Source organism: Hyaena hyaena, unplaced genomic scaffold (genome assembly GCF_003009895.1).
Source record: "Hyaena hyaena isolate Hyena2069 unplaced genomic scaffold, ASM300989v1 scaffold_18, whole genome shotgun sequence".
In the NCBI taxonomy this organism is placed as follows: Eukaryota; Metazoa; Chordata; class Mammalia; order Carnivora; family Hyaenidae; genus Hyaena; species Hyaena hyaena.
Window position 1 is genome coordinate 509,083 of NW_024080649.1, and position 70,932 is coordinate 580,014.

The following is a 70,932-nucleotide window of genomic DNA, read 5'->3' on the forward strand; positions in this document are numbered from 1 at the left end:
TTATAGCCAGATCCCAATTTTTTTAGTAGTAGATATTCATCTCCAGGCTTTGGAGTTAGGAGTAATTGTTCTTTTCTTCTTAATTCTTTGTTTTCCTAATTTTCTGTATCAGCATGCAATATGTTTATAATCAGAAAAGATGTTATTTTAATGTTAATTTGTAAACACTTTCTTCTAACTGAAAAACGGCAAATATGATAGGCAGTTTATCCCCAAATATCATTTTTTAACCATGAGTTTTTGTTTTTAAAAAAAGTTTGACTTTACTATTATTAAAGCAACACCTTTTGTCTCTTAAATTAACCAAACTGCTTTTAAAACCATTGCTTTTGAACCAGGGAATACTATAGTTGGAAGGTTTATTAATTTTATTGGATATTTTATTTTTTACTTTTGAAAGCATTTATTTGAACTTGGTTGTGTGGGACCTGCACCTCTTAGCTTTGGGAGGTTTTTTCTTTCTTTCTTTATTTTTTTTTTTTGGAGTTTTTTAACACCAAATCTCTAGCAACTTTCTGAGTCAGAGCAATTACAGTCCATAGAATGAGGAATACCTGGTTTTCCAGCCAGATGATTCTCACGATTCAGCAATGCATAGAAATTCCCTACGGTACTCTTTCTCAAAAATTTAAGAAAAAAAGGTAAGACCAACTTTCCACAGGCCATCCAGAAACTATCTGGGGATGTCTGGGCGAGCGAGGGTGCACCAACACTCAAGAATTTCACAAGACTTTGTAACGTGCTTTTCTGGCTTGGGGTGTTGAAAGCGCAATTACCTTATTGCACTCCTGAGTAATGTTCGCTGGAGGGATGTTTAATGATGTTACACAGGAAGCTGTGCAAGGGAATTCTGTTTATTGATGGGACACTGAGCAGGAAGTAAGTCTCTTCCTATTCAAGGGAAAAAAACAGAAGTCTACCTTTGAATTCAAGGAAACAGAGAAGGGTTTTTCTGGCTGGGCAGGAGACCTTTGGGCAAGAGGGCTCTGCAGGAGAAAGAAAAACCCTACCTGGGCATCACATAAAGCAGCTAACATTTTTCAGAGCACATGGAAGAATGAAAGTGATCTGGGTCTTCTCTCTCCCTCTCTCTCTCTAAACCAATTCTGGTACAGACATATAGCAAATACTCCTAGTAACAAAAAGGAAGAAAAAATTGATACATACGACAACTTGAACAGATCTCAGATGCATTATGCTAACTAGAAGAGGGTAGACTCCAAAGACTACATATTGTATGATTCCATTTATACAACATCTGAAAAAGGCAAAACTATAGCAAGAAAGAACAGATCAGGATTTCTAGGATTTGGCAAGGGAGGAGGATTTGACTAACAAAGAGTAGTTGCAGGAGGGAGACTTCTGGGGTGATTGGACTGTTCAGTATCTTATTTGTGGTAGTGGCTAAACAAGTCTATGTATGTGTCAAAATCCTAGAACTCTACTCTCCTCCCCCCCCAAAAAAGATGAATGTTACTGTACATAAATATAAAGTAATTAAAACACACACACACACACACACACACACACACACACACGGTAGCCTGGGTGGCTCAGTCAGTTAAGCATCCAACTTCACCTCAGGGCATGATCTCACAGTTTGTGAGTTCAAGCCCCATGTTGGGCTCTGTGCTGACAGCTCGGGGCCTGGAGTCTGCTTTGGGTTCTGTGTCTCCCCCTCTCTCTGCCACTCCCCCATTTTCTCTCTCTCTCTCTCTCTCTCAAACACACACACACACACACACACACACACAAATAAATAAACATTAAAAATTAACAAATTTTTAAATGGAGAGATATTCCATCAGGATCTGTCTCATTCTAAAAGTGATTGGTTAGGGGCGCCCGGGTGGCTTAGTCGGTTAAGCATCCGACTTTCGCTCAGGTCATGATCTCGCGGTTCGTGGGTTCGAGCCCCGCGTCGGGCTCTGCGCTGACTGCCAGCTCGGAGCCTGGAGCCTGTTTCAGAGTCTGTGACTCCCTCTCTCTCTGACCCTCCCCTGCTCACGTTGTGAGAAATAAATAAAATATTAAAAAAAAAAAAGTGATTGGTTATTGGTTGCTTCGTCAGTGCACAAGGCCCAAGTGCATGCACTTACTGACTTGTTCATTCTTTCTTTCTAAAGTATCTGTTGCACACTGTGCTAATGGAAAAATTCCCTTGATTCTGTTCCTGATGTCTCCTGAAACCCTCTCCCCTAGACTGTCCCAGCCTTAGTTGGGGCCTCTTCCTTCCTTAGTACCGTACTCCCCAGTTTTCCAACTGCTCTGCCTGCCTCTAGCCTCAACCCCTACCAGCCATTCTCTTGCCATCACTGAAATTATTTTTCTAAAATACAGCTAAGATCTTGCACTTCCTTATTTTAAACTCAACAGAATTTTTCAAACTTTCCATGGCTCTCCACTGTCAGATCACAGAGTCTGAATTCTTCAGTCTGGTACCCAAGGCCCTGAATGATCTAGATTCTTCCTAACATTTTAATCTCTTTATTATCACATCTGCCCTCGTGCCAAACACTGTCATTTTTTATAATGTTTTTCATTTACTTTTTGAGAGAGAAAGAGAGAGGGTCAGGGTGTGAGTGGGGGAGGGGCAGAGAGAGAGGGAGACACAAATCTGAAGCAGGCTCCAGGCTATGAGCTGGCAGCACAGAGCCCGATGCGGAGCTTGAACTCACAAACCATGAGATCATGAGACCTGAGCCCAAGCTGGACACGTAACCGAGTGAGCCCCCCAGGAGCCCCCCAAACCCTGTCATGCTAAACTTTCCTCATATTAGCCTTTCCTCCAACAAATGGTAGGTTGTTTTATTGGTCAAAATATGTGCTGCCCCTCTGTGGGGGAGGATTACACACCCTTAACCCACTGATGTCGAGGTTGGCCAGGTGATTTAACTTGTTAAATAAAATGTGAGTGAAAGAGACACTTGCCACTTTGGAGAAGAAACTTTAAGAACCAGTTCATGGCTCCACCATTCTCTTCTCTCTGCCATCAGCAATGAACATATAACATCAGTGAAAAAGAAACCTTCATTTTAGCAAGCTGCTGAGATTTGTTACCACAGCATAATTTAGCCTAAGCTGACTGAAGCACTCCGTTAAAATGTAACGTAGCCTAAGCTAATTGAGACACTCCATAATTGTCTATTTTGTAACCCCTACCCATAGTACAGACACATGGCTGGCATATGCTGAATGAATGGATATATCAGTGCACAAATGAACACATGGCCTCTGGGCCTTTGCACATGTTACTCTCCCAGTAGAGTGACCATCTCTGCTTCTTCACTCATCCAACTCTTCCTCAAGTCAAACCTCAAAGATACCCTCTTCCAAGAAGCCTTCCCTGCCCATTGCTCTCTCCTCCCTAAGAAATATGTGTATATTTCTGCTCTCGTAATAACTGTCCATCTTCTTGCCCTGATATTAAGACCCTTATGCAAGACCAGATGCCCCTTACCTTGGAGGCCCTGTGCCCAGCACACAGCCTGTCCACAGCAAATGGGTGGATGAATGAAGGAAAGAGTAAAGGAGTAGGGAGCTTTCTATTCCTTCAGTCAACCCCAGGCTTTCTCCACTTCAGGCCTTTGTACATGCTGTTACCCTACCTGGAAGATCAGTCCCGTCCTTATTTGCTACTAACCCTTCTAAGTCCTTTAGGGTCAGCTGCCCCATCCACTGCACATCCCTGTCACAGTTAAGTCATTCACTCCCCCTTGGTCCCAACCCTTCAACAGAGCCCTTATCACATGGTACTGAGATCTTCTATGGTCTGTCTGTCCCTATGAGCCCTGTGAGGACAGGGCCTGAGTCTAATTCATCTCTATGTCCCCATACCTACACAGACTTAATAACAATGACAGCTACAAGAAAAACAATAATAAAGATAACCAACCAAAAATAGATAACCAACCAAGACGTATACTGGTCAGATAAACAGATGAATGAATGAATATCTGAGTGAATTAATTAATTAACATGAATAGGTCCAAGCGTGTTCTTCCACTGTCCCTCAGAAAGCCCAGGCTCATCACTAGAGGAGAATCTCTGAATGTGATGGGGGCTGAGCTGACTGATGCTCTGTTACCCCAGCTGACTACTCCCCCAGGCCTCTGCTCCTGTCCCCAACCCCATGGGCCACACAATCCCATCAGTGCAGGACCCCATAAGGATTAGCACACTGTCCCACTTTCCAATCCACCACTGACTGCCTCCTGCAAACGGGAAAGGTATCCCAGAGTGTGACTCCAGAAAAGTGTGCACATCAGGTCTGCCAGCCCTGGAGTCTCCTCTAATATGTCACCAACAGGGGACAAATGGAAGAGGGGAGGAATAGAGAACGATTCTCAGAAAAGGGGGAACAAGAGGGAATCTGCATCCAATCCTAAGTCAGCGTGCATGGCGAATTGCATAATTGACTGCAGATGTGACAGGGAACTCTGAATATGATGGTGAAAACCCAAGGTCAGGAAACACTAATCACCTCCACATAATGCTTGCCCTCCACCAACTGACTCTTGCTCCAGAGAATCCCAAGGGAACCCAGAAGACTGAGAGGGGCAAAAGAAAAAGAAGCACTTGTCCGGAACTCATCCTAAAAGCAGACCTCCAGGAACTTCAATCTTCTGGGAACCAACCAGGAACCAGAAACAAATAAAAAGCTTCCATGTAACTGATCAGTACTCATCAGAAATGCCAAGGTTATGAAATTAAAGAAAGGAGAGATTCTTACAGATTGGAGGAATGTGAGGAGACACAACAACCGAGCGCAGCGTGGGACTCTGAAGCAGATCCTGAAACAGAAGAACATTTGAGAAGAACATTTGAGAAAAACTGGTGAAATTCGTATAAGGTACAATAATTATATTGTTGGATTGTACCACTGCTAATTTCCTGGACTATGGTTCTGGAAGTTGTTATCATGAGGGGAAACTGGATGAAGAATATACATGAATTCTAATTTGCAACATTTTCATAAGTCTAAAAGCATCTTAAAATAAAAAGCGTACTTTGTTTTGCTTTCCAAAGGACTTGTACACAGCCATCAATCTCCTGATAAGTCATTCTCACCAAAACTAGTTTTGCTGAATTGTCTGTGAATATAGCTTATTTATTTAGCAGTCATGGATATTGTTCTCTTAAGAAACCTACAGTTCTCCTGGGAAGCTTTGAAGTATCAAATGGGAGGAGGAGGAGGTGGAGGAGAGCTAGATGTGACACCCTGAGACTAGGCAGGGAGAGAGAAAGAGCTACAATGATGCCGTTTGGGACCATTAAGCTCTGGGGACAGATCTGTCTGTGCACCTGAAGGACCTCTGGAGGCAGCTCCCTATCCCGGTCAATCGCTTGTGCCTTTGTGATTCAACTCCATTTGCACAGGAAGTGTGTATATGGAGCCCTGAGCCAGACCCCAAACTGTGGACACAATATTCAACAAAGCAGGGCCCTGCCCTCCAAAGACTCACAAATGGGGAGGCATGTATGCACAGATACAAAATTACACAATTTCCATCATTTTGAAATGTGAAGTCTGTTAGGGAACCCCAGATCCCTAACACAAAGCAATTCATTCAACCTCAGAGATGACACAGTCAGAGAAGCCACTGAAGAAGAGGGTGTTCAGATGTTAGGGGCAGCTGGAGCCCAGGGGCTGAGTGGAGAGTGGTTGGAATAGAACCTAGCAAGGTGGGCAGAGACCAGATCAGAAAGAATCTTCACTGTCATTTCCAGTGTGGATTTGACCCAGAGCAACAGGAAGCTATTGAAGGTCTGGAGCAAGGACATGGATTGATCTAAGAAGTTCCACGGTGGCAGGGTAGAGGGGCATCCTTTCTTCAAGACTGAATTGAGGAGAAGTTACATCAAGGCCACTGAGTGCCCTGCTTTAGGAGGCAGAATGCCTGTGTGGGGGTGAAAATGAACAAGGCGAGAGTCCCAACAGAGATGCTGAGAAACAGCTCCTTCCCCAAAGGGCTGAATTCATAAGGTTCTGCTGCCCACTACCCTGCCTTTCCCCATGTGTAAAGGCTCAGCTGCTCCGGGCTGGGGTGTGAATGTTTCACGCACTGTGCTGAATTCGGATGGCATGGTTACAATACTGCTAGGGGACAAGTTCTCCCGCCAGTATTTCAAGTCCATTCTAGTCAACTCAAAATGAATAGCAGCCAGACTGCCTTCCAAGGGAGGGAGAAAGAGGGGCCCTACGTCTCTCTGCCCATCCAGCTGTCTCAACAATCCTAAGTCCCCAAGCTACTATGCCTGCCTTGGCGGGGAGGGGGGGGGAGGGGGCAGATGCAGAGGGCAGCAAAGCCCCCCAGAGTGGTTGAATTGGGTTCTAGGCTTCTCTGCGTTCTTCTGAGCCTTGTGGGTATGTGTGGGCGATATGGAGATGTTCCTGAGTTCCCAAGAGTCACCAGAAACTCTGGGGGAGAGGACCAGGACAGAAAAGAGAGGCAGAGTTAAGAATCCCCTTCACGCGTGCTAGCTGCTGCCCCAGCAGAGGGGGCCATAAGCTGAAGATGCTAGAGACCCAGGTCTCAGGCAGTGGCTGCATTAAGACCCTTTTACTAGACCAGGTTCTGAAAGAGTAAGTGATTTGCCACAGGAAGCACAGCAGATAAAGGGCAGAACAGGAAGCAAACTCAGGTTTTCTGGCTCTAAACTCAGTCCAGAGTGAACTTCTCTGTGCTTTCCAGGACTTAGAGAATGCAAAGCCCTCATGCAATCCTCTGTATTCCACCCTATCTCCCACTGGCAAATGCCTCACAAATGCCTCCAGCACCTACTATGTGCCAGGCCAGCCCCTCCTGAGCCACGCCTACTCCCCATAACTATCCTCTAAAAAGGATGGTAGAAATGCCTGACACGTATGCAGGGTTTCTATAAATGTGTTCCGCACCACTGGTTTATTCATACACCATATTCTTCCAAAGAGAATCAAAGCCACTTAAAAAACACACACATACTACGTATACTGTTTTCTCTAACAAGTGAGTAACTAGGAGCAAAAGAAACATATACACATCTCAATTTTTTTTTTTAAATATTTTTTATTTATTTCTAAGAGAGAGAGAGACAGCGTGAGCAGGGAAGGGTCAGAGAGAGAGGGAGTCACAGACTGAAACAGGCTCCAGGCTCTGAGCTGGCAGTCAGCACAGAGCCCGACGCAGGACTCGAACCCACGAACCGCGAGATCATGACCTAAGCGAAAGTCGGACGCCCAACCGACTAAGCCACCCAGGCGCCCCTCAATTTTTTTTAAATATGTGAGTGAATCAGGACAAGAGAAACACATGGATTACAATATTTTTTTAAATAACTGAGTGAATTGGGACAAAGGAAAAATAAGGATAAGAAATAAAAGAAAAAACTGAAGATGGCACTGAAAGACACAATTCCTGCCCTTGCCAGAGGCAGATCCCCAAAATTGACTGTAAGTAACCACCACCATAGAGTGAAGCACCCTCTGTTTCAAGATTCACAATATTCAAGCAATTATTTAAAAATAAACAAAAAGAAAAAATGTCGTTTAGAAGTGAAACTACTTTTGTCACTAAGCATGGAAAGAAAGTTCACTCATGGACTGAATAAATATTAGCTCCTTCCCTTTGCCCCTCTGCCTGGAATCCCAGTTTCTTCTCCACCTTCCAGCTGGGAACCAGCCTAGACCGCCTCAGATGGGCAGATGCACAAAAATGAGGCACTCTTTTGATTCTTTAAAGACTTTTTCTCAAAGTATAATACACATACATTGAAATGCATATCAGTGTACTGTTCCATGAATTTGCACAAACAAAATATACCTCTGTATCCAGCACCCAGATCAGAAACAGCATTACCAGCACACCTAAAGCCCCCTCCCAACCAATACCTCACCAAGGGCAAATTGCCCGGACTTCCAACACGGTAGATGTGCTTTTCTTATTTTGGAACATTATATAAATAGAATCATTCAGTGTCTGGCTTCTCTTGCTCAGCCCTGTTTGTGAGTTGCCCATACACTTCTTGTGGCTGTAGTATGTTTATTATCATTGCTATGTTCCGTATGTGGCTATCCACAATTTATTCTCCTATAGATGGATGGGTTCATCCTTTCTTGATCAGGAAAATAAAGACAATCACAGGTTGCACATGGGTATTTTTAACTAACTTAACTTTATTAATAATTTAAGTACTTGAGTTCAGAAGATGCCAATGTTATTTTTCTAAACTTTTAAATTGGACTCAAATGCACCATCTGAAAACTGTCAGTCTGGCAGCTGACATTATTTTGATCACTGAATTCTATTTTTGTAACCAAAGATGTCTCAGTCCGGTGGCCAGGGAACCAAAAAGCAGATAGAAAAGCCACATATTTTTTTTTTTTTGCTCTTTTGCAATTAGACATTCAGCATTTGTAGGCAACATTTATTGAGCCTTCACTAAGTGTCAGGAACTATACTAAACATTTTGCTTGTATTATTCCTTTCAATCCTGACAGCCCTGTGAGATAGTTCCACTTTTATTACTCTCATTTTTCAAGCTTTGTCCTCAGCACCTAGTGGAGGATCTAGTACACACCAGGCATTCAAATTAAGTTCTTATTGCACAAGGCAATGAATGAATAATCACAGCTACCTATGTATACCTATTTATACAGCCTATGGTTTATCCCAGAAATTGTGCCAAATTTCATTATCCTATTAAATCTTCCCCCAAAACTTGAGATAACATAGGAAACACCTTTGGTAGTCTTGTCCAACTCACAAATCTCCATTTTCTCTGAAAACTAGCCCCTGCTTATGCATACGTCCACCAGCTCGCATGTTTGTGCTAGATGACCCCACCCCTTTGGTCACAGGTGATTGGACCAGAGGTAGACACCTAACGCAGCTCAGCCAAACAGATTCTCTCTTGGGAATTTGGACTTGTGGTTGAAAGATGGTCAGCTAGTTTTGCTTGTATCCAGAAATGAGGTGCTGTGAACTCACCCCCAAGTTGTAGTGTGAAATTTTTATGGAATAATGGAGAAAGAAGAGAGGGGTGCAGAGATGAGAGGTGGGTTCCCACCTGTTTCTCTGTTCTCCACTCCAGGACATCAAAAAACCCAGATTTGGATCCTAGTAAATTCTTCTTTTTTTGCTTAAAATAGTTCAACTTCATTTCTATTAATTGATACTAAAATATAAGTTCTAAACTAAAATAGGTAAATATTAGTTCTCCTTCCACATATGAATAAACTAAAGCTCAGAGAAAGTAAAGTGACTTGCCCAAAGTCATAACCCAGTGAGCAGAGAGCAAAGATTTGAACCCAGGTCTGCCTAAGTCTGTAACTTGAGCTGTTTCCCCTTCCACACACTGGTGTTCCTTGGTCTAGATCATTGGAACCCTCCAGATCAATCTTTCATCCCTGCTGCAAGTTTTTTGAAGGCTGGGGCCACATCTGACTCACTGTAGTATCTTCACCTGGACTGAATACTGTCAGGTGTCATTGGCCAGTCACCAGGATGGAGATTTCACGGGGCCAAAGGAAACATCATGGCGTGACTGATGGGAACTTAATGGGTTTTGTGAATCCAAATTATAGAGGCAGAAAAGTGGGGCATGGATACTTCCTAATGACCTTGACAAATAAGCCAGTGAGCAACTGATGGAAGTCTAGAGAAGCCATAACCTGGAGGGAACACCACAAAACTAAAGACCGTTGCGGGGGCGGGGGGGGGGGGGGAATACAATATGCCACCCTGGAAAATAGAGAATACCTGAATCTTCCTCACGCCACAACCTTCAGCCTGGCTGTCTTGACTTTACCCTTGGCAAAATAAGTGAAGTGAAAATAGGGTTTGGGTCCAAGCCAAATGTGGGGGCCTTGGCCAACCCCAGGGGCCGAACCAAGAGCACACCATTGGCCCAAGTCCTCATTCTGCAGAGACTGGACCATTTGATCCCCTCCGCACACACATATTCCAACCCATCTTCCACAAGGTAGCCAGAGAGGTCTTCTAAAACACCAACATGATCAGGTCAAACCTCTCCATAAAAGACCCCCAAAGACCTCACTCTGTCATTCAAGGCCTTTACGACGTACTGTGGTACAGTGAGAAATACACTAGGTCTTTGGCTGGGTTCCTGGCACAAAGCTCCTAAAATCCTTGTAATCTCCAGGGTGTTAAGAGTGATAGGAGCATCTTTTACTATACTGGGTTTTGTACAGAGTTCCCAAGATTCCTGGAATTTCCTAAGTGGTAGGAGTGTCTTTTGTTATTATTCATTACAAGCCGTTTTGATCTCACCTAAGTATGTGCTAATGAGGTGGTTTCAGATGGGGTCTCTACATAGCCTCAGAGTGAGTATGGTCACCAGAAAGATCAAACGATTATAGGTTTGGAACTTTGAGCTCCACCCAATAACCTATGAGAAGAGGAGTGGGGTGGGGGTGGGGAGGTGGGAAAGAAGGGGACCTGGAAATTAAGCTATATAAGAACTCTTGAACAATGAGATTGGATGAGCTTCCTGGTAGGTGAACATGTCAACATTCACGTCAACATGCTGGTTGGGAAAGTAATGTTCCCAGAGAGGTCATGGAAACCACACACTAATCCCCCAAATACTTTTTTGCCTCTGCATCTCTTCCATCAGGCTATTCTTAAGTTGTATTCTTTGTAATAAACTGATAAACATAACTAAAATCTCTCTCTGAGTTCTGTGAGCTATTCCAGCAAATTACTGAACCCAAGGAGAGAATCAAGGGAAACCTCTAATTAGAGCCAGAAGTGTAGCCTTGTAATTGGGATCTAAAGTGGCAAGCGTGTTGTGGCATTGAGCCATTCAGTTACAGGGTATCTATGCTAACACCACGTAGTTCATGTCAGAATTGAATTGAATTGATGGACAGCCAATTGGTATCTGGGAAGTTGGAGAATTAGTTGCTGGTGTTGGAAAACACTATGGACCTGCGATTTCAGTCCTCTCTCATAACACACCGCTCACTCACCCTCAACTTTGCTACAAATATTCCAAGTTACTCCATCCCTGACAGTTTAATGGAACTTTAAACTCAACTCAAGGAAGACAATCTCAAAAGAGCCTCTCCTAACTTTCTCACATTGGGGGAATTGTTCTTCCATTGTGCACATCTGGCACAGAAAATAAATTGTTCTGTAACCATGGGTTCATACATCTGCCTCTCCTAATAGATCACAGGCTCCTTAAGAGCAGGGACTTGGTTTTCTACATTATTTTTTTTTTAATTTTTTACCAGTACACAGCCAAGTGCTGGGCATGTAGTAGGCATCAATAAGTGCATATGGTTAAACGGATAGGAAGGAGAATAAGTAGATGTGTGAGAGGATAGGTAGGTGGATAAATAAGAGGAAGAAGATAGATGGATGGGTGGAGGGGAAGGTAGGAGAAGGGATAGGTGAATACGTGAGAACACAGATGGGTGGATGAGTGGACAAATGGATAGATGATACCAGGAAAGAAGAAAGGACACATGGAATCATGGGAGGGTAGATGGATACATGAATAAATAGATGGATATATCAGTCAATTCCAAAGCCTCCATATCTAAGCCTGGAGTTCAGTCCATAGGTTGTCTTTGTGGCCTAGACTCCTCTCAGAGTTCTGCTACTTATTATTCCTAAAATTCAACATGTATAGAATCAAATCCATATTAATCTTCCCCAAACTTCCAGTCCTCTGCTCCTCAATGAATGGCAACACCATCCATCCAGTTTTACTAACTAGAAATCCAGGGATGATCCTTAACTCTACCCACTCCTTCAACTCCAGTAGTCAAGACATCACCAAGTCCTGTTGACCTTACCTCTGACAACTCTTGCCGACTGGTCTATCTCCCTCTATCTCCAGGGCCACCATCACTTCTCTCCTGCACCAAATTGATCACCACCTCACCAGCCTTCCTGCCTCCATTCTGTCTCACCCCCAACCATCTCCACACTGCCAATAAAGGTGTCTTTTCAAAATGCAGGTCTGATTATGCTACTACCACTCCTCCAATATTGTTTAAAATATTCTAATGCCTTCCATTGCTTTCAGGATCAAAAGCAATCCTGACTCCTGCCCATTTCTCCTGCCTCATCTCACACCCGTATAGGTCACGCCTCCTATAACACTCTCTCACAGGCTTCTGGCAGCATGTCCCATCGTTGCAACTTTACCTCTATCTCTGTGACTCAGGGGTTAACGTCTGTCACACTCTGTAGGCAGTGAGCCCTACAAAGGAGAGACTGTGTTAATTTTGGATTTATTTGTTTTGGGGTCAGGCAGGCTTGGGTGCAAATCTGAGTTTTGTCCCTAATTAGCTATGTGATATTGAGCAAGTTACTTGACCTCCATAAGCTTCTTTGCTGCATGTGAAAAATCAGAAAATATTGCGCCCCTCTACAGGACACTGGAGGATGAAATTAAATAATGCATGTAGTGTGGCTAACAGACGATCTGGTCTCTATGAGGACATGTCATGACCGTCCTGGGAGCAGCAGCAGAAAGGTCTCTAAGCAGATCCTGCTCACTCCTCGGCCAGTTTGCCCTGAATTAAGCTCTACCCCGAATACAAACCTTCAAGCAAGCCCAGAATTAAGTCCCCCAGAGGAGGGGCTGCCTTTTGCCCTTCAGCACCTGGAGACCTCTCTCAGGGCTCTGGAAGGGCGGCTTCCATCCTACAGGGGAGACAGCCCGCCCCAGCCCCTCCCGCCAGGAGTAAGGGTGGTCAAAGCTTATTAAATCCCCAGAAGAGTTTAGGAACCAAGAAACCAGCCTTCTTAACAGTCCATTTCATTACGTCCCTTCCTCCCTCAGGAGCCTATGGTGGCTCTGCTGCCTACAGCATCAGAGGCAGCTTCCTTTACCGAGGCTCTCCCAGCCATCCCCCTGCTGGCTCCTGGCACCCCAAAGCCCACCCTTCATTCAGATAGGCCTCTTTACCAGCACACATAGTTCTTCCTCACCCCAGGCCATGCCCTCTGCCCTGGAAAGCCTCCCTCTCTAAATCCTTTCCCCTCTTACAGAAAGCCCTCTAGGATTGACCGAGCCCACACTAATTTCTTTCTCCTGTGAGGGCCCAAGGCCCTGATGCCTCCAATTAAAGACAAAGCTCTGGTGTAAGACCCACCTGGAAGCAGTTCCAAGCTTACCACCCATAAAGATACATTTTTTAAAGGATAAAATCATAACTGTTATACCAACATAAATGAACACTTACCAAAGACTTTAACTCATTTATTAACAAGGGAACCAATGAGGTGCTATACATAATTTAGAGGTGAAACCAAAGCACAGCCACATGTATAGCTTTTTGCCAACTCCTAAGGTATCAACTGACCTCACCTGACAACATTCACGTGCATCTCAATAGACAAGAATACTGTGCATTACAATCAGTTTTCTTCAACTTATGAAATAGGAAAATATCTCAGAGACCATGAAAGGCACAAACTCCTACAGAAACAGATAACCATGTGTGAGCTAGACCTAATATTCAATTTAAAAAGACACTCGATCATCTTTTTTGCCTATTTTTAAAGTGCTTCATCACCTTACCGGGTGCAGCTTAAAGAACTGTGCAACTCTAGACAGTCATTTGAATTCAGAGGACCTCAGTCTCCTCATCTGTAAAGTGGGGTGACAGTGCAGACTCCTCTGAGCTCTCAGCAGAGAGCAGCTCCAGAAGGAGATGCTTCAGGTTTGGCACATAGCTCTGCAACCCTGAGCTTCCTCTCTCTACCTCAGCACTTGACTCTGAACCTGTTGGCTTGTGGACCCTAAAAGGGCCCTGCTCCTGGACCCCACCCCCCAGGGAGCAGGAACCCAGGCCTCTTCCTTCATCTCTCCTGACAATACCAAGACACAGTCAAGGGGGCCTTTAACAAGAACCAAAGGAAAAAAGGAAAATTCTTTGAAAAGCTGGTGGAATCGGTTTCCCTCCCTTACCTGCTTCTAGTTTTAGACTGTGGTGTGCCCTCCACCCCCTAAAGCCAAGGCAATCCATGGAGCAGGGCCTCTTGCAATGTAATTCAAGGCTGGGAAGATGCTTTTGACATAATTCTGTATAAGCAATATACTAGTAAGAGGTGACTTTCCCAAAAGGTGTAACAGATTTTTATACAGATACCCACCCAAGAACCAGACCATCCTGAGCGATTTTCCCCCCTCCCCTCCACACCCGTAGTATCAGAAGATTCCTCCCAGTTATAGAATCAATAAGTTGACCATACTCTATGAGTGACAGAGGTAATACAGAGCACACTCTAGGGCAAATCCCCATAGACTGGCACTTGAGGACTCTCTGGGTACTTCACTGTCACTACGTGACTTCCAAAAGTTCTTCCCTCCAGCCTCCCTCCCACTCCCACTCCCCCTTGGTCAAAGAGACCGTAAACACCACTGTGTTTCTTTGATCCCCAGGAGATGTCTCTCTTGCAGCTCTGACCCAATCTAGAAGAAAGCCTCAAAAATCCATGGATATACCCACTGAAATAAAGAATAATCATGGACATGCAGAGACTTACCCATGAGAATGTTCACTGCAGTATTGTCTTGACATGAGAAAAACTAGAAACTAAGCACCCAGCAATAGAGGATTTGGAATGTAAGTTATAATACAATCATCTGATGCAATGCTAAGGAGCCATTAAATGTGTGATGTGGGATAAGAGAAGAGAGATAGTGAGCAAGCTCACTCCAGTTAAAAACATTTGTAGAGTTCTACAATGACAAGAAAAAGAAACCTCAGTATTAACAGTGACCACTTTCTAAGTTCTTCCTTTGCCTTTTGATGTTTCACAAGTGTCCCACACTAACATGTATCTGCAGATGCAAAGCTAGACCCAACATCACTAAGCCCAGTGGAAACCAGTTCCAGGTTCCAATGTGAAGAATAAGCCAGGTTTGTCAGACCACTGGTGCTCAAATGGGGGGTGGAGGGGAATAAACTCTTAAAGGGTAGAGCCTTCCACAAGTTCTCCTTCAAAGTGCCAACCCACAAAACACATACACATAGTCTTGCCATTGGACAGCTCACAGGTAAAACTACTAACAACCGGAATATTGATCCTGCAAAGATCACCTGCAATGCATCTGCTCAGGAAGGTCAAGGTCATGTTTTATCAGGTTATGCAGTGGCCACAGCCCTGGCCTGGAAGTCCTAGAACCTCCAATCCTACCTCTCTGGCCCTGGCCTGTCCCTTCTTTTCTCTAGTCCTTTATTTATTCGTCCATAAAGATAAATATACAGGGTTGGACAAAGAGACTCTCAGTTCCCCTTTCTTAATACTCTCAAAGATGTTTCCCTTCGTTCTGGTCCCATTTCCTTCCCCCCCCCCCAGCACATATGCCCCCATAACAGCCCCAGAGAAGCTGGAATGCCCCAACCTGGGTCCCACCCTATCCTTGGGGTGGGGGGGGGCAGTGGAGGGGTGGAGTAGGCAGTAGAGTAGGCAGAGCCCAGGATAAACAATTATCAAAGAAGGCTGAGAACTGTCCTCACGATGGAAGGCACTAGATTATTCAGGTCCCTCTGGCCCTCCATCCAGGGATGCCCAAGACATGATGGGTAGCAGAACTGGGAGTGAGGTTTGTTTTCTCCCCCAGAGCCTGCTCTGTGCCCACCCTCCTGTAGCACCATGGGGCCTGGCTTCTCCTCAGAGCTATCCCATGGCTCCTCCACTTCTTCAAATTCAATCATGAACATGTATAACTTTTTTTTTTTTTTTTGAGAGCCACTTTCAAGCGGCCATCCAACAGAATGGGAGTTTGTTGAGAGTTATCAACAAAGTATTTCATTAAACCATTCATCAAATTTAGAGTGCAGGCTCTGCACTGGAGCCCAGGGGTTTCCCTCCTGGGACTCCCAGTCAAGCAGAGGAGGCATAAATAACTGGAGAGCACCACAATGTAGCAGGGATGCAGTAGAGGAGCTCTATTGTAATGAAGTCAGGGAGGCCTGGGAGATGAGCCAAACTTGTCCACGGCCCCAGAGTACGGTGTGGACAGAGCAGGTCCATCTGCCGGGGCCAAGCTCTGTGCCTGGGCTGTGTGGGGAGGAGGGTACAGAGGGCACGGAGTGGGGCGAAGGGTGAAGGAAATGGGCGAGCTGATGGCTCAGGAGAGGAAGGCTTCAGCCGGCCCTACATGGCATCCCAACATGCCTCAGAACTCATCTGTCAACTGGAAGCAGAGACCCTGCCAGTCTCGACTGCCCCTCCCAGTTTCTCCTGTGACCAAATTGTCTGGCTGTCCGTCCCTGCACATACCGTTGTCTACCCTTCTCTGCACATGTCTGTGTGTCTCTCTCTCTCTGCTCCCACCTGTCTGTATGTCATTCTCTACACATGCCTGTCCGTCTGGCATCTCTGGGCCTCCCTTCCGCGCCCTTCCTGCCTGCAGCTGTGTGGGTGTCGGGCTGGCTGCGCACAGAGGGGCGCGGCTCGGCCCTGCCCCCTCCCGCGTGCCCCCATCGCAGGGATGACCCGAGCCTCGGCCCAGCGCTGCTGAAGCCCCGAAGCCGCCACACAGCGCTGCTGAGGCCAGAGAGGCGCGCCGCTTAGGGGGCCCGGGAGCGGACGGCAGTGGCTTGGGCGGCGGCGCAGGGCCGACGGGCAAGCGGGCGGGGCTGCGGCAGGGCAGGGCTGGAACTGGGGCTGAGAAGCCGCCGCCGCCGCCTCCGCTGGGGATCGCGGGCAGCAGGTCCGCTCGGCCCGGCCCCGCCCCACCCGCCCCGCCCCTGCGCGACGAGCAGGCAGAGGCGGAGCGGCGCGCCCCCCGCGACGCCCGAGCTCGAGCCCGAGCCCGAGCCCGAGCCCGAGCCCGAGCCAGAGCGCAGAGGCATCCGAGCGGGAACCAGAGCAGGAGCGGGAGCGGGAGCCCGAGCCGGAGCCAGAGCCCGAGCCAGAGCCAGATCCCGAGCCCGAGCCCGAGCCCGAGCCCGAGCCCGAGCCCGAGCCCGAGCCGGAGCCAGAGCGGGAAACCGAGCTGGCGCCGAAGCTGGAGCCGGCACTGCGGCGCGCGGAGCGGAGCGAGGCGGCTAAGCCGAGTAAGGGGCGTTGGGCCGGGGGCGGTGCTGGGGAGGGGCGGGTAGGGGGTCCTGGCCCCCTCCCCCGAGCTCTGTGGCGGCCCCGGCGCACGCACACGGCTGGGGAGCCGCGCGCGGAGCCTTGGCGCGTCGGGAGGGCGGACGGGCGGTCCGAAGACGAACCGCAGCGCGCTCCGTATGGGATCCCCGGACTCCCGCCCCCGGCCCGCGCGCCGCCGGCCGGGCCAAGGCTACCCCTAGAGCACGCCCAATAGCCACGGGGAAGGGAGGGTCTCCCGGAGCGTCCACCACGAGTAGGGGGCATAAAATAGCCTCCCCCGTCCCGCGCCCTCGGTTTCGGGACCCCTGAACAACCCACCCAAGAGGAGGAAACTAGGACGCACTTTTGGACGGGGTGGAAGAGGGAAGGGGCTCCCGGCTTTGCGGAGTTTGAAGCTAGAACCCACCCCCACCCCTGAGCCAGGAAGTTTGACCCTCCGACGGGCGGGTCACCCTGGCCAAGACCCCCGCTTCGGTGCCTGTCTCAGCACCAACGGTGGGAGAGGGGGCGTCCCCGCCGCACCTTCTCTTGCTTTGGGGCAGACTTTCTCTTGCGCGGTAAATGGGACCCGAGGCTGAGTCCGAGGCTGCTGGTCTGGCTGGCTGCGCAGCGCGAAGCGCCACAGCCGCCTCTCCCCAAGAGCCCTCGGAAGCTGGGTAGCGCCCACCCCACCCCGGCTGGCTCTCTCAGCCTTTCCTCCCTCTCCCCCCACCTCCCCACTCCCCCCCCCCCCATCGGCTCTGCGGTCTGGGCTCTGGCGCAGAAGACCCAGGGCTGCCCTCTTGATCCCACGCCGCTGTCAGGGGGGTGGCCAAGCGGGGGTGGCAGGGAAGGCGAAGGCATAAGTGACAGGTGCGAGAGTCAGGGGCTCCAGGAGATTGATCCTTGGTCTAGATCCACACAGTCCCAAGGGCACCTGTCTTGAGGATGCCCCTCTAGACCCTCTCCTCAAACACCCTGACTTCACCTCCTGTGCCTCAGTTTCCTCTGCTGACAAGTAGGCACGATTTTGTTGTGAGCATAATGTTTAAGGGCTTTGGTACCACAGTATGTGCTTGACTGACTTCCTATGCCTAGCTGTGTGACCTTAGACAAGACACTTAACCTCTCTTGAGCCTTAGTTTCCCCATCTGCAACATGGGGAATGCGTGTTGAAAGAATTAAATGAGATGACGCTTGTGGGGGGGGGGGGCGGGCGGGGAGCTATCATGGTGTCTGGCACACAGCCAGGACTCAAATCAGGTTGGCTACAGGTGTCATTTTATGAAGTGTCCAGCACCAGTAGATGCTGAAAGCAGAGTGAATTCCCCTGAGATTGGGGAGACTAGACCCCCCACCAATCCCCCTTGGGGGAGGCCTTTGAATCCCCCCCCAGGCCTTGTTGACATCTAATTGTGATGCAAAACTTGAGGCCTGCCCTTTCTCAGACATTCCCTCCTCCCCAAGGTTTTCTCCTCCCTACCACACCGTATCCATCCAGGATGGAAATGACTGTATCTGGTTTTCGGGGGGGGGGGGGGGGGGGGGGGGGGGGGGGGGGGGGGGCAGCTGCCAGGGCGAGGAGACAGCAGAAGGCCTGAGGGGTCCCAACCCTGTTTCCATGCTGACCTTCCAGCCCACTGAGCCAGGAGGCACCAGAAATGATGAACCTTGGAGAGGAAATGGAGCCAGTGGCTGACCAAGAGGTCAGGACTTCAGAGGTGGAAGGTCCCCAGGAAGAGATCTGCTTGCCTGTGCAGCTGGGGCCTCAGGTTCAGAGCAGAGCAGGCGAGACCCAGGATCTAGGGGAGGATTCTGGGATCTTTCAGGTGACTGGGAGGGTGTAGGTGCCAGGAGCATTGTTGAGAAGAAAACAAAATCCAGCTTGTGGACATCCATGCTTGTCCTGGCCACCTGTGGCCCAGCCGCGCGGAACAGGGCAGGGGAGGGGTGAGTCTGTTCACATGTTGCCTGATGGGGACTCGGTAAGACAGGCAGAATGGGCTGCCTCCTCAGGGCTCCTTCAATACAGAAGCCCCCTTGCTCCTCTTCTTCATCTGTACCCCACCCCCATTCACCCAGTTGGGTGTCACATGCCTGCATCTTCCATAATTCTCACTCCTCTTCTTCCACAAAGAGTGAATCAGGAACTAATTAGGAGGAGAGTGTCTCCTGGTCCACATAAGCTTGTGGAACACAGCCCAAAGGTAATGTGATGGGGATATGGGCATTACCTTAAGTCTGTGGGAATAAACAGACACGTTCTGGCCTATTACCTGAAGCCGTTGCCCTGGAGGTGCTCTGAGCACAGGGTAAGGGGTGGGAAGGTCTAAATCTGTTCTCAGCCTCCTAAAAGTAGAAACTGAGGCCAGGAGGGCTTCTGGAGCCCCTTGGCAAGTGAGCACAAAATGGAGCTGTGGTTGAGAACATGGCTGCTTGGAGCCAACTGCCTAGGTTTAGAGCATAGGATTCTGGGCAGAAGATTTATCTTTCAGAGCCTCAATTTCCTCTTGAAAGTGGGAACAAATATTACACACCTCCCATTACATTTGTGAGGACTGAAGTAGTAATATACAGGAAACATGTGGCAATGTCAAATGGACCATTCCCAGTGGCCTTGCTGCATCTGCATTATGAACATACACTGAACACACACTGTGTTCCATGCATAAGCACTTCTCTTTGGATTCTGACAACAGTCCTCTGATTTAGGTACTGAAATTGTCCCCATTGCATAGATGAGAACACTGAGGCTGAGAAAGGTTAAGGACTATCTAATGTTGCTAGGTATAGAATACTTAAAACATCCCTATGACTCATTATAATTTTATGAGTTTATAAAATTGATAATTAGTACACTGTATCTTAGATGATGTGTAATTAGTTATTGGAATGCTTCCTCCGGGATATCTTCAATCATTTTATACCTCCATGTTAACTTTCCATGGGCCAGAGAATTTTTAGAGATACCTTCATGTTTTGTATTCAGACAGTAATCAAACTGATTTAAAAGAGCAACTCCCCCCCCACCGCCATTTATTCCCTATCCCTCTTCTCTCCATTTTTTTTTCCATAGCACTATCACCTCTAACACCTCTATATCATATTCATTTGTTTATTGTCTACTCTCATCAATATAAATACCTCAAAGGCAGGGTCTTTTAATCATTTTGTTCATGATGACATCTCCTATATTCAGAGCCTAGAATAGTACCCAGCACTTAGTATGCTTTGCAAATTATAAAGTGTTTTACAAACATAAGGTCTATTGTTATTATTTTTGCCAAGTGTATAGCTTGCCTGAAAATAAAACATTAAGGTTTGTGGCAGAAACCATTCCCTCAAAAATCTGGCAAATAGGACTTGCTCAAGCGCCAGGGAAATTTTGATGAGGGTTAAAAACAATGGAAATTATTTACCTAACATTTTAATAAAGCCCCTTACCAGTAAGTTCAAAGACAATTTTTTAAATCTTTGCAATAACAACTGGCATGGTTAAAGGCAATTAAGTTAGCTTTAAAGTTTTTCAATTAATTAACTATCACTTATTCACTTAATTACTCTTTGTTAGCCTGAAAGGTTTTTTCAAATCTTCATTTTAATGATTTTTCAGATTATAAAATACATGTTCATTGTAGAAAATTTGGAAAATCATAAAAAATGTAAAACACAAAAATTCTCCTTAACCCCACCACTGCCCAGAGAGTCCAAGGAGTGAATATTTGCATCTATTTCCTTTCAAATTTTTTCTACATATGAATATATTCCCTAGGTTTTTTTTGTTTTTTTTTCTTTTTTACAAAATAAGGATCATGTTGTATGCAGAGTTCTATAACCTGCTTTTTTATATATAACCTGGGGATTTTTTCCTTCTTAACATTATACTGAAAATCTTTACCTATGTTATTAAAAAGTCTTTAAAACTATTATTTCATGGCTATATATTATTCCATTATAATTTGCTCAGACTCTCCTTTTATTGAGCAGTGGGGTCATCTCCCATGTTTCACTGCCATAAATAATGCCTTGTGGTGCCCTCTGTGATGTGTTTCCTGAGCCTTAAATCAGGTTTCTCTACCCAGTTGGTCAGACCTATTTGCCATATTGTAGATGGACTGGTTTATGCAGGTAGACAGTAAATTAACCCTTCGAAGTTGGACCTTGGTAGCAGTGAGGAAGGAGGTAGCAATTGATTCTACAGAAGGCTACTTGCCAAGTAATGTTCTTCTCCATTGGGAAAGACCCCAGCTGGGTCTCAGCCTCACATAAAGACGTTCCTGAAGAGAAGGAAGATTTTCTGCCACTTGGGGACACCCCCCCCCAACTGCAGTCCCAGAAATCAGCCCCCTGCCTGGTAAGGCAGATGCAACCCTTTTGAAATTAGTGTGTCTTACTAAAGTCCAGAATCTCTGAATTTCTTCGGGCTCTGGGCAATCACATGCACACCCACAGGTTCATGGAACCCCTGTTATGGCATCATTCATTCACTCAGTAAATAGTCCTTGAGCATTTATTGTGGTAAGGACAGAGAACCAGTAGTTCTCTGAGCTGTCTAGATCTGGAGTCTCCACCTCACCCACCTCTGGAAGGGCCTCCATTTCTCCACCATCCCCCCACCCTACACCTACCAACACCCAAGCAGACACAGGGAATCATCTTTAACCACTCCCTCTTCCTCACCCTCTACATCTGATCCGTCTGTCCTGCTTCTTAAATAGCCCCTATACAAACCTGCCTGTTTCTCAAACCCACCCAGCATCCTCCTGCCCAGGGGCCTTCTTACTGTCTGGTCCCTCTGCCTGGCATCCCCTTCTCCCACACATCCACCCAGCTAGCTCCCCTCCTCCAGTCTTCGCTTACAGATCACCGTCTCACCAAGGCCTTTCTGCAGCCACTATATCTAAATGTTCAGTCTTCACATATACACTGCCTCTGTTCCTTCCCTTACTGTTATCTAACAAACCCCACCATTACGTGTGTGTCTCCTCTACTAGCAGGAAGCTTGGTGAGGACAGGCAATCAGTGTATGCTTCACTTCTCTATCCTTAGCACCCAAAACTTGGTTCACAAGGCACTTTGAAAAAATACTGTCAAACCAAAAGATGCAGCCTCTCACTTTACTCCATTTTACCATCGCCTTCATTTAAGCCCATCATCTGCCACAGCTTCCCTGCTCCCCTGTCACCTGCCTCCCACCCCTGATCCCCTTTGTTCACTGAGCCCAGGGAGACCTTCCTAAAAGGTGACCCTGTCATTCCCCTGCTTAAAATCTTACAAAGGGCAGTCTTGGGGCCGGGAGCTCATTATCTCACCCAACCCCCTTCATTTCTCTGAATCTCAGTGTTGACATCTGCAAAATGGGGGGTTTGTTTTGAGATCCCCTGGGCAGACGACACGTGACTGCGGTAGAGCTGGTGCCGCATCAGCGTCACAGCGTCACGTGGCCTCTTCCACAGGCCAGCCCACTTCTGCGGCCCCTCGCTGTCCGCGGTCTACCGCGGTGCCGCAGAACCCTCCCGGGTCCGACTGCCGCGCATGCGCCGTGCCGCCCCTGCACACTGCGCCAGCCGGCTCCGCCAGCCAGGCTCTGCCCGCCAGGGGCGCGGCGCCGCACCCCCCCCTCAACCACATACGCATTTGCCCAGGTCTGAGTGTCGCAGTGGGCCCCAGACGAGGTATTCTGGGAGCGGGGACGTGAGGCGGAATGGGAGTGACGTGGACTTGCCGCACACCATTAAGCCACTTCAGAGCCTGGAGTGCCGCCGCCGCCCGCCCTCCGATTTCTAGCCAGACAATACAGTCGCAGATGAGTCACAGGCAGGAACGCGCCTCGCCTCGGATGCTGGGCTCCGAGACAGGCGGGCAGGGGGGAGACGTGACCTGAGAGTGGGTCCAAGCCCCACCCCTACTCCTGCAGTCCCTGCTCCGGAACACCTCGCCCAGCAAAACACAATCTCAGCCCATCCGTGACGGACCTGGCCATCCACTACCCCATCACTGTGTCCTCACGGCAGCTCTGGTCACATGTGGGGAGAGCGGGGTGGGCACTTGCGCACATAGATACCTGACATCCAGTTCCTTTGTCTTGATAACCCAACCAAAGCTCCACCCAAGCAGAGGGTCTGATGCCACCATGAAATGGTTTTCCTGTAGATCCTCTTGTTGAAATCCACAAGTGGGGGAGGGGAAGAGGAAACCGTAAGGTTGAGATTGCTGTTTTAGGACCCCAAAAGCCCCTCCTTTTGTTTTCCAAGGATTTTATGGGACACCCTCTAGGTGCTTGGTAAATATTTGAATAAACTGATGCAAGCCAGGAATGCTGGGAGAATGCAGCAAGAAGATGTATGTGAAGTGCAAATTGAGTTACATGATGCAGGAAATGGTACCCTAGCTAACGTCAGCATCATTGTCACCCACGATGTCGGGGAGCATCTCAGTTCCTTACATGGGCGTCCTTTTCCTCAGGAAGTTGAGCATCATTAAAAGGCAGCTTCAACACTGCAGTCCTATGCTGACATCAGGCCAAGGTGGATTTGTTCTAGAATCCATATACTTTTGAATGTCCCCTCGGTGCCCAGCCCTGAGTGAGTTCCCAGAGGCCACAATGGTCCTCCATACTCACAGGAAGCCAACAATCTAGAACAAGTTAGAACCAAAGTCATCCTAGAAGGATGTCCAGGTGCTGTGGAGGCACAGCCAGAATGGCTCTTCTGTCTCCAGCAGTCAAAGAGGACTTCGCTGAAGAGGTTTCTTCAGCTATGAGATGACAGCTACATGGGAGTTTGCCAGGTGGAGAGGAAAGGAATGGCATGCCAGGGAAAGGGAAGTACGAAAGACCCAGTGTGTCCCAAAAGCCGGCCAGTCAGAGGAATAAGGGTGTCAGATCTCTTTGGGGTGTCCCTGAGGAGCACTGGGGACAGGATCCCTCCCTCACAGCTCTTCCACCATCTCTTCTCTGTTATGTTGGGTTGGTCAAGTCACTGAACCTCAGTTTTCTCATCTGCAAAATGAAAATGCTATTACCTACATCAGGGAACATTGCAATAATGTTGGTGACATCATCTGGCACACACGGGTGTTTGGTGAATGTGGGTCACACCTGAAAAGCTGGAGTGCCCAGAATGCTTCCATATACACAAATGTCTACCTGACCCAGCCCCGTGCCAGCCTCCTGAGCCATTTGGAAATTTACACATTGTCCACCAAACATCCAAACTGACCACAAAATATACAACGTGAGGGTTCCTGGCCCCTGCCCTAGGCGGCCCATCTCCCACCTGTCTCTCACCCCATGCTGCCTCAACGTTCACCTCAGAGTCACAGGGCCCAGTAGGAGGAAGGAGGGAGTACAGGGGGTCTTGAGGAGAAGCAAGACCTTGGAGACAACCTCTTGGAATTTAGAGGGTAGTCAGCACCCTCCATGGCATCAGGAGCCACCACAGTCACCCTATAGGAAGTGTGCATGCAGTATATTTTTATTAAGCGCTCGCATTATGCCAGTTCACTAAAGAGGTAAGCAGAGCCACAGGGCTGTGGAGGTAGTGGTGAAGCCAGGTCATTTTCCTAAGGACACTGAGGATTTATGGATTTTCAGCAAAAGAGTGACATGATCCATTATGCCTTTAAGAAAGATTTCTCTGGAAGCAGCATGAGAGATGACCCGTCAGCCTGCTTAAGTCTCCCTCCAGACACACACGTGGCCACAGTGCACACGGGCACACTCACAGATGTGAACACAGATACATGTACACACATGTACTTTTAGAAAGTATAGATCCCAGGCCCCCAGATTCTTCATGAATTTTCTGGTGTGAAATCACAGTTCTCTAAGCAGCCTGCCATACCTGAGAGACTTCTCTACCAGGCCTAGGGAGAGCACATCCTACCCTCCCTTCCCCCATCAACACTGTTGTTGGTGTCTGTGGGGATGGGGGGGTACATATCAGGCCACCCTGGGGTTCACACCCAGAAGACTGAGCTGGAAGGAGCCATCCGGAGAGAGGGTTCCCAGGGTCAGCAGCAGCAATGGCTCCCTCCCACTGACCCCCTTGGACAACAGAATGAACATGACATACATACCCCTCATCCTCAAAGCCAGTGAAATGCCCTATCCTGCTTTCTCCCTGAGGACCCTGCCGCTCAGACAGGTGAGGTACCGTGTCTAAAGTCACACTCCAAGAAATGGCAGCATGATACCAGCACTCAGGAATTGGACTTCTGGGCTCAGGCTCTCCAAAGATAGGTCTTGGATTCATCTATTAAATAGAAAAGTGTTATTAATCAGTGCAGTTTGGCCAATGGTCTCCATCAAAACATGGAACCCATCTGGAGGGAAAACTGTATATAATAAAAAGGATCCTTGAGGGGCGCCTGGGTGGCTTAGTCGGTTAAGCATCCGACTTTCGCTTAGGTCATGATCTCGCGGTTCGTGGGTTCGAGCCCCGCGTCGGGCTCTGTGCTGACTGCCAGCTCAGAGCCTGGAGCCTGTTTCAGAGTCTGTATCTCCCTCTCTCTCTGACCCTCCCCTGCTCACGCTGTCTCTCTCTCTCCTAGAAATAAATAAAACATTAAAAAAAATTTAAAAAAAAAAAAAAAAAAAAAAGGATCCTTGAGAAAAAAAAAAGGGTGGGGACCTTGGGACCTGAGTCTTAGACAAAAGCTCTGTCCACACTGTCACTCCCCGGGATCAGGGAGGTCAACTGCCTCCTGGGACCTGGAGGGGCCAGGCTCTTTTCCTGTTAGCCCCTGGCTGCAAGCTCTCCCCCACAGGACCCCACCAAACTCCACCCCAAAGGTACAGTTTGGTTTCTGCAAGTCTAGTGACCACACTCCCTACAAAACAACTGTATCTCCCCACTGCTCACACAGCCTCACGTCACTTGAAGCTCAGGAGAGACTGAACCGGTTCAGATCTTTAGCAGCACAGGAGGTTGGGTTACTTTTTGAAAATGTTTCCTCTCTTGCAAATGGGTGTTAGAGTGACCTGGTGCTCCCTTGTTGCTCACACCAAGTTCATGGGGCGGTGGGGCAAGGAGATTAGAGATATTTTCATTCTCTTGGTCTTTATTAGGTGCCTTCTAAGTGATATGCTCACTGGCAATGGAGGCTTTGGGGTAAGAAAGACCTGGGTTCTAGTTCCAGCCTATAATTAGAAGTTGTGTAACCTTGGACAAGCTATATAACCTCTCTAAGCTTCAACTTCCTTATTTATAAAATGAGAATGAAAAGAGCATCATCCCCTTAAAGGTGTTGGGATAATAGTAATAATAATAAGGTTTCAGTTAGGCAACTCTAAGCACCTTCCAAAGCCAGCTCTGGGACCTTGAACTGGCTCCTTACCCTTTCCAGGTCTGTTCCCTGTGACATGAGAACATTGGGCTGATCTGTAAGGGTCCTTCCAGTTATAAAATGCCCAGACTGCCATCGTCTGTTGCTATTGTACCAGGCAGATTCATGAGACAGGAGAACACTAGGGCATTTCTCATTCCTGTTCAAGCGTCCACCCAGAGGAGATAATCCCCCCTCCACCCACCACTGAGACCCCAGGATGCACTTGCCCCACCCCTGCCCCAGAACCCCCACACTCCACCACCCAGAGCTGGACCCCAGACCCCCACCCAGACTGGGCACATGCTGTCAAAGTCACCACCCTTTCCCCAGAGGTTAACAGCCCAGGGACCTGAGTGCCAAACTGGCAGGGTCATTGGGTACCATGTGGGCACTCCCATCACCTTTCTGTTTGTGTCTCTGCAGGTGAGCGGAGGACCCATTTCTCCAAGGACTTGGAACCGTACAAGTGGGCAGGCTGGCTCCGCTATTTTGCTCCAAGGATTACATGTCCTTCAAACGCCCCTGCCCCTGTAAGTCTTCTTTTCACATCCTTCATGGCTCGAGGCCAGGCAAGGGCCGGGCTTGGAGTCAAGTTTGCAGAGAATGTTTCTAGGATGTTTGGCCAAAGAGCCCCAAGGGTCTGATCAGGGGCTGATGTGATATGATGGGTAGGGGGAGGGCAACACAGAAGACCCCTGACATCTGCAAGAGACATCCCACTTTTGCCAATCCCTCTGTACCAGCACTTGCCACACTGTGGGTCGGGGTTCCTCTGAGGGATATTAATGGGATTGCTTTTTTTTTTTTTTTTTTTTTTTAATTCTATGGCCAAATGAATGTGGGAAATGCTGAGTGAGACAAGTTAAGTAGCTTTTGTTACCACAGGACTTTTAGAGCCTTTAATGTGGTGATGTGTGTTGTGAGGCTGCCACAGGAAAGAGAATGCCCCGTGGCCTTCCCAAATTTAACTGGCCACAGGAGTGTCTCCCAGTATGGGTGCTGCAGAACACACTCCTTGGAGTGCACTGTCCTAAGGAAACCATTCCTGAAGCCCCTCGTTTACTAATTAATTCATTTCACCTAATGGAGTCTTGAGATGATTTTGCCCATAACATTCTTCTCTTGGCTCCCTGATGCCCATGAGAAGGCGATGGGCTCAATCAGGTGCACCCCTGGAGCTCGAGGCTGCAGCTCCCTTAGTCTCCACCAGCCCCATCTTCACTGACTCATGCTCCAACCCTTACCCTGGTGTTCCCTTCCCCTGTCCCCATGGCAGTCACCTGCTTTTTCTCGTCATGTCCCCTGTCACCCCCCAAACCAACATCACTTGGTGCCATTTGGGAGGATATGCATAACCCCCCCATCCCTTCTCCTTGATGAGTCAGGACTGTGCATCTGTGTGAAATCAAGGACCTCACCCTAGGCCCCCCTTTATCTACCTGTCATCTCCCCCTCTCCCGTGCTCACTCTAGCTAATCCCTCACCCCTACTCACCAATGTCTGTTCAAATGTGTACGACTGGTTACGTGTCACTGCTTGGGGTTGGGGTCCTCTCTTCCAAATGGTTGAAACGTCGGTTGTTAAACCTTTGAACATCAAGGGACTGCTACTGTGGGGGACAGAAGAAGCTGGCGTATCCCATCAGAGTGAGACTATTTCCAGGTATGCCCTGGGGGATAAAGGGGTGGTGACTCAGTGTGCCAGGAGCGGTGTTCGGGGGGTGCTGGTACAAGTCACTGTTACCGCTGTCACTGCTGCTGCGCCATAATCAGAAAATTCAGGCCAGATGAGAAGGCTGCGCGCTCAGGGACACGTTGGAGCCCAGGGACACCTGCCCCACAGAGGGTTAGAATGACCACATCCTTACCCCCTTGGGCAGCTAGGAATGGAGAAGACTGGTAAAGGGTCAAACTGGGCTGTTGAGTGTAGAGGGCATTCCAGAACTTTCTGAGGTCAAGCCAGACCCCACAAAGCCCTGCCTGTATACACAAACAGAGGCCATGAGTGCAAGACAGCCTTCTGCATACCCACCTCCTGAGGTCAACAGGGTGTGGTCATCGGTATTTGGGGCTGTTCAGAAGCGGTTCCTAGACATCCCTACAGACCAGGTACCTGGCATGCAGTAAGCACTCAATAAATGTCTGTTGAATGAATAAATGTATAGTCAAACACTCTGGATGAGGAGCTGAAGGCACTGGATGGGGGAGGAGCTGAAGCTCCTAACTCTGCCACCAGATTCTCCCGTGGCTTTGGCCAGCCAGTCGTCTTCTCTAAGATGAAGGGGTGGTGTGAGGCCAGTGGGCTCTGGGAGCTCGGGGCTGCTGTGAGGCTCCACGGAAGGCAAGGGGAGCATGGGCGGGCAGAACCCTCACCCCCACACCCCACCCCACTTCTTCAGCCAGTGCAGCTCTACTCATGTCTACATATAGGTTGGGATCTGTTCAGATTTTATGGAGAAGGGGTCCCTGCTACCTCTTCTTCCATCATCCCTCTCCTCTGCTGGATTCTTCTCACGTTTTCCAGTCTGACTCTTTCCCTTTCCTTTGAAAAGTGTTCACTGTCCCCCCTTTCAGCAACCCCAGCCCACTTCAGTCTGGCTTCTGCACCCTAGCCACACATCCCATTGACTTCTGTGTCACTAACCCGATTCCGTTAACTTCCAGTTCTCCCTGTTGGTCACTTCAACTTTCTTGATGACTTGTCCTTTGCATTCCCTGCCCCTGAGCCCTTTGGGTTCTCTTCCAGCCCCTCCAGCCATCTGATCCTCTCACTGTCCACTGGTGGTGTCCTTTGGCAGCGGGGGAGGGTGGATATCTGCCCTGGGATGCTGGGGCCCGAGCCTTGCCCTGGCCTTCCCCCTGCACACACTCTAGACCTTCCCATCCCCACTCTGCTTTCATCTGAGGCTTCTAGGCCAGCAGCTTCCAAGGCTCTTTCCCAGCCTGGTTTCTGCCTGCCCTTAGATTCCTTCCTCTGCCTTCTGCTGCTTGTCTCCCCTGGGCAGCCTCGACCCCTGCACCTCGGAGTCAGCCTATCCCAGACACAGCTCTTTACTCCAAGCTGGCCTGGCTTGGTTTTGCTGTGTTCGTTTAGGGCACCACCATGTATTCAGTCCCTCAGGCCAGAAATCTGTGAGGGATCCTCAGTTCCCCTCCAACACACCCATCACTGCCAGCCGCCTGAGGAGACCAGGGAGTAAGGGGGTTGCAAATTGGGTCATCAGGTTGCCATTCAAACTCTGCCTCCATCTGGGCTACACTTCAGATTCAACCTGGAAATCGCTGCCTCGGTAAATGTTTATCGCACAACCGGACACGTAAACAAATCAAGATGAAACAGATGCCTCGTGGGCAAACCCCTCAGCTCACCGACCAGAGACCCTCACGCAAGTCCTGGAAGGGACGCAGAACCACAGAACTCCAGACATCCTAAAAACACCTGACACAGGAACATTCTAAGGGATGGAACTGGAAGTCCCAGGAGGGCCCTGACGTGAACACACATACTCTTTTGTAACACCCCCTTTCTTGTACTGTGAACTTAGACATCTAATGGAATTTCTTTAATTTTCTTAGGTCATAAAATCATCTTTCCCAGTACATGTGAAGATACCAAAACCCATTAAAACCTGGAGAAGTTAGGTAGGAGCCATAGCTTGTTCCCATTTGGGTTTCTATATGCCTAACCCCCTGCCAATTGAGAAAGAGGGAAGAAGAAGTCCCCCAAAGGAAAAACAAACCCCAAAGTTTCCTAAGAAAGACCCCACTCCTAGGAGTGGGGGTCAGGAGACTGGAGAGAGTGAGCAGGGAAAGGTAACTGGTGTAGGGGGAGAGCCAGGCAATAGGCGTGGATCTGCCCAGTTTCCACAGCTTCAGACACTGGGCGAAGCAGGACTGTCCATTGGCCTCTTGGGAGTCGAGCAGGCATTAACCAGACCAGGCTGGGCCAACCCCTCCCAGGCACTGCCCCCACTGCAGCATTCCCCAGTCCCTCCACCCCATCTCACCCACCATCTGGGCACTGCAGCTCATCCCTGGCTTCCAGAGACAGCCCCCTCCCCCAAGTTCTGCAAGTAAGAAAATTTAAGGCAGAGGGTGGAGGCAAGAACAGGCAAGGGAAAGCTCAGAAGGCTTTGGCCACTGTGAGAGAGAAGTCAGGTGTTCTGTCTGTAAGTGTGAGGCCAGTGAGCCATTTTCAAGCCTTAAGCCACTATGTGAGGTAGAGGAGGACCTGCCTGGCTCCTCAGAAAAGCTGGAGGCATGGGAGTCTTCTCCATCTGCCCCAGGATTCGCCCAGGACCCAGGCTCCAAGAACAGATGCTTCACAACCTCTTCTTAGCCCCTGGCAGATGGGAGTCCTATGGAGCTCCCTGTGACATGGCTGGTGGCCTGCCTCCCTCTGGCCTTGGGGAACATATCTGGGGAGGAGGGGCTTTAGGGACCCAGGAAAGACTGAGCTTGTACCAAAGCAGGAAGGAGGGAGGGTAGGGTAGCACCCACTGATCCATGAAGAAGTCAGCTGGGGCTTGTCTCTGCTAAGCTCTTAGGCTGCCCACAGGCTGGCAGAAATTGCAGTCTGGCAGAGCCTCTCATGGGTTTGGGTCTCTCGCAGAATCAGAGTTATGTTGTTGATGGTGCTTGGGTTCGTGTACAGCCTAGTACTGACACTCACCAGCTGTGCCATCTGGAGCAAACCATTTAACATGTAGAAGTCCCAATTTGCTCCTCTATAACATGGAAACAGTCATACCAGCCTTTTGTTTGATGTTCAGATTTAACGTGCTCCACAAGGAGAATCTAGCTTGATGCCAGACACTGAGAAGTTGCTCAAGAAGCTTGCAAGTCCTGCCCATTTGACTACCTCCTCCCTGCACAGCTTAGTATTACCCACGTCTTTAGTGATGGAGCAGGGAAAATGGAGACACACGGGGATTCTGGAGGTAAATTTGGGGTTCAGACCAGATGCTACTATTTTCTGCTCTGCTCATTACAATAACAGTTACCTCTGCAGAGACTTGGCTATCAAGAGAAGGAAGGACTTGAGGGCAAGGAACACAAATGATAGGACATATTCACAATTCGCCACTGCTATTCCCAGCGCAGACATTGCCAATCAATTGCAGCACTCTTTCCTACTGAGCCTGGATGCAATGTCAGACTTTCTTAAGTACATGCGAGCACCACCCAATGATCACTGACCTGTAGAATGAAACCCCTATTCATTCCTTGCTGTGGCCTGACTGTGGAGTGGGCAAGAGAATAGCAGAAGTGACTTCAGGTAGACATTTCTCTCTGAGTCTTAGTTTTTTCATCTATAAGATGGGAGTTAATGAAAGGCTCTACCTCAGAGGCTTGCTGTAAGGATCAAATGAGATAAAGGGCTTACAAGGCCTTGTGATCATTTCTTTACATGACTTCCTTGAAGCAGCCCTTCAAGGGAAGGATGAGTGTGCTATTTCCACACATGAGAAAGCTGAACCTCAAGGATGGTAGGAGACTAGTCCAGGCAGCACAGCTAGAAAATGATGGGGCCAGGGATACACCCCAGGTGGGTCTTTCCAGGGTTCAATTTTAGCTAAGCCACAGATGGACACAAGGACAGGGTGGAGTCAAGTCCACGCCTCCAACCCCACTCCTTGGATGGAGAGTCATCTCTGCAACAGGACCATGAACATCCTGGCTGCCTGTACTCAGAGCTCTCTGGTCTAGCAGAGTATGACTGTAGCAAGTGCTCAGCCTCTGATAGCTAATCTTGATTTTTAAACGTGTGTTTTATATTAGAGTCCCTGGCAGGAAGGCATCGACTTCAGCTTGAACACCTAATGTGTTCACTACTACAGGTATTCCCTAGTTTTTGAAAGTTTGAGTTAGGCCAGTTCACTTTTACAAAAGAGCCAAGTTAGTACCTGTTTTCACTAACTGGAAGAAATAGAAGACAATTTTGCTTTTGCGGAAAAAGGTGAAAAGTGAAAACTGTTCGGCATTTCTTTAGAAAGCAAGCCGTGATAGAGGCAACGCACAGCCCAAGCTGCAAGAGTGGTCCCACCAAGCTCCTTCCGCAGAACCACACCTAGAATCTCCACATCCAGCCACCATAGCTTTGAACTCTGTCTGTGAGCACCTGTGCCCTGTCTCCATTGACTTTGTGCATCCATTAGCAAGATGTGTCCTAAGAAAAGCCTAAAAGAGGTTATTTGGGGGATCTGGGAACACTAAAGCCTTTTTTCCCAAACAAATTAACAATAATTACTTCTTTACACCATTTTGGCTTATGAAAGTTTTCATGGGAGGCCCTTTCAGAGAGCGGGGGAACCTGTAACGGCAACACTATCCCCAGCCTTTGCAGGGCACTCATAGCTGGCAAGGTTCTTGCTGCCCCCACCCCCCCGCCCTTGGCAGTGAGTTCCCTAGGTGATATCATCCAGCCTCATGGCATTGAGCAGCACCCATATACTGACAGCCCCCAAATTTACTTCTCTGGCTCCAGACTCTCCCTGAGCTCCAGACTCATATCCAACTGTCTGCCCCACTCAGATGGACCTGCACTCAGATGTCTGCTCAGGGTCTCCCCAGAGCATCCCAGATGTAACATGTCAAAACCTTAAATCTTGACTCCCAGTCCCACCAAAACCACCCAGCATCCTCTCCGTCCCTGTAAACGGCAGCTCAGGCCTTCTTCTGCTCGGCCCCAAACTTGGTCAGTTCTTACTTCTCTTTTTAGCATCCACTACCATTCCATTTAGTCTGCAGATCCTAATGCTTCTACCTTCAAATCTGACTCCATCTTGCCCCGTGGATCAAGGCACCACTGTCATCACTTGGATGACTATCCAGCCTCTTCTGCCACAAGGAGGGAGTGTTAGAAAAGGAAGAATCTAGAAACTGAGCTCTAGGTTGGTGAAGGGAAAAATGGCTTCTGTATCTAGAAATCTTGCCAAGAGAAGCATGATCCTCAGAGTTCTCACCCGTGGCATCACAGAGCCAAGTGCACTGTGGGGAAAGGAGATGGATTTTCCTGCAAATAGGAATGTGTAAGGACACAACCACTTCTCAGCCAAGAGCTACCCTAGATTAGCTACCCTGAAACTCAGCTCTGCCTGTGCCTGGATCTGTGCCCAGGGTGACTGGGAAAAACTGGTTGTCCTCTATGATGTCACCGCAGAAGCGTACAGGCCCGCTTGCTTTCCAGAGAGAAGAGAGAGGCCCCAAGAGAGACACATCACATGCCCAGGGACCCGCCAGGGGAGGAGACAAGATTCCAAAGGAGGGCTTCTGGATCTCAGCCCAGGGCACTGGCCACACTGATCCCTCTGGGAGCTCAAGCACCTATTACCTCCCAGAGTCCTCTCTCTTTGATTTTCTCTGCATGTAAACACCATAGCCCCCATCAGCCCCTGACGGTCAGCTTCTCGGGGCTGCTCCCTCTGCCCCTGACTCCCTGTCTGTAGGTAATCTCTAGGCCTTGCCAGAGACAGCCGTTCCACAGCTACTGTCTGCCCATACCCAGGTCCTTCATTCCCCGGAGGATACCTGTCTCCCCTAGGAATTGGGGGTAAAGGTGAGGATTGGGGAAGGGATGTTGCAAGAAAAATAGTGGGAATAAAATTTTATCAATGTAAAACCCAGGGTGGGCCCCTTTTAAGATGGACGGCCAGCTTATTTAAGAGTTTTTGTCTATTTTTGGAATTTCAGGTTTTTGATTCAACTAACTTTAAAGGATTGCTAACGCAGTAATTTAAATTTTTTCAAAAATGTCATTTCTTCAAGATAAAAAGTGACCTCCAACATTTAAAAATATCTACAGTGATCCCAGCAGTTTAAGGACTGTTCTTACCGTACATGTGGCTACTGTGCACGCAGCATGTCACTGACACTCCCTAAGCAATGGGAGTCACGGCACCGTGGCACCCTCCTGTGTTCCCCTCACCAGGGAGCAGGGGATCAATTACACCTGCGCAAAACCAGTGCACTGGCGTATCTACCGAGCGTAAAATCCAATTATCTAAAAGAACATGACTATCAAATTCTCAGACACTATGTAATTTATAACCGGATTTGTATATTCAGAACCCTGTGGCGTGTTCTTTGAATTCTTTTAAAATATAAATTATATTGAGTATTAACTAAAAACACTGAACTAAATAGTTTAACCACAGGAGGGGCTAAAGTTCGACCTATGATTTAACGAATGTTAAACGAATGAATGTTTACCCATCATTTCAATCTCAATTTCGGCTCAGTCCTAGCACATCCACCCATTTCTCATGCAGTAGGATTTATTTTTAAGTGCACAAGAATGAGAGGCCCAGCTATACGCCACTGTCTTGTTACAAGAGCCATGGGGCCGGCCAGCTGACAAAAGTCAGGTAAGAGGAGAAAGGTGCAGGCAGCATTTCCCCTTGTTCAGCAGCGGCTTTGACTTAGAAAAGAACACAAAAACATATTATAAAAATACAACAAGGGGCTGTTTCTAGGTTTGATTCAGTAACCACGGACAGCACTTCTGCTGCAGAAGCTGCTGCAGGAGGGAGGTACCAAAGGGACACTAATCCTAAAACATAGATGATTGGAGGCACCAAAAGCACTGGTCACGTGAGGCATCATCAAAACACAGCCCCAGGTAAATATCGCATGTTTCCTGTCAGCCGCTAAGATTTGCATTTTTCCAGCTAAAAAGCAATCCTGCTGGGCTTTTTACTCATCGCCTGTTTGAAGAAAGGCTGTTTTAGGTCCCCTCATCGAACATGAAGCCTAGGTCCCCAAGTTAGTTTTCCTGTACCATCACAAGATGTATTCTACTCTGTTAACACTATTTGACATTGGCCTGCTGTAATTGACGGTGCTGCTATTCTCTTGGGTATCCCGGAAAAAAACAAGCCCATTAGAGGGAAATAGCTCATTGTGAAATGGAGGATTGTTCCACAAAGATGTGAAGAAGGACGCTTTTGTGTCTTGGCATCTACTAATGGCTTCCAGGCACCTGTACAGGCAGGGACCTCCATGGGAAGCATTCTCCAGTGTCCTGGGGCAGGTTGCAAATGATGAATATATTTAGAAAGTCTTTCACTACTTTCTGCCTGCTCCAGGCACAGCCTTCCTGTTTCCATCTCAGTCCTGGGCAGTTCCCTGGCCCCCTGCCCACCTCCCATGAAGTTCCAACTCCTACCAAAGATCTTTAATATAGCCCAACTTATCCCTTTTTTTATGGTTAGTACCTGTGTATCTATTTAAGAAACCCAATGTCATGAAGATGTTCTCCAGTGTTTTCCTCTTGAAGCTTTACTGTTTTGCCTTTCATATTTAGATCTATGTCTAAGAGATATTCTTACGATTTTAAGGTTTAAAATCTTGAATCTTGAAGTGATAGAAATTCTGAGGGGGAAATTGCTCAGAGGGCACTGACTGCAAAAAGCAGAGTGAGGATTTGAACCCAGGGGGCACTAACTGCAAGAAGCAGAGTGAGGATTTGAACCCAGGACTGTCTGTGTCTTACTCAGCTAGAGCCTAGGACAAGATGCGCTGGCAGGGGAACCCCCCAAGAAAGGTGGCTGAGGAGTGATCCCTTCTCCCAGAGGACCATAGGCCACTCATACCTCAGGAAACAGAATACTGGTGAATAAAGGGCCTGATACTGGGGCTGGTTTGGCTCCTAAGACCACTCAGGGCTATGGTGCAGTCTTGGGGGGCAGACATCCCATAATGTTTTTAGGAATTCATGTTCCATGAACCACATGCTGAGAAACTGTTCCAAAGCTCCGTGGTTCAATGTGATGTTGACAAGCCATTAAGATCACTAAGATTTATTAAGGCCAAGAGGTCACTGGCTTTGCCTAGTCTAGTAGTTTATCTCATCCTACCTACTGAAGTAACATATTAATAGATTTTCTGGTCTGAAACCATTCTTGCATTCCTAGAATAAGCCCTCTCTACATATGGGATACTATTTTTTTTTTCATTTAAAGGTTTTTTTTTGTTGTTGTTGTTGTTGTTTTTAGAGAGAGGGAGAAAGAGAGAAAGAAAGAGAGAGAATCCCAAGCAAGCTCCGCACTGTCAGCACAGAACCTGACATGGGGCTCGATCTTACGAACTGCGAGATTATGACCTGAGCCAAAATCAGGAGTCAGACACTTAACTGACTGAGCTACCCAGGCACCACTGGGATATTATTTTTCACACACTGTTACCCTGGTGCTGGTTTATCAGATGCCCTTGTAAATTCTGGGAGCTGAGGGAACCTCTGTGGAGCAGGGGACTAAGTCCCATCACCTTTAACATTTTCCAGAATCAGAACCCACAAAAGCAAAAGACCAAAGGAAAACTTGAGGAAGATGATACTATGGTCCAAGTCCACAGCCCTAGTCTGGACCAGCTATGGTGGGAGAGCTGAGGATAATTTGCAGCATTCATAAATTTAACATTTTCTCTATCAATTATTCATTGAACTTCCTAGAAAGTCCATGTTGTAGTAAATGGTCATTTTTCCAAGCTATGATTTGAGTCTTGTAATACAAGCTGGGATGTGAGAGCAAATCCCCCTAGCTGATGAGTGGGCCAAGCCAGCCCCCCAGCCTCTGCTTCCCAACACAGTTCCAGCATTTCCTACTCATCAAGCATGACAGTGACTCACCTGGTGTTATATAACCCTGTGTTCTTTGTGGAAAATAGCCTAAGAGCCAACTCTCAGCGTGGACAAAAGAGGAGAGAAAATGAGGAGATCGGGGCCAGCAATGATTCTAGCAAGAAAATGAGAGTTTGGTGTGGGTTCAAGTGGAAAGCCTAATTCTGTCATGGCTTTGGGTCTGTAACATAGGCCAGTTCACCATTTCCTCCGCAGAAAGAGGGAAACGTGGTTTGTGATGCTGTTACAGCAAGTTTGCCAGCCATTAAATAACCCATCAAACCAGAGATAAGACCTTAGTGAATGATGACAAGACAGTAAACTTGCGGAATTTAGATATGTAGAAGTACATGTGAGTTAATTTTGGGGAGTTTATTAAAGTGGCATCTTAATAATATCTTACATGGCCTCTTAGTAGTGGAATAAATCACTTTCATCTTTATGGAATGATGAAAGGCCTGTGGGTAGTCGCTTATACTTTCCAGTTATATTTAATGCAATGGTTGAAAATGTTCGGGGCAGTGAAGCACTCTCCTATGAACACTGATGTGTAAAACACTGAAGCAGAGTGACTCCGCGGGAAGGGGGAGCAGTGAGCCCTATCCAGTACCGGCCTTCCCCTCTCAGCACTGGGGCACCTGGGTGGGACCTCTTGCCCCCCACAGTTTGAGAGGTTCATTTTCATCTGATTCGTATCATGTCCCCACTGTTTAGAACATGTTCAGGCATGGACTACCCACTTAGTATTTGTGAATGGATGGGTGGATGGATGGATGGATCAAGTGAATTCTGAGTAGATGCCTAAGTAGATAAATACATAGGAGGATGGATGATTGGTTGGCTGAGTGAGTTTATAGAGCATTGATTGTAGATGACTTTACATTCCAATCTTTCTTTCTCCTATGATCTGCCCAACTTGTGATGCCACAAAGGGCCAAGTAAAAGTTTTCAGGACCCTGACATGACATTAGCTGACTTCTCATAGAAATGTATCCCCATTGTAAGAAGAATCCTGAACACCAGGTAGCCTTTCCCTCACCCCCAGAATCCCAACATTCAGGTGCCATCAGGATGACATCCTACAGCCTTGCCCCAGGAGCACCTCCTCCTTTCCTAAGCTCCCTTGACACCTCACCCCTCAGTGTACCTTCCCTCCTCTGATGTTGTCCTGCTGGTTTGTCCTCCAAGACCCAGCACCCCCGCATGGATGTCCCTGGCCAGCCCCCAGCACTCTGACATCTCTCCATCACAGTCACCTGGCAACCAGAGGATGGGGACCAGCAAGTGGGCTGAGATGCCACCCTAAGAAGCAGAAATGCCCAAGCAAGTGAGCCTGCCTTGCCGTGTCCCCTGCCCCATCCCCTCTCCACGTCCCTGCCTGGAGGCTGGGACCAGCCAACGGCAAACAGAGGGAAGATGGTGCCTGAATCCTTTTCCCCACATTCCCTCCAGTGACCACACAGCCTCACACTGGTGTTGGTAGCGGTACAGGAAGAAGTGCATTGCCAAGGCCATACTTGCCACAGAAGTGGACCTATGACAAATGTCTTCAGACTTTTCTGTGACAGGAGACATCAGTCAGATTTGAGTCTGTGGCCCCCCCTTTTCCTTCCAGCCTGCCTCTCAGAGGGGGCAGGCAGGACTCTAGATCTAACAATGTTGGCTCAGCACCTCCAGTGTTTCAGTGTCCTTTCTTTGTCAGCTCCTCAGGCAGCTTCAGTCTGCAAAGACTGCTTCCCTGTACCCAGACAGAGGGATTGCAGAGCTGCCTGTACACCAAGCTCAGCAAGGACTTGATAATGATCGCCAGCCTCAGTTTCCCTGACCTGCATGTTCCCCAGACTGGAACCAGCCCTGACCCCATTTCCCTGACACAAGACTGGATCTTACTGCCTCTCCTCATCCCCTCTGGGCTCACCTGGCTGCCACCCCCCTCCCCACCCCTCTCAGACCCATTCACCCACGCTGGAGGGAGGACAGTTCAAAAATAAGTGTCTCTTTGGACAGCTGGCAAGCAGGTCCAGAGAGGGCAGGGGCATGCCACACATCACAAAGCAAGTGAGTGATAAAACCAGGAACAGAATCCAGTTCTGCTTCTACCTCCACCACATCCTGCTCTCTTCCCCTGCTAGGTGCCACTATTTGATGAATTATCAGACATACCTGGGTTCAAATCCCAGATGTGCCACAAAACTAGGGCAAATCTTCAGCTCACCAAGACCCAGTGTCATCATCTATAAATGAGGGTACCAACGGCATCTGCATGGAAGAGAAGCAAGCCCCAGACCCAGCTCCACATCTAGGCCTGGGTCATGTAGAATCTTCTAACTCAGTTGTGGTTCCCAGTCCCAGCCCTGGACCAGAAATCTGGAGGCAAAGACTTCTTCCTGGCGCAGCAGTGCCCATTGGACCCAGGCACCACCCCAGCCCCAGAGAGGGCCTTGGGACCCCATCACCAGAGTGGGAAAGCATCAGGCCTGTCTCTGAGGCCTGCTCAGAGCACATCAACTCGGAGAGAGAAAGGAACTCTCTGCAGTGGCCTTCTGCCCATCAAGTGCGTTCAACTGAGCCATGCTTCATGCTCAGCTCTGCACGGTATGGGCCGCGGGCCTCAGCCCCCTCCACCCCAGCGCTGTGCTCACGTGGACCCCGACAACAGCTTCCTCACTGGTCTCCCACTTCCCACCCTGGCCTCCTTCTGCAGCCAGAGGGCTCTCCTAAAACACTCTGACCACACTCCTTCATCCATGTCTCTCTTTGCCCTTGGGATAAAGGATGATCTCCTGATTTGACGTTCAAGATCCCTCATGGTCTGGCCAAGGCCAGCCCCTCTAACCTCAACCTCCACTTCTCATGATTCCTCAAATGCACTGAGCCCTCCTTGGGGGCCCCACGGTTCTTCTATGGTGGAATTTGCCAGATTAATTTACACTGATCTGGAGCCCACCCCAGACCCAGACTCCTCAGTTAAGACCTGATTTACTCCCTTAGATGATAGCACCTCCTCCATTCCAACAATCTGTCAGTGCTTATAAACAGCTGTGGATCCCATGTCTGGGCTGGACGATTGGATGAGTGATGGCCAGAAGGAAGGGCCAGTGGATGAGTAAGAATGACTGAGGTCAGCTCATGAGATCCACCCCCACACACTCAAGCACACAGAGCAAGCAGACCCTGACCTCCCTCCATGCCATTCAAATGGCTCCTGGGCTCCCTTTCTGTGCTGGCCTTGCCCAAAGCACTGGAGAAACCTAGTGACAAGACAGAGAGGACGCAGGTTCTGCCCTCCAGGGGCGAACCAGAGCAGACATGAATGGAGGCTCGGGAATTGCATAGAACAAGCTGGATCTAAGTTCTGGCTCCACCACTTTTACTATCTCTGTGCCTCAGCTTCCCCATCTATAAAATGAGGGGAAAGTCAACAGGTTGCTGTGATGATAAATGAGATAATGGTGCTTGTAAAGGGTGTAGAGCCTGACCAGTGCTGGTAGACCTCAGTGAGAGCTTCCCTATCATTCACATTGTTCCTTGGTGGAGGAGTTGCCCCAGGGCCCTCCCCACAGTCCCAGCCACGCCTCTGGAACAGATGCCAAGATGGAAGATACACAGACTAGGAGACCCCTCCGCCAGCCCTCGATTGTTTGCTCCTCTCCCTGAATACCTGCTTGCCCTGCTCTGTCTCTTCCCGACACACAATGGCTCCCTTCTCTGGAATCCCAGTATCTTATCAGCAGTGTTCAGCTGTTGATATGCCTTCACCCTGGATAAGCCGCAGGTCATAGCCTGCTTTGACTATAATAAAGTGATTCAGAAGAAGCAAAGCATCATTTTAGGGATAGGAACGTTTTCATTTATCAAGATCAAAACAAAAAAACAAAAAACAAAACGAAACAAAAAAAAAAACATGAGCTCTCAGAGCCTAGTGCCTGATAATCACAGAATAGCACCTTGGCTAAAAGCATGGGGTTTAGGCTGCCCACTGACTCAGGACCATCTCTGTGGTCTATGTGACCTTGGGCAAGTTACTTAACTTGCCTGGGGCTCAGTTCCCCACCCCCCAATTAAAATGGGGATCCCATCACAGGCCATCGTGAGAACTGAGGTAATCTAGTGTATGAGAAGTACCGAGTGTGGTGTGGGACACACACTAAGTGTTCCAGAGACAGTACCTACTCATGCTGGTATGTTGGGGGCTAGGGGGGAGGAGGCGGCCTCTAAGGGAAGAGCTGGTATCTTGAGGTACAATTTCCTCTTGATTGTGGGCACATTTGTAGAAGGAGCTTGGGAACAAAGTTCAAGATAGAGGCAGAATGGGCTTTATGCTCTGTCCTTGCTGCAGCTGGTGTGGGGTGAGCAGGGAGGCAGAGGGGTGGGAAGCAAGGGCTGTCAGAGATATCATATATATCTTGTTGATAAAATGGGCCCTGTGTTTAGAAATTGGAAAGAATTTCCCTCATAATTTAAAGTAGCACCTACCTCTGCCGGTCGTGGTGACTGGAAGATTAATTTCTCAACCAGCCACGCAGACAGATGCTTGTGCCAACTGGCTCCATCTGCAGGCATGGGTGATGCCATCTCTGTGCCCAGCTGGTAATGAGATGGGCACTGCCAGGGGGGCAAGGCTCTCATCTGATGCCAAGGCCGTGGAGGGAGGGGCATCCTCAAGGTGACCCTGAGGGGCCAGCACCTCGCTGCGTGCTAAGGAGGACCGGCACATGTGCATACATCTAACACTAGGGGTTCACTCTGGGCACCTGCAGCCTTGATGGGGCAGCTCTCTGGTACCATGTCTGCCTTGAGTCATGGGTGACCAGTGTGCCCTGGGACACAATGAACAGGACAGAGTGTGGACACCATACACTCCTACCCTCTCCAAGGAAAGGTGATGTCATTGACACTCCCAAGTCCTGCTCTTGGCTCCAGACGTGAGAGGCCACATGGTGAGGAGGAAGAGGGTGACATTGGTTGGACATCTGGCTGGCCTATACTTTAATGGAGAGAATACAGTAGCAGGTGGCCACTGGCTTAGCTTTAGTCTAAGCCAAAGCCCTGGCCCCCAGCTCAGGAGTGGTAGCACTGGGGCACTGAGGTCACACTACATGAGTGGGACCAAAAGCTCCATTTCATGCCCAGGTGAATCACTGTGTGGAGTGCTATGTTGAAAAGGATGCTGAGGCTGCATCCTGGACCAAACAGGAAAAAGAGCCATGGTCAGTAGCATCTGCCACTGGCCCAGCTTGAGGTAAGAGTGGTGGGCTTGCTCCATGTCCACAGCCAAGGACTGATTCCTCGAGGTCAGACTGGACAACTGAAGTGGATCTCTTCTGCCTGAGACAAAGATGAGGAGGAGAGCTTCATTTTGCCACTTTTCATCTCTGGGTCTTGAAGAAAAATGGAAAACTTTAGGTTAATGTAGCTAGCTGACAGCCAAGGGAATAAAAATAAGAAGCTGGCACTTCATCAAAACCTCAAACCATCACAACCAGTCAAAAGTAGACACAAAACCAAAGTCTGTACCTTGCTGAAAGTGGGGTACGGAAGTCTCAGACTGTACTGTTGTGTTGTGGGTTTCTCCCTTCAGCCTTTGTTCTATGTATTTTAGGACTGTGTGCATATGTTTATATTTGCTATAGCTTCCTGATGGGTTGACCCTTTGTCATTATAAAATGTCCCTCCCATCTCTAATAGCATTTTTTGTTTTAAAGTCTTTTTTTCCTAATATTAGTATAGCCACTTTGGGAAGCCTCCTTTGATCTGATCTGACCTCCTGACATGTCTGGGTCAGTTACCACCTGATTTCCCTAGAATGCCCTGGGTAAGGTTTTTCCCTAAAGCAGGAGGCCAGTGTTGCGGGCCAACAGAGTTGGTCCTCATACTTCGACCTTCTGTGCATTTCCCCACACCTTGCCAAGACCTCGGTAAAGTTACACTGACCTTCCAACCTCACACCTTGGTGGAGTGGAGCCCCTGTCTAGTACTGAGTCTTGGGTTCCAGCCTCTGCTCTGCCACTAATTTGCTGTGTGACTTGGACAAATCCATTGCCTTCTTCCAGCTTTTCTTTTGCTACCTGTGAGTTAGTTGAGCTCTCAGGACAGAGGCTGGAGAGGAGGGGAGGCCAGTGGCCACTGGCAGAGGCTCCTGCAGCTAGAAGGGCACAGTGCTGCTCTCCTCCTCCCTGGCACGAGAGCAGCTAGGATACAGTCCCTGGGGCTCACCCCAGACGATCCTCCATTTATTTAGGGACAAATAACTCACAGGGCAGCAGGTATAGAGAAGGAAGTGTGGCAAGTTCTGTGCCTTAGTTCAGTGCCCTCTCTTTTTGTTCCCAATAGCTCGCTACAACCGTACCAGCTATTTCTATCCAACGTTCTCAGAAAGTTCGGAGCACAGCCACCTGCTCGTGTCTCCTGTACTGGTGGCAAGTGCAGTCATAGGTGTGGTCATCATCCTCTCCTGCATTACCATCATCATTGGCAGCATCCGCAGGGACCGGCAGGCCCGGCTCCAGCGCCAGCGCCAGCGCCACCGCCGCCACCATCACCACCACCATCACCACCGCCGCCGCCGCCACCGAGAGTATGAGCAAGGCTACGGTGAGCTGCTGTCCACCCTGGGCCCGGCGTCCCACCCAGCTGTGACAACCCATGGGGGAGGTGGTAGCCCTGTCATGGTAGGGGTGGGCAGGGTGGTTGGGAAGGCATCCTGGAGGTGGTCAGGAAGAGACCAGAGGCACGCACCACAATGCTCTTGGAGGCCTGAGAAGTCCAGTAGTCTACCAGGGGTGAGGCTGAAGGTCAAAGGGAGGATGTGAGACTACTCCCCAGCCTTGGCCACAGTTGGTCCAGGCTGTACTGCCAGCTGGTCCAGTTGGTGCCTGGATGGAGAGACGGATGAGGAGATGGATGGGTGAGCAGGATGACAGGAAAGATCAGTAGGGGGTGAGGACATGGATTGGTGGAGGGACTGGGCAGGATGAGTGAGTGGATGGACCACAGGCTGGATGGAAAGATGGATGAGTGGGTGGGATGGGGGGATGATGGCTAGATGGATGGATGAAAGGTGGACGAATGAAGAGATAGATAAATGGCTGGAAGTGGGGTGGACACAGGTGTGGACTGGACGGGATGTGTGACTGCATGGATAGATGCAATGGGTGTGGATGGGTGGAAGATGGGTAGATAGGAAGGTAGAGCGGTGGATAGTGCGAGGGTTGGATGGGTATATGAATAAGTGGATATATGAAAGACGGCATGAATGATGAGCAAATGAATCTATCCCCAGAGAGCCTACAAAGCGCGAACAGAACTGGTCTGAGAGTTTCCCAATTAGGGGAATCACCCTTACACAGATTTGGTTGCTAATTCTTCAGCCAACCAGTCCAAGAAGTATCCATCTGGCCAGAAGGCCTGAACTTTTACACATTACAGCCAGCTGACTCTGCCTTACACTTGGAAGGGGCCACTTATCTAAAAGCAGCAGGAAGGAACTCAATCCATTCAATTCTTAGACAGTTGTCAATGGCAGGAAAGAGCCTGCCCTGAGGCCTGATGGGACCTCTGCCTATAGTTTGGGGTTGTATATCCCCAAAGGCCACCATCACACTATAGGGTAAGCCATATGGAGGCTCCAGAGCCATGTCAGGGCCTGAGAGCCTTCCGTCCTACAGGACAGGCAGAGCTTGAGAGAAAGAAGGAAAGGAAAAATTAAAAAACAGGTTGGATGGGATCTCATCAGCCTGGACCTTGGGAGGCCTGAAATCCACAGCCCCCTCCCAAAATGCCCTGATTAACCAGAAGCTTTGGGCCACTTCCTCTCCCTTTCCACACAGTTAACTGATTGAGGAAGGTGCCACCATTTATCAATTAAGGATACCCACAGTTTGTGTGCTGAAGCAGGTAAGAAGCAGGAGGTGGGCACTCACTGCATGCCTGGCCCTTCTCACACAGAATCTCATTTAATTCTCACAACAGTCCTGGAGGTAGCTGCTGTTTATTACCTTCCCAATTCACAGATAAGGAAGTTGAGGTGTTCAGGCTATTGTAATAAAAACACCATAAACGGGAAGGCTTGTAAACAAGAGAAATTTATTTCTCAGTTCTGGAGGCTGGGGACTCCCAAGATCCAGGCACCTGCAGATTTGGTATCTTGTGAGGGCCCGGCTTCTGGCTCATAGACGAGCCTTCTCCCTGTGTCCTCACATGGTAGAAGGGACAAGCTAGCTCTCTGGGGTCTCATATCTTATAAGGGCACCAATCCCAACTATGAGGGCTCCACCCTAATGACCTAATCATCTCCCAAAGGCCCCACCTCTGAATAGCAGTACCTTGAGAGTTCAGATTCAATATATGAAGGGGGGGGGGGGGGCGGGTAGGTAGACAGAAACATTCAGACCAAAGCAGGGTGGCCAAGTAATCTACCTAGGGTTACCCAGCCAGGTGGACCCCAGATTTGAGCCCAGGTGGCCCGATCTGGAGTCCTGCAGGATAATCACTGTGCAGCGCTGGCTCGGAGGGGCCGGTGCTCACGCCTCTGAGGGAGGTTGCTGGTGTGGGCACACCGCCAGCAGGGGCCGCACCTGAGCTCAGGGCACTGTGTGGCACACACACTCAAGACCTGGGGGCCCTACAGACCTGGATGTTGCTCCTCTGGCTATGCCGTCAGGAGAAGTACAAGAGCAGGAAGCTGGGCCTCTGGACAAGACACAGAGAGACGTCACCATGGCAGGGAAGGCCGCAGTGAGAGAAACGTGCAGTGGGTCAGTGGTTCACCCTCACTGCCCAACAATGGAGACTAAACAGAAAAGTCAGCACTAATAAGGCAGATATTGAAAGTTTGGCCAGCCCAGTCCCCAGAAACTAAGGACTCCTCAGGAAGACAAGCCGGGAGCATTGCCCAGACCAGCCTGACCCTTGCGGAAGGCAGGGCTCCTGCCTGGAGCTCCCCAGGAGCTGCCAGCGCTCCCCAACAAGGAGCCCTGCTCTCACTCGCAGCCTCCCGCTACGCTGCCGGTCAGGCCTAGGACGGCCACCCTGCCTGCCTCCCGTGGCCCCACTCCTGCCTTCCCTTCCTCCAGCTCATCCCCAAGCACTTTGGTGCTCCTTCCCACCTCCACTCCTTTGCACAGGCCCTTCTCAGGCCCAGAACGCCATTCCCTGTACTTCCCCAACTGACAAAAGCCTGCTTGTCCCTACAGACCCAACTCAAATACCATTTCCCTTTGGTTGCTGCTCTGGCCCCCTCACCCCTTCCAGGCAGGGTAGAATCGCCCTTCCCTGCACTTCCTTGACTTACCCACACTTCCACCAGTGCGCCTGTCATGGAATGACAGGGAAAGCAGGGCTGTGTGACATCAGGAAGAACAGGGCCTGGTGTAGCTCTCACCCAGCCGGGCCCACAGCCCTGCGTGATCTGACCCAGAGAACATGCTCCATGGGCAAGGGTACGAGCCACCTCATTTCCCCTTCACAGCAAGAGCTGCATTAGCCCATTTGAAAGACTGGGAAACCAAAGCAACTTGTTGAACAGCCTCCAAGTACCAGGCCTGGGTAGCCCACGGGAGATCCCAAGCTAAAGTTTGAGAGGTCGACCTTGGCCTTGAGGAGACAAATGGCCCTGGGGGTCACAGGATCTCTGGAGTAGGTGGGTTGACAGCAGGTCAGAGCCAGGCCAAGCCTGGGGTCAGGCCTCTGCGGCCGTGTGCTGTGTGCCAACAGGCAGCAGCAGGCTTGCGTCCCTGTCACCATGGGTACCCGCCTCCCTGCCCCACTGCTGTTCTCAGCTCCTGCTTTGGCACCTCCCTGGGGCCCCAGTGGGGAGCCCAGAGGCACTGATGCCCCCCACAGCTTCCTCCGGCCTTCTGGAGGGAGCACAGGGGCGGCCAGGAGCCTTGGAAAGATGTCAGGGAGGAGAAGGAAGCACTCTGTGCTGCACAGCTGTGGGGAGAACAAATTAGCAGAGCACCCACGAGCACCCACCTATTGGCAGCGGGGACCCATCTTTCCTACAGACAGCCCCTTCCCCTGGTGCTAGTGATCAAGGCTCTCTTGGTCTTGCTCCTGTGCCTTCTCAGACTTTTTTGTAGATTCCCATTCTCTGAGGAGAAGAATATCGAGGTCCCAACCGTTGGCCCCGGGCCCTCTCTCTACACCCACTCCCTGCTCCATCTCAGCCACCTGCCAGCTTCCGGCACCACCTCGGCCAGGCACCCCCAGGTATCTCTCCTTGAGGCCTCACAGGCCCCTCAGGCCCAGGGTTCCAAAACAGCCTTCAGCTTCCACATCCCACTGTACACCCTCGGGGAAGGGGTTTAACTACTGTGCACCACAGGTGAGTCATCGATATGACAGGTGGGTCCACAGGACCCTGAACTGTGGACACTTCCATCCTCCACTCAACACCCCTCAGTGACTCCCCATTGCCCTCAGGACAAAGCTGTCCCTCCTCCCCCTGTCCACACAGCCCCCCTGCAGTCTGGCCGGGCATAGAAAGAGGAGTCAATAAATGACAGAATGAATGAATGAATGAATGAATGAATGAATGAATGAATGAATGAATGAAATTCTATTTCCATAAGATGGAAAGGTCTCGAGTTTTAGGAGACAGATCTGCTCTCCTCTCATCCTCTCACTTGCTGGGATTTAGAGCAAGCGGCCCCACCTCTCAGTTTCTACATCTGAGAGCAGGAGGCGGCCACAGTGTCGCTCAAGGTTGTGAGGGTGAGTGTGGTCACGAGGAGAGAGCACAGCAGGTGCCATGGATGCAAATTCCTGCTCACCACTCCCAGGCTTGTCAAGGGATGTGAACCTGGGGTTTGGACTAAATCATCCACACATTTCTTACTTTTGGTAAAGAAGGGGATGGGGGTGTGTCACTTTCCACGAGGGGGTTGGGTATGGGGGGCTTCCAGAGGCCTGGACCATCTGGGTCTGTGCTGACATGGAAGTTGGGGAAGAAGAGGGGATAAGAAAGTAATTTGGGGAGTTCATATGAGGGGTCAGGGGAGCCTTTCCAACTGTTCCTCAGGAGCTCTGTCTGGAGTGAGCTGGGTCATCTCAGGGTTTGGGGTCTGAGCTAGGTGAGGGCCTCAGGGCAGTCTCAGTCGCCCTACGCTGCTCAGCCCCCAGGATGCCCAAGAAAAGCAGCCAAGGAGAGGTGAATGGCAGTGTGGTCTGGCTTCATCAGCTCTCAGGCCTACCTACCAGAGCCACCCCCACTTGGGTCCAGGGAACAGCCTCAGCTTTCCAAGGTTTGGACAGCCACAACCCCCTGCATGGTGGATGGGGCCCTCCCCGGCACTGGAGCCCCAAGGCCTAGGCTCCACTTCTGTCTTCACCCTGTTTCATGGTTTCTTCTTTCCCTAGTTTTCTTCCCCAAGTTCTTCCAGAAACTCTCACCCTTCAGCTGGTGCCTAAAGGGAAACAAATCTCATTTTTGCTCCTTTTTATAGCATGTGTTATTGGATACCTTTTCCCTAGTAGAAAAGTAATATGTGTTCACCGTGGAAAATCTTTAAGATACATGAAATCTAAAGAAGAAAATAAGGGTCACGATCCTGTCATCAAGACAGAGCCACTGTTAATGTGTTTGGCATATTCTCTTCTGAGAGCTTTCTCAATGTCCATAGATAACCTTGGAATTATATCTGCAGATAGAGTTTCATATCCAGATTTTTCTATTCACCATGGTATCAGGAGTGGAAAAAAAATTAGGGGAGAAGAAAGGGTAGTCTTTATGATTATACAGACTGTGCATGAATTCCAACTCCATGACCCTGAGCCTCAGCTTTTTAGTCTGTAGAATGGGGATGGACAGTGCTGCTGACCTCAAAGAAAGGTCATGAGCCCCACCCCAGACAGATGAGCCCCGCCCCGGATGTTGAGTCCTGATCTCTGAGGGGAGGAGCCATCTGAAAGCCTACTGTGGGCCTGAAGACTTCATGTCTCAATCGGCTTTGCAGCTCCCACTGTCCCATAGCCTCTACTAGAACTGTCAGAAACGGGGCGATGGAGAGTTTACAGAGTGAAGAGACAGGATATCCAGCTACCCACTGGCCCTACCAATAATTTGCTGTGTGGCCTCTGGCAAATCACTGAGCCTTTCTGAACCACACTGGTAGAATGAGAAGACTGTGCTCTATCAGCACTTCCTCAGCAGTGTTACTAGGTCTAAGAAAAGAAGATTCTGTCATCAAATGTTGCATATGCACAATCAAATGTGTTTCTCAAATACAGGACTTCTCAGAGCCTTTGATGTGCTAATATGTGATACACACACACACACACACACACACACACACACACACAGGAGAGAATGCAGTATATGGAGTCGTCAGAAATCATAGAAGCACCTTTTCTCCTAGATAATTAAAGGGAATGATGTGTGCAGGGAGTAGGGAGGCCTGACCCCAGAGACTCCTGCAGCCCTCATTCCCTAACTCCCCAGTTTTCATGCCCCAGCCCTTCTCCATACTTCAAAGCTTCCTTTTCACACCACACTCTTCTTTCTAATCTCCTTCCTTGGCTCAAGCTGGTATGTTCCCTCTGCCTGGCCTGTCCATCTTTTCTTGGCTAACTCCTAGATAACACTTGGTTTTAGGAGTCCCTCCTCCCGGAAGCCCTCCCTGACCTCCAGGCTGAGTCAGCACGTCTCTGTTCCCACAGGACCAGTACTGCATCTATCAAATCTCATGACACACTGCTGCTCAGTAAGGAACTGTCCCCAGGCTAAGCTGCTTAGCACCTGGGAGCCTCACTTTCACTCTGAGACCCCATGCCTAGCGCAGTATCAGTGCCACATTCTGGAGCTATCTGAGAGGATGGTAGGCAGCTGTGCTTGGTGAGGGACCAGATGGTGAGCTGGAGAAGAGAGTCTCCAGGATGTCTGTCAGGTAGACATGCAAGGGACCTCCCTGGTTCCAGCCTGAAGCCCAGGCTGACTATCTGTCCTCTGCAGGGTCTGATGGGACCTACAGCCGCTCAAGCTACCGGATTCGCTGCAGCTGCACCCCTGTCGAAGACTGGCCCCTGCCATTAGACCTCAGCTCTGATGGGGATGTGGATCTCCCAGTGCTTCGAGACCTGTACCCAGATTCTCCCCCAGGGTAAGCAGGCCACATGAGGGAGGAGGGCATGAGAGGGAGGGCCACTGGTGTGAATCCCTACCCCCCATGGGAAACAACACTTCCCCCAGATGGTGCAAATGCAGAAAATACCTTCTCGGTGAGTGTGGCTGTCTCCTGGCCAAGCAGGTCCCAGTGAGACAGACTCCACAGGTGTCACAAGATACCAGAGAAGGAAGAGAAAAGCTCAGCTCCTTCAGACTGGGGGCAAGGGGCAGGGTTGGAGGGTCCAGGCCCCAGCTCCTTAGTATGCACCCAAAGCCCAATCACATCCACTGGGTCAGGGGTCACTGTGTCCAAACTGCCATGAGGTGTGACAGTCCCACTGGGGGATTCTTCTCTGGGGGGAGGGTTGGGTTTTCACTGCCACCCTCGGGAAGATCACCCACAGGTTAGTATTTGAAAAAAGAGGAAAGGGAAGGGCCTCCATCACTTCCCTACCAGGAGACCCCTCGGGTCCCAGAAACATCCATACCCTCATCACCCTTTACCCCCTGGAGGGTAGCGGGTGCTTTTTTAGCCCTGCAACTATGGGTCCAGAAAGGCCATTTTGGAGTGACTTGAGACCCAGGAGGGTCAGGCAGCCCGAGGCTGCTCCCAGCAGCCCCACTTACACCAGGAGGTGCTCCATCATCAGGGGCCACGTTGTTCTGAGCAATCTGAGACCCAGGGTTCAGTGACTTGCTCACTCAAGTTCATTCAAAACACTGGGTCTGAGTCAGGACCAGAATCCAGCTGCAGTAGATCTGGGGTGCCTTTCCTGGGGGAGTTAAGGGTTTCATTAGAGCCGGCATGTCAGAGGCCTGACTTGGTCCACAACAGGGCAGCTGTCGCTGAGGATGGGCTCCCAGCCCTTGGGGAAAGACACCCGGACCTGCCCCTAAGGCCCCCAAGGCCAGGCAGGGCCCTGAGGGAGCCTCTTCTCTTGTAGTTATGATGAGTGTATGGGACCGGGTGCCACCCAGCTGTACATCCCCACGGATGCACCACCACCCTACTCGCTGACCGACTCCTACCCCGTGCTGGATGGCATCTTCGATGCGGGCAGTAGTCGTCACCAGCCGGCACTGAGGCTCCTGGGCCAGGGGGGCCTCCGCACCGTCTCCATGGATAGCCTGCCCCCTTATGAGGCTGTGTGTGGGATCAACCCCCCATCAGGTCTGCTGCCGCTGCCAGGACCAGAACCAGGGCCAAGGAGCCCCCAGGGCTCCCCCATCACAACCTGGGCCCTGGTCTCTGGCCCAGAAAGGATTCTGTGAGTGACCCAGCTAGCTAGGTCCTCCCGGTCCCTCGGGCTGAGCCACAAAGGGCGTGCGCACACACAGACACACACACACACATACACATACACACACACAAGGGCATGCACACACACACACAGATATGCACACACAGCACTCCCACATGCACACATATACACACAATTTGTACACACAGACATGCACACACAGCACTCCCACATGCACACATATATACACAATTGTACACACACATACACACTGACACACCCATGTGCACACACACACCCAGATTTGCACCACACATGTACAGACATGTGCATACACACAGCCCCTCCACATCCACACATATCCATCTGCTAAGGTTTCATTAAAAATGAAGCTTTCGTGACCTCCCGTCTCCTCCCCAGCCTATTGACTATGCCTCTGCAGACAATGCTGGGAGAAGACAGGTGGAGAAGGGACTGGAGCTTGCTCTTCCCTCTCCCTGGCCTGTTTGCCTCTGCCCTCACCTGGCAGGCTGTGCCCAAATTCTGATTCTGCCTCCAGAAACTGCTCGACCATCCCAGGTCAGCCGCCTGCCCCACCCACCGCAGGGCAGCGTGTCCTCCTGGCTGGTGGGACAGGCTTCAGTGAGGTTCAGCTACACACTGTACCTCTCCCTCAATTACAGGGCAGCCACAACATCACCACCCTGCCACTTATGGGGCAAGGGACACGGGTCTGGGGGCTCAGGCACAACCTGGAGGTCCTCACCACCCACCTTGCCCCCTCCCTAACCCAGCGCCCCCAGCCTGGTTGTGCTGGCGGAGTTATTTAGGAGGCCCCCACCCCAAGCGACAGGTGATAAGCAGTGTCCTTGGTGGGCATGCGGAGATGGTGGTGGCGGGTTACAGTGCTCCCTGTGTCAGTCCAAATACTGCCCAGGGCTGAGGGTCTTCAAAGAAGAGGAGGGTGGCCTGGGCGCAGCTCTGAGGCAAAGAAGTGGCCCTTTGCTAGGTGTGTGTGCCCAGCTGACTGTTACCACCCAAGTGCGGGCTGTCCTCCTGGGTGGCAGCTCCTGGTTGAGAACTGTGAGCCGATGTGTTCTGGCCCTGCCCTCCAGGGTGTTTGCAGAGACACAAGAAAGGGGAAGCGGGCCCCCTAAATACTAGCATGTCGCATCTGGGCCTCACTGCCAGGGGCTCCACAGAAGGGGATATATAGGCGTGCCTGCTCATAGAGTGGCCCACAAATCCCAGCAAATCCCATCAGAGACCACGCAAGTCACAGAGCTGATTTCTGAAGACCCAGCCTGCCAGAGGGGGCAGCCGAACATCTTTGCGGAATGTCCCGCCAGCATTGCCAACGGCAGGAAGTGGAACTTCGCCTTGAGTCCACCCTGCCCCCCCTCCCCCATCCACCCCCTACCCACATTCCAATTCCTCTAATGAAGGGCTAAGATATTTCAGTAATCCCTTTCTTGAGAAGGAGGGTATCCAGGATGGCAATCGTGAATTTTATTTTCTGTAGAAATAGGATTTCTTCTGGTGCAGAACTAAAAGGAATCCGTCCAGAGGTTCTGTGGCATCCTGGCACGCCCGACTCCACAGGAAAGGGACTTTGTTTACAAGCAGTTCTGTCCGCCTCTGTGGTGTACTGTTTTCTAGGCAAAAAATAACTGTCTGTTGTACTGTATAGCCTTTAAATGCACTCCAGGGATGGGACTCTTTTAAGAAATGCATCCTGCTTCTGCAACCCTAGAGAGTACTGGAGGGGAATAAAGATTAAAATCCCTAAGTACTCATCAGTGTTTGAGGGATGGAGCTAAACAGCTTTTCTTGTTCCTGGATTAAGCGCTACATAAGCAACAATGTATCTTTTCTGTGTTCAAAATAAATATATCATATCAATAAAAATGTTGCAAGAAATAACATTCTCAAAGAGTGCATGGACTGCAGGGGGAGGGTATGGGGGGGGAGAAGGGCTCACACCATCTGACAAAACATAAACAGCAGCAAACTGAAATATCTTATTTCTCTCAAGATGGGTAGCCGTGGAAGCGTTGTCACTTTCCCATTGACACGGATATTTGGGGACTCGGTGCCTTACACGAGTTCCTTTTTTTCTTAACCTCACTGAAACCCAGCATCCTTTCTCAGACTTGGCCAGCATAAATGTCACCAAGACGGACCATACGTTTTGGACTTGACTCCAGGAACATTAGGGACTGCACATTTCCCTTTCACAGCGGTTGAGTCTCAGCACCCTGATGGCTTCTTCAACTCCGAAAAACAGGGTGGGAGGATTCGTAATTGGACTGAAGTGAGTTGTTTCCTATCCCTTGCAAAGATTCTTTCCTGTGCTCTCCAGAAGACCCCAGCCTTGGTGGTTGATCCCTTGGCTGACAGAGGCTGCTTCTCTTCCTCTGTCATTCTTCCCTCACATTCAGACTCAAGTGGCATCCATCAGCATAGTCCTAGACTATGGAATGCCCTGAAAGCGGGGTCCAATCCTGAAGAAAGGTGCTGCGCCAGTCGCAGGTCCCAGCTCCTCGGCATCTACTCCAAGCCCATACTGCCACCTGCTGGCTGCCTGCTGCCACTGTTCAAAGCAAACAGGTCCACCGCTGGGGAGCCAGCACTTCCCTTCTCTCACTTCCAAACCTACTCACCAGGGACATTAGCAGTTGGGGACAGGACTTATTTGGGTTTTGAGCTGGTCTGCCACCCTTGCAATGTTCCATGAGGTTTAACCATTCAAGCAGTCCATTTTCAGGAGTCATTCCTGCTCCTCGGTTTCTCTCTCTGGGCACAACAGCCGGATGCCCTAAGCCCCTCTCCCTGTATACAAAATAATTACTCCTTTGTCCAAAACACCACCCTGTGTGCCTTGGGTGCCACCTCTGGGCTCTGGGGCCCTCTCACTGGGAATGAATGTAGCAGCCCTCATGGTGATCGTGTCCAGCCTCCTGCTGACTCCAACCTGAACCACCCCACGCCAACACCTAGTTCCAACAACACACGGAATACCCCTGGTCCAGGAAACTGTTGGGCTTGGCATTTCCTGCCTCCCCCACCCATGACACACCCTGTCCACATACGGTGACACAGGCAATGTCCTCCTGCACACTCCTACAGGGAAACTAGCCCCCTCTCTCTGCCAGGGCTTGAGGGGTGAGGCCAAAGAGCACACCCCCGGCAGTGGGCTCAGCCTGGGGCTCATTAGGAGATCAGAGGTGGCAATTCTCAGGATGGAGGGACCAGGAGGGGGCAGGACTAGACCCTGGGACAGGAGGAGGGTGCAAGGGGTTGATGAGGGAAGTGACCCGGGAAGCACCAATTGACAGGGGGCCGTGAAACAAGGAAGAGAAGGAAGCCAGTTCAGGGTGTGGTCATGCAGGTCCCCTTCCGAGGGGCATCAAGTGGAGAGCCTCACAGCCACCTGACAGGAAGGGGGGGTGGGGTTCTCACACCGGCTCTCAGACTCTCAGGGGTCATTGTTTGAGGCTGCCTTCGGAGAACATTAGCCCTGCCCCCTTGTGCAGCTGAGCGGACTTCCCTGGCCAGAGACAGTCTTCAGACAGGGGAGTTGCAGCTGCTGGCAGATAAAGCCATCGCCATGGTCAGCACGACCTGCCACTGGGCCAGTCCATGTGGGCACGGTGTGTTCCATGGTCTTGGACAGGGCATCAACAACATCTGCCTCACATGTGCAGCAGACATTCACCAGAGAGAGGAAGGAGGGTTGATACAAAGTATGGCTGCCCACAGCTGCTCCTGGGGACAATGACCTGGCCAAGCCCACCGGCACCTATACACACAGGGCTCTTGCACACCAAGTTCCTCGCGACACCCCCAGACACACCCCCAGCTCACCCTACCTGTGGTTGTATATACGCTTGTACAGGGGTCCCACATGCACACTCCAAGGCCACCCACTCAGTTCAGGTGTCACTGCCAGTGTCCATCCGATGACCGACCAGGTTGTGGGCACAAACAGTGAAAGGACGGGCAGCTTCGTTGTGTGAGACAGCAAATCTTCTGTCCTGCGCTCTGCTTGACCTCACATTGAACCTCTCAGGTCAGGTGAACTCTCTTAGTCAGAGCCAATCACCTGGGTCAGGCCGAGTATTTCCGGGCTACGGGCTGGGCACGCCCTTGCCCGTAGGGTTGTAGCCCAGCTGTGCCTGCTCAGCTTCTCTCCTAGGAATCCCAGGGCTCCAGGTGCCAAGACCCTGTGGTCACAGCCCAGCCATGCCACACAGACCACCGCCACACACACACACTGCCCCCCCCCCCCACCCCCCACCACCAAACCCCAAAAGTCCTGGGGCTGCCCAGCCTTCTGCTCCATAGCTTGTGGCTGCCTGATCCACGGCCCATCACAGAACTGGTATGACCTGGATTACAGGGTAAGAGAGGGCAGCTTTCGAAAGGGGAACCCTCTACCCCCTGGCAAACTCTGAGCACCATCACCCACCCCCATGACTCCATTGCAAGAGACAGAAACCCAATTTGAACCTTTACTTAAGCAAGAAAAGATATGTATTGGCTCACATAACTAAATTGTCTAAGTGACAATTCTGACTTCAGGCATGGCCAGATCCAGGAAGTCCAAGAATATGGGCAGGGGTGTCATCTCTCTTGGCTCTGGTGCCCACCTTCATCCTCCCACAGGAGCGATGGCTGTGGGCGCCGCAGGTCTACGTTGGCTGGCTCATGATCCAGCCTCAAGGGGCTCTGACATCTCCTCCTCCCAGCCCTTCCCTTACTGTGTGTCTGAACCAGCCTTGCCAGACTCGGGGCCCAGGGTCGGGCTCAAGCTGGTTCTTCTCTAGGTAGTGGGCCCGGGGACGGGGGGAGTTTGTGGGCTGGACAACTAGCAAGAACATTCAGTTCAATTCTGATGGAAACAGATTCCTCCCTGGGTATCATGGCCTTGAGGATGGTAAGTGCAGAGGTCCAGACCTGGGAGCCCCAGACCAAACAGCATCCACCCCTGTTCTCCTTGTGGCCTCTGAGCTCCTAGGCTTGGCGGGGGACTCGGGAGCCTTTGCACTGCAGGGACAGCCGTGAGGGAAGGCTAGGTGTGTGGGCCCACTTCTGTCACCAGCTCATTATGTGACCTTCAGCCAGATCCTTTCCTTCTCTGGGCCTCCAGGACCAGCCCCCCAACATATCTCCAGTGCTCCCCTCACCTCCCTCTGCCCCCTGCACTGTCAGCAAAGTTAAGTCACCCTGGCAGGCAGAGAAAGCAGGTTCTAAGTCAGTTACTCCCCGAGGGCCCAGAAAGTGCAAATACAAATCCCATAGGCCAAGAGGCTGCAGAGGCCCATTGGGGAGGAAGCAGGCACTGGCGGGGCAGAGCTGCCCCAAGTGCGAGAGCACAGAGCGGAACTGGCCGGCACCAGGCCCAGCCCTCCCCTTCGTCATCTGGGTCCACCCTGGAGGCACTTTGGCAATGGCGTTCTTGGAGAGCCTAGGGGCAAGGTGTGCAGAAGGTGTGAAGTGGTTCCATCAGGAAGCAACTAAAAGGGGGTGTGGGTCACGGCTGTGGGGATTAAATCCTGTGTACCAACTTGTTAAACTTTGGCTGTGAATAGGAAAACAGATAGCGGCCACTCCAGCAAATCTGCCTGAGGCCAAGGAGAAAGACAGAAACAGAGACAGAAAGACAATGAGAATTAAGACTCCGGTTCACACACACCCAACACACATACAGACACACCACACACACCACCACCGCCTCCGCCGCCACCACCGCCTTCCTTGGTCCGGTGACTGCCTCTTTAGCACAACTCAGTGGACTGCTACTCTGCATATCCTCTCCCCCAAATCTGCCATTCCCATTCAGTGCTCTTATAAATCTTTGGTATCAAGGAAAAAGCATGGCCTTGGGCTTCAGAGAGTTTGGGTGTGGTAGACTGTGTCCTCCAAAGGTGTCCAGGTCTGACGCCCCAGAACCTGGCAAGATGTTGCCTTCCACGGCAAAGGCACTTTGCAGGTGTCATTAAGGACCTTGAAATGAGGCGATTATCCTGGTCATCCAGGTGGGCCCAATGTGATCACAAGGGCCCTCACCAGAGGGGAGGCCACAGGGTCAAAGTCAGAGAAGAGATGACAAACTGAAGTGGCATGAAGAGAGAAATGAGAGATCTACACCCACTATACTCCAGAAGAGTGTAGCCGGAGCCATTTTCAGGCAGTACTCCAATTGGGAAGTGTCTTCCCAACCACAGGGACAGGAATCACCCTGGCCCCTGAGCTCAGGGAAGACTGCTCCCTGTCTCCAGCTCTCCTGCCTCCTGCAGTCACATAGAAAGAAACCTGAGGATCAAGAATGCTCAACTGTGTGGGGCACATGGGTGGCTCAGTCGGTTGAGTGTCTGACTTCGGCTCAAGTCATGAGCTTGCAGTTTATGAGTTCGAGCCCTTCTGTGCTGACAGCTCGGAGCCTGGAGCCTGCTTCACATTCTGTGTCTCCCTCTATCTCTGCCCCTCTCCCTGCTCTGTCTCTGTCTCTCTCAAAACTGAAAAAACATTAAAAAAAAATTTTTTTTTAATGCTCGGTTGTGTTACTACGAGGTCACAACACCCCCTCGGGTGGGGTTCTCCAGGCTGTGAGCCACCCAAGGACAGGGACTTTATCTCATTTGCTTCTGAAGCCCCCAGGCTGGCATGGACCCGGGACATAGGCTGGCTGCTCAAGGATAGCACTTCCCCGAAATAGCACAGGAGAACATGAAAAAGCACCCAGCGTCTAAGAAGTTGGGAGATCGTACACATGCTGCTCCCTCCCAGAAACTCACACCTGCTCCATGAGAAGCCCTGGAGCCAAGAAGCCGAAGGACCTTAATTAAAGCAGCAGAATTTATTTGGCCACAGGAAACTGTTACTCCCATAAGACTGATTACAAACCCCAACAAGTGCTCCTTGTGGAGCACACTTTGAGAAATGCTGACCCACATGGAAGGAGTGAGTCACCGAGTGGCTGAATGAGTGAATGATGACTTAATTAAGTATTGGGTGAATGAAAGGAAGGAAGGAAGGGAGGGAAGAAAGCTGAAGGGAAGGAAGGAAGGAAAGCAGGTAGGGAGGGTGGGGGAGAAGCCTGGCTCTAAATATTGCTCCTCACTCATATCTCCTCCCCAAATTCACTTTGCCCTGGAAGGGGCTCAGATAGTGGGGGTGAATCAGGATCCTAATGGGTGCTTCCCTATTTATACCTGGGTCTGTACTGAAAGGGAAAATCCTGTTGTTTCTTTAATCTGCTTCCTCCTTAGAGAAGGCTGGGGTATGATGGTATGATGAGGGAGATTCTAGCATGATCCCCACTCCTCCAGGGCCATAGGGCATAAATGGCATCTCAAGTCTGAGAATAATAAACAGTGAACTGTATATTAAAAAAAAAAAAAAAAGATGGAAAAGGTGGGGAGGGATGGAGATTATTTGTCTCTGTTCCTCCAAAGCAGTCCCAGGATTTGTGTGCCCATCATCTGGGAGGCGATCCTGGGAAGCACACGAGGAGTCGGGAATTAAAACAAGGTGGGAGAAGAGCCAACGGTGTGCATTCATGAGCAGGTTACTGCAGTGGGCACCTGGGGCGGATCCCACTGGGGACCCCCGAGAGCGTGGAGGACACACCCCAGAACTGTCCTGGCCGGGGCAAGAAGCTGGGGCTTCTATCCACCCACCCTCCTTGGTGTTAACACCCTGGCACTTGGAGCCTGTCCCGCACACCAGCAGAGCACACTCCTGCAGCCAGAGAACCTTCTCCAGCGTGAGGCAGAAGGAGCCTTAAACGGTGGCACCCCAAGCGGGCTGAGGGGTTGTGGGCTGGCATGCAGCATCCGCTGCAGAGGGGTGTAGATGGCTGTGGGCGCTGCTGTATCTGCTTCCCCGTTTGTTTAGGAGACGGGGCGAGGACTGAGCCGGACCCCAGCTCCGCTCCACTGGCAGGACATGGCACAGCCCCAGCCGCCCTCAGGTCTGAGCCCCTAGAGCGACAAGCAGAGGCAGAGCCAGGCTGTGTGCGGCTTTCTCTTTTGCTAGCACAACTTCCTCTTCAGCTTCCTGACTGAGCACCAGGGCAGGACGGAGGTGGGCCAGCCTGGGCCCGGCCCGGAAAGGCCCACACGGCTCTCCTCGGCACCCGGCACCTCAGAGCCACCATGAGCCAGCCCCGACACCGTGGCCCAGAGGAGGCTGCTCCAGAGACCCTCCTGGGTGACCTCATCAGCTACTACCAAGAGGAGGCAGGGGCCGGCCGGCTCCGGGTCTGCAGGCAAGCGGCCCTCACCCACAGAGCCCAGCAGCTCTCGGACACAGGGGCCCCCCCTCAGTTCTATCTGACTGAACTTGAGGCCCCCAATCTAGGGGCCACTCACTCCCAGGGGGCACCCAGCCCTACCCAGCCTGTCTGCCAAGAACTGGTGCAGGCACTAGAGTTCTTGGAGCTTATATCTGTCAACCTACTTCTGTTTCCCTGGAGGAAGGAAATCAGGTCCCTGAAGGTAGGCACCACCATGCCTCTGAGCAAGGGGGCTCGGGTTGGAACCAGAGCTCTGCCTTGGGCGGGGGGTGGGGGGGACAGCGTGCCCATCATGCCCACTGACTTTAGTTCCGTTTTATAGTTGGATAAACTGAGAGCCAAAGAAGTTAATGCAAGTTACCTACGGTCACCAGCTAATAAGTAGAAGAGACAGGCCTCAAACTCGGGCAATGCACCTTCAAACCGCTAGAGTCTTCTACCTCTCTAAAGACGAGGAACCAAGGAGCTCATAATAAACAAGGGAAGGAGGCTAGATTTGGAAAGTTTTAATCTCTTCTGGCTCCAGGCCAGGACTCTTGGGTTGGGAGTCAGGATATCAGAGCCTCACCCTAGCTCAATCTCTTGCTATGTGACCTGCGACAGGTCCTGTCTTGTCTCTTGGCCTCCATGTGCCCTTCTGTAAAATGGGACAAAGGATAACATGATCATGGACCAGATGCCCCAGTGGCCAAATGCTCCAGTCCAAATGCTTCTCAGGAGCTTCCAGTCCCACCTCCCCCCACCCTCATCCCCTGCCCCCAGGCATCAGCCCTAGGTCCTCCCTGGCTACTCACAGCCACTCTGCTGGGTGTGTCCCACCTCTAATAAACACCCGTCTTTGTTCCAGACATACACTGGGAACTTTGCCTACTGGGTGCAGCCTGTGCTTTCTCAACAAACACTGCACACCATTCTGGGCAGGCTGGGCTACGTGGCCACCTCCGAGGCAGAGTTTTCGCTGGTCCAGGCCATCAGCAAGGAGGATGCCAAGCAGCTGGTGTTTGAAATCTTCCTGGCAAGAGTTACATGTGAGGCCATTCTGGGGACCTCGAGCAGGCAGGACCTGGGACCAGGCAGAGAGAAACCGGCCAGGCCCTACCGCAGGCGCAGCTCAGAGAGAAAGCTGGTGAAGACCCACAACTGCCCCGAGGGGGTCCAGCCAGGCTCCCCAGAAGGGCTGGGATCTGAGAGGGCCCAGGCCAAGGGCCCTGACCATCAGAGCACTGTGCCAATGGCCCTGAGCCTGCCTGAGGCATCAACATCTCCCCACACCCCCAGTCCTGGCCGCCGGCTCCCCCTGGACTCCCAGCGCCATGCCAGCACACGCTCGGACAGTGAGGAGTTCTTGACCTGCTACAGTGACCTTGTTCTGCACCGGACACCCCTGTTCCCCAGGGACCTTCCCCTGAGCAGCCTGAATGGAGACCAAGTCCAGGGCCCAGCCCTGGCTCCCAGCCCACCCGAAGGTGAGGCGATCACCCCCTTGGGTAGCACCAGTGAGAGGTCCCTGGTCCCCAGTGCAGCAGCTGCTGAGAGCAGAGTGGTCACCATGCCCGGCCAGCCCTGCCTGACACTAGGCCCCCAATTGTCAGGGAAGTCCTTGGACCCAATGCCAGAAGCACAGCCGGAGCTGGCCACCGCTGGTGCAGACACCATTCCTCCAAACACTTCCTCTGAGATGGATGAGCTCTGTGAACGCATCTCCCAACTCCTCAAACCCCCAACTCTAGCAGGCCATCCTGGGGGCTTCCCAGGCCCTGGAGTTATGGACAATAGACAATCAGAACCTCTCATAGGGCCAGAGCCAGCCGCCGAGGCTGGTAGCCTAGACAGTAGGATCACCCAGCTCAGGAGGCCTACTCAGAACCCCCTCATGTACGAGAGCTCCCCGACACTATGTTCCCCCCGGGGAGCTGGAGGGGCCAGTTCTGACCCAAGAACACCACCCAGGCAATAGCTAAAAAATGTCATCCCTGGATGGTACAGGGACAGAAACCCAGACAGCTCTTCCACCAGGAAAGTGACCACTTGGAGAGGCGGCAGATCTGGAACCCGCAGCTTATCAGGCATAGGGACCAATCTGCTAAGCAATCCCTCTGATCTCAAGTCCCAGCCCTGACACTCACTGACTGTGTGACTTCAGGCCACTTGCTCCATCTCTCTGAGCCTTGTTTCCTCATCTGTAAAGTGAGTGTGGTCAGACCTACTCACAGGAGGCTGGGAAGTATCAGGGAGGTGAGGCGAGGTGTGCACAGGGCCCCTCAGTGTCTCCCTTGGGGGTGGCTTCCTGTCCCTTCCCATCTCCACTGTGTGTCCTTGGGCAGCTCTGAGGGGCAGTTTCCTCCAGCATCCTCAAGGTAACTGTCACAGGACATATTAAAACAGCTGTGTAGATAACTAATACACCCTTAATGCGCTTACACTCCTCTGTCAGCCTCCCTTCTCTCTCTGCTAACTTCTGGTTCACAGAGAACAAAACCATACCTGGGAGCGCAGGATCACAAGCCAGCTCCCCATCCATGGGTCAGTTCAGGGGCTCCACTCATCTGGGCTGCGGGCATCCCCTCTCCCAGCCATCTCTTGGCCCCACATGTGCACACGTACCTCACAAGTGGGTACAAGAGGTGCTGCTCTCCCCACGGTATTCCCACCCCTTCCCCTCCAAGCAAATGACCCCATCGCTTCAGGAGCTAAAGCCAGAGGATCCTGTCTGAACCAAGTCCTATGATTCTCTTGCTCAATTTCCCCCAGGGGCTCCCAAGGCAACACCAAGCCCCAGAGGCCCCTAACCATCCTTCGGATCTGATTTCCTACCCTTCCCCCAGCCCACTGCAGACAAGACACACTGGCCTCTTATAGGTTCTTGAACAAGCTAAGCCCACCCCTACCTCCCAGCCTCTGTGCAAACTGTTCCTTTCCCCACTTCGAACCCCATCTATACCTTTCTTGTTATTCACAACTCACCTTAAATGTCACCTTCCGGAGAGGCCTTCCATGGCCGCCCATCTATCGCATCAGCTTAATTTTCTGCAAAGACATTTTAAATGTACTTAATCATTTTCCATTCCCCCACCCCTAGAATATAAGCTCGATGAGAAACTTCATCTTGTCTCATTCACCACTGCTTCCAGGGATACATCAAATGAGTAGAAAACTTAGAAAATACAGATGGATATAAAAACAAAAGCAGACGTTACCAGAATATCCACCACTGGGAGACACCCAATGTTATGGTGTTAACGCAATTCCTTTCGGTCTTTTTTTCTAAATTTGGGATTGTAGTATTTATAGTGTTGTGTTCTGCTTTTTTTCCCTTGAAGGTAGTTATTTTAACTAACTTGAGATTTAAAGTTGTGAAATAAGGCAAGGAATTCCCTTGGAACCCTCACCTTGCATCTCCTAAAATCAACATCTTCTGTAAGCACAGTGTGATGATCAGGAACAGGAAATTAACATGGAGATAGTATCATTAACTAAACTACAAACGTTTTTTTAAATGTCACCAGTCTTCCCATTAATACCCTTTCTCTATTCCAGGACCCTTTCCAGGACCCCACACACCATTTGTCCTTCTTCCTTCATCTCCCCGAGTCTGTAACAGTTCCTTAGCCTTAGCTTTGTCTGTCCTCATCTTGATGCTTTTGGTCTAAACCTAATACTGATTTTGCTGAATGTCCTTCAATTTGGATTTGTCTGGTGTTTTTTTAGAGTTGAAGTGAGGTTATGCATTTTTGGCAAGAACACCATTAAAAAATGACGCTGTGTCCTTGGTGCATCTTATCAAAGAGTTCATCTTATTACTGGTGATACTAACCTGCTGCACCCCTGCAATAAGCCACTTGTCCTAGGAGCCCTGGTTCCTCTTACTGGAGAACGATGTTTAGACACTGGGCCAGGTGCCAGGTGTGCTGTCAGGAGGTGTCATTGCTTCCAAGCCCACTCAGGGGACAGTCATATGGATATGTACTAACCCAGGCATATACATATGTGAGTTTATTTCCATATCTATATAGAATTTTAAGACCATGAGTTTATACTGATACCTCTGGTTCTAACCCAACACCGGGTTGATTCTACCTGACCCCTTTTATTTATAACGTCTTTCTGTAGAAGAGAATGAAACCTGGCTCTCTTCATCTACAGTCTACTTGTTTGTTCAGGTCTAGTACTATAGTTTTAGAACTGCTTAACCACACCTCTGTGAGAAATGCTTTTAAAACTCTATCACAGCATTTATGAAGAGTAATTTTTGCCTTTACTCTCGCTGCATCAAGATACTGTTTTCCACAGTTACTTAGGCGACTTCTTTACTTCCCCACCCCTCTGGTGTGGTCGCTTTTCACTTGTGATGCCGTTAGGGCCAGCTGTGTCTGTATTCCATTTTCCAGTCCTCCTACATCCTAGTTGATCCTGTTTGTTTATTTTGGGGGTAATGTGACCCAAAATACACAAGTGTCACTCTCTTCCCCTCCCTGCAACCACATTGCATCCTTCCCTCTCTCCAGCCTCTGCCTGCCAATCTACTTAGTTTCTGGATCATCTTTCATTTCCTTTGCATCTGTTTTTTTTTTCTTAATTTTTAAATGCTTTTATTTATTTTTGAGGGAGAGACAAGCACCAACAGAGCACAGGCAGAGAGGGAGACAGGGAATCCGAAGCAGGCTCCAGGCTGTGAGCTATCAGCACAGAGTCCGATGCGGGGCTCAAACTCATGAACAGTGAGATCATGACCTGAGCAGAAGTCGGACACTTAACTGACTGAGCCACCCAGGCGCCCCTCCATCTGTGTATTTTTTTAGGTCTCTTCTTCTATAAAGGATAGTGTACCATACATACTCATTTGGACATTGCTTTTTTTCACTCAACATTGCTTTATGTCCTGGAAATCAGATCTGTTCAGAGAAAGCTTCCTCATTCTTTTTTCCACTCCACTGCGTGGCTGTGCCATAGTTTGAACACTCTGTTATGTATAGGTCTTTAGGCTGTTTCCAGTTATTTTGCAGTTAAAACCAATGCTGCAATAAATAACCTTGTGCATAGATATTTTCATATTGTAGAAAGTGTATATTGATACCAAAAGTGGGACTCAGCGTAAGTACATATGTACTTTGTTAGATGTTGTCAAACTTCTCTCCAGGAGGGCTGTACAAAGTTACACTCCCACCAGCGATGTATGTGAGTACTTGTTCCCCACAGCCTCACCAGAAGAATGTGGTCCCCCCCACCCCCACCCGTCTGGTGGGTGAGAAATGGTATGTCAGTGTTCTTTTAGTCCATCTGGGCTTTTGTAACAAAATACTACACATCAGTGGCTTATACACAATAGTAATTTATTTCTCACAGTTCTTGAGGCTGCAAGTCCAACATCATGGTGCCGGTAAGGTGGTGTTGTGGTGAAGGCCCTCTGCTGGGCTGCAGACTGCCGACTTCCTGCTGTGTCCCCACAGGGTGGAAGAGGCATGGGGAGCTCTGTGGGGTCCCTTTCACAACAGCACTGAATCCATTCATGAGGTTCTGCCCTCACGGCCCAATCTTCCCCTCCTTCAGGTCCAGCTCCTAATAGCATGGCCTTGGACATTCAGCTTTCAACATATGAATGAGGGGGGACTACAAATATTCAGACCATAGCATTTGCTTTTTTCTGAGTGAATGTACTTTTCACATGTTTAAGGGTCATTTTTGTATCTTTTTTTGTAAATTGTCTTTCACATCTTTCTCTCTTTTTTTTTTTTTTTCTATTTGGTTTTTGGTCCTTTGTCCTTCATTTTTAAAGAATTCTTCATGGATATTTAGGAATATTAGCCCATTGTCTGTTACATAGGTTGCATTTTTTTCTCCCAGTTTATTGATTGTCTTTTGACTTTGTTCATGCTGGGTTTTATCACAAAATTTAAAAAATTTTTTACTTAGCCAGAATGACTGACATTTGGTTGCCCCTGGACTTTGAATCATCGTTAGGAAGCTTTCCCTACATCAAGGTTTTGGAGAAGAATTCATCCACATTTTCTTCTGGTACTTGAATGGTTCCAACTTGTACATTTAGCTCCCTAACCCCTTGGAGTTTATATGGCATTAAAATACGGATATCTTTTTCCAAATGGTCACCTCAGCCACCATTTTTGTTAAAAAGTCCATCTTTACCCCAATGATTTGAGATGGCATCTTTATCAGGTAAATTTCCATATGTACTTAGGTCTATTTCTGGACTATTTTATTCCACTGCTCTACTTATCTATTCATGCATCAATACCACACTGTTTCAATGATACAGGTTTTACAGTGTGTTTTACTGTCTAGTAAGGCTAGTCCTTCATCGGAGTTCTTCTCTTCCCAGTGGTTTCCTGGTTATTCCTGAATGTGTGTGTGTGTTTTTTTTTTTTTAATATATTTTTATTATTTCTAGGAGAGAGAGAGAGAGACAGCGTGAGCAGGGGAGGGTCAGAGAGAGAGGGAGTGACAGACTCTGAAACAGGCTCCAGACTCTGAGCTGGCAGTCAGCACAGAGACCGACGTGGGGCTCAAACCCACGAACCGCGAGATCATGACCTAAGCGAAAGTCGGACGCTTAACCGACTAAGCCAGCCAGGCGCCCCTGAATGTGTGTGTTTCTATATAAACTTTAATGTGTATAATTCCATAAAATAGACCGTGGTGTTTCTATTGAGACAGCAGATAGCATTAAAGCTGTAATTGAATTTAGGGAGAACAGACATCTTATGTTGAGTCCCCCTATCCAAGAATGGGAGGTCTTCACATTTGTTCAAGTCTTATTTGAGGTCTTTGAGGAGTGCTTTAGCACTTACATGTTTTCGTATCTATCTTGTTAAGCACAGTATTTAATCTTGTTACCATTGTAAATGGGATTTTTACTACCATTATGACCTATTTATTGTTTGCATATGCTAATGTTATATCCTGCTACTTCACTAAAATTCTATAGTTGGTGTTGGTTTTATCAGTGATTCTTTGGCATTAAATCTCTACCCCAACAGAAGGGAGTGCTGAGGCTGCCGGTGCCCTCCTGCCTCAGTGTGGGTCTTCTTGGGGATTATTTCAGGAGGTGGAGTAGCTATGAGGACTAAACTACATGCTTCGTGAGTGGAGGGAGGTGTCTGTCCTGGCCAGCAGTGTGCACCTGTCAGCCAGCACAGGGCCTGGCATACAGCTGATGCAGGGGGAGTACTGTCACAAGATAGGGAGAGAACAGAGGCCTGCTGACAGATTGCCTGGGAAGAGATTGCAAAGATGCTGAAATACTATTTCCTCCATAGTCCTGATAAATATTTCCCCCTCCAGGAAGGTGCAAGAAAGTCTGGTCTCCTCTCCAGCCAGCTAGAGAGGTGGAAAGGGTTTGAAGAGTAAGGAATAGACTGGCACAGCTCCAGACCCTCTGTGTCCATCACTCATTTAACTTACCCCCTTTGTAGTCTGTGCAGCCTCTCTCCTCATGAGGGAGAACACAGAACCCCAATTTCCAAGGGAGGAAGAAATAGGACCAGAGAAGCAACCTGCCCAAGGTCTTGCAGCTAATAACCAGGGAAACTGGGATCCCAGCCCATATTCTGACCCCAAAGCCCAAGTCCCATCCACAAAGCCAAGTGGATCCCAAAAGTTAAGATTCACTTAACATTTAACAGCTGGTCGCTGTTCGTTTTTCTGGTCATTTCCCAAGATGAGCCTGGTGCTGTCGACATCTACCCATCCCTGGCAACAAATAAATCTGCTCTGTGCATCAGGGAAAGGGTGAGTGAGAGGTCACCTAAGCCCATGGAGAAAGAGGTCTGCCAAGAAGTAAGAATACCATCAGTTTATTGTGTAAGGAACTCCAGAGCCTTGTTGGTACGAGAAGCGGCGTCCCTTCTCACGGCCTGAGGAACAGCTGTGTCTCTCCCTACCCTCCCTCTCACGCCTCAGGATTCCAGGCGCAGATCAGAGTCCCATGAGAAACAAGCATTTATAAAAAGAAAAGAAAGGCCAGTTGCTTGCCCCGTACTCCATTATTCTAGAAAGGCCATGAGACACTTTTCAGAGGTAAAGTCCCGAAAGTCGGCCTCAACCAGGCTTGTGACCTGTGCCTACTGAACAGATCAGGCAAGGTGGTCCCAATTAACTGGTGAGAGCGGGTACCCATGCCGCTCTGACGGAAAGTGCCAGTCACTACAGCTGCTGCCATTACTCGGCCAATGATCTGCATTCCAGCCAGGTTTCCAGGAAACATCAGATGAACTAACATTTACGGGACACTTACTGTATACCAGGGGCTGGTCTGACCCCTTCCATATATATGCCAGGTCAGTTACCCTTACAGCCCTGAGAAATGAGCAATGCTCCCATTTGGCAGATAAGATAACCAACATTCACAAGACATTCAACAACCAACAAAGAGCCAAGTTTTCTTGGAACTCTGGGATGTCCAATCCTAGAAACTTAAACCAAGGGAGATAGCTCTCAAAGGGTGGTCCCTGGACTCATCGTCCCTGGGAATGGTGTTAGAAAACAGATTCTCGGGCCCACCCCAGAACTGGATTCCACTCAGCTGGAAACTCTGCAGGTGGACCTAGTAATCCATGTTTTAACATGCCCTCCAGGGGATTCAGATGCCCTGAAGCTGGGAACCAGTAGCTAAGATCCCCAAAGGCAAAAAAGCCAAGAGTCAGCAGTAGCTGCAGAGTCCCTAAAACAGTGCTTTTCCCAATGCGTGTCCCACGGAACATTAGCACTTCTGGAGATCCCTGGCTTAAGTAAGGGTGAAAAGGTGTTTTTATCGCAGGACTTCTTCAGTTTATCTAATGTAGCTTGTGCATCTTAGAGAAAGTACCCAGGTGGGTCTTCCCAAATTTCATGAACTACAGAACCCTCTTTTCTCAGAACACCTGATACTCTCTCCAGAAAACCTGTGATCCATGGACCCCAGCCGTGAAGAGGAAAAAGCCAAGAAATGCAGAAATTCAGGAAGACAGCAGCAAACAAGGATTCCACAAGACTGGCTCTCTTAGTGTCTGTTTAATGACAGCCTCTGGCAAGCTCACTATCTTATGTAAACTAAAGGAACAAGGAGTTCACTCCGCCTTCTTAGAGGAGCTGCGGGGTTGGGGTTATTAGGAAAAGAAAGCCCTGTGCCGGTGACCCTGGGGCCCTGGGTGAGTAATCCACCACCAAAGCTTAGAGGCACCAGGCGGGATATTATTATTATTAGAGTTTCAACAATGGATGGCTGACATTTCCAAGAGCTCGTCAATTACTTTAATAACTGTAATTCTTCTGGGTGGAGAGGCCACAGGGATGAGTATTACTCATTCTACAGATACTTAAGCATTTGATGTGAGCTCCCCCATCCGGCCCCAGGGCTCTAAACAAGATGGCACAGATTCAACAGCACCCAAGGCTAGGCAGGTTCTGGAAACATCTTCTACCTTTTCTAAAGAGTTGTACATACTTCAAGCCCTCCCCAGGTCTGATGGCGGGGGTCTGGGGGAGTCCCAGTTAAAGGTCTCTGACTGACGCATTTCACAGGCGAGGACAGGGACACTTATCTAGGTGGGTGACTCAGGTGGAAATGAAAGAGGACAGGAAGAGAAACAAAAAGTGACATTCTTTCCCAGGGCCCACCGTTTAGGGAGGGCCTCCTGAGAGCCAAGCTGTGGGAGTGCATTGCACCGGTGGCCTCTGCCCTCTCCTAGCTATGCCCAGCACAGGAGGCAGGTTGAGCTGAGGACACTGCGGTCCCTGACAGTGAGGGTAAGATGATGTGAGGGACAAAGGAGGGAGAGGTGGGGTCAGGGGTGCCACAGCACTGACATCCCATCTGTGGCCCAGCCTGTGGGTCCTGGCTTCCCTCCTAACCTCTAAGGCCTCTAGCAAAATCCTGTTAGAACCTTCTGGCATATCTTAGTTGTGCCTTGCAAAGGTCCTCATCCACATTAGAATTAAAGTGTGACTGGGGGACAGACAATATGTCCTGATGCCATCATTAGCCAGAGTAGGAGCTCTGGCACCATCCTGGACAGGGAAGTCCCTGGAGGAAGGAAGCCACAAACCAGGAAGTTGAACTGGGAAGAGAAACCCAGAGAGAGAGCCGGGGACCCAATGGCCTCGGAGCCACCACACCAGCCCTGGATCACCCACGTCCGTCCTTTTATGTGAAACAGAAATACACTTCTCATTTTCTTTTAATCACCAGGTACATGAACAAATTTTGAATTATTCTAATTATGCATTTTGCATATAAAATTAAAAAGCTTAAGTATAAATTAGAATTATTTCACTAAACATGCTGAGTACAAGAAGGTGTATATGCTATTCAAGATTTTCTTTTAAGTACCACAAGTCAAAGCAGCTGAGGCAACTCTGGGGTGTACTCATGAATCGCCCTACAGAACCCCACCTAAGGGTAAGAATGGGGCAACATCAATAAATCTGGAATGTCACTGCCCTGGCTTGCCCATTAGCAATTCAAGGAGCCAGCCCCTGCCATGCTCCTCTGAGCCATTCCTGGGAGTCCCTGGGGGGCATCTTCCTCTGCTCTAAAAACTAGGTCTCGTGCCTACCATGTACCATCTGCCCTTCTCCTGCCCTGCTCCGTGACCCGTGATGTCTCCAGCCCTGCCTGCCACATAGGGAAGGCAACCCTCGTATGTGCAAGCTGGGCACCAGCCATTTTGTGTGATACACATGGGCTGAGAGATTTCTATCACCCGCACTGGCCGCAGCAGGTACGCAGCATCCTCTCCATCATGCCCGAGCAAGATGATGGCGAGCTCTTTTGGACCCAAACATCCCACATAAGGAAAGACAGGGTTTAGAAAATGAAAACATATTACCCTATGGGCAAAAGGATGCTGCAGGGAGCTAAAATCACTGGCTGAGAACCACTCCAAAATTAACCTCAGGTTTTCAGTGAAGGATTTATTGAGATCTACCACAGAGCAAGGCTTATTTTTTAAAATCACATTTCCTCCAAAACAGATGCTCAAATTGAGCTGTGGGGAAAATACTAGACTGTTCATCTACAATTTCCCAAAGACTGCCCTGGCTCATCAAGATCCCCAGCAGCATAGGCTCTTGCCTCCCCTGGGCGTCTAGTCAGGCACTGACGTTTGGGCTGAGAGACACGGCCCCACGGGGCTGCCCCTCATTCTGCCCGCATAGCCCAAGATTGGTCCAGGAGTCCCAGCCTTGCCCCCTTAATGCTCCCTCTGGGACTGGCGCACCAGAGCACCTTAGCGCCCGTGGAGTCAGAAAGCGGCATGCACAGGCGCCACACTCCCGCAGAGGCTGGGACGAGGC

At 49.9% G+C, this 70,932-nt stretch overlaps 2 protein-coding genes and 1 long non-coding RNA gene across 8 annotated transcripts in view; 1 reads left to right on the forward strand and 2 right to left on the reverse strand.

Moving 5' to 3' along the window:
* The first annotated feature begins 16,896 nt into the window (after positions 1-16,896).
* Positions 16,897-51,496, forward strand: BEAN1 (brain expressed associated with NEDD4 1). The gene is made up of 5 exons (XM_039222116.1): positions 16,897-17,032; positions 26,805-26,911; positions 43,332-43,592; positions 49,951-50,098; positions 51,048-51,496. The coding sequence occupies exons 2-5, from the start codon at positions 26,887-26,889 to the stop codon at positions 51,373-51,375; spliced, it is 762 nt and encodes a 253-aa protein (XP_039078047.1). The 5' UTR covers positions 16,897-17,032; positions 26,805-26,886; the 3' UTR covers positions 51,376-51,496.
* Positions 24,531-55,386, reverse strand: LOC120223918. 3 transcript variants are annotated; one of them, XR_005526408.1, is made up of 6 exons: positions 55,217-55,386; positions 43,737-43,873; positions 41,475-42,379; positions 40,660-40,790; positions 27,876-27,990; positions 24,531-25,306 (listed from the first exon to the last, which is right to left on the reverse strand). It is a non-coding gene; the product is annotated as an uncharacterized LOC120223918 (long non-coding RNA). The 3 variants fall into 3 exon arrangements; XR_005526407.1 differs by having other exon boundaries at positions 27,876-28,050; XR_005526405.1 differs by lacking the exons at positions 24,531-25,306; positions 27,876-27,990; positions 40,660-40,790 and having other exon boundaries at positions 40,822-42,379.
* Positions 55,387-62,610: 7,224 nt separating this feature from the next.
* The window catches only part of TK2 (thymidine kinase 2), a 35,455-nt gene continuing 27,133 nt past the window's right edge, over positions 62,611-70,932 (reverse strand). For 3 of the 4 annotated variants that reach the window (XM_039222084.1, XM_039222093.1, XM_039222107.1), the window contains one exon: positions 69,800-70,932. This exon is cut by the window's right edge and continues 1,413 nt beyond it. Coding sequence is in view for 1 of the 4 variants with exons in the window: in XM_039222101.1 (XP_039078032.1) it covers positions 62,653-62,673 (21 nt within the window). In the remaining 3 variants the exon portion in view is untranslated. Of the gene's footprint in view, positions 62,674-69,799 lie in introns of those variants that run through there. The other variant, XM_039222101.1, reaches the window with a different exon arrangement.

Excerpts from the sequence above, each read along its gene's own strand:
- BEAN1 (XM_039222116.1), top strand. The coding sequence starts at position 26,887 with ATGTCCTTCAAACGCCCCTGCCCCT. Across the intron at positions 26,912-43,331 it reads CTTCAAACGCCCCTGCCCCT|CTCGCTACAACCGTACCAGC; the intron begins GTAAGTCTTCTT and ends TGTTCCCAATAG. Across the intron at positions 50,099-51,047 it reads TACCCAGATTCTCCCCCAGG|TTATGATGAGTGTATGGGAC; the intron begins GTAAGCAGGCCA and ends CTTCTCTTGTAG.